The sequence below is a fragment of the Salvelinus sp. IW2-2015 genome, linkage group LG4q.1:29 (assembly GCF_002910315.2).
Source record: "Salvelinus sp. IW2-2015 linkage group LG4q.1:29, ASM291031v2, whole genome shotgun sequence".
NCBI classification, from domain to species: domain Eukaryota; kingdom Metazoa; phylum Chordata; class Actinopteri; order Salmoniformes; family Salmonidae; genus Salvelinus; species Salvelinus sp. IW2-2015.
Window position 1 is genome coordinate 10,738,531 of NC_036842.1, and position 60,948 is coordinate 10,799,478.

General features: G+C 43.8%; 3 protein-coding genes and 1 pseudogene across 3 annotated transcripts; 3 read left to right on the top strand and 1 right to left on the bottom strand.

Moving 5' to 3' along the window:
• Positions 1-834: 834 nt before the first annotated feature.
• On the bottom strand, positions 835-1,915 carry LOC111962833 (putative neuropeptide Y receptor type 6). Its single transcript, XM_023986166.1, has one exon. It carries the CDS (start codon positions 1,855-1,857, stop codon positions 835-837), a length of 1,023 nt encoding a protein of 340 aa, XP_023841934.1. The 5' UTR covers positions 1,858-1,915.
• Positions 1,916-2,629: 714 nt separating this feature from the next.
• Positions 2,630-19,431, top strand: LOC111961429 (palmitoyltransferase ZDHHC8B). The gene is made up of 10 exons (XM_023983690.2): positions 2,630-2,958; positions 14,328-14,449; positions 14,926-15,083; positions 15,684-15,856; positions 15,987-16,089; positions 16,212-16,303; positions 16,395-16,527; positions 16,657-16,771; positions 17,449-17,561; positions 17,789-19,431. The coding sequence occupies exons 1-10, from the start codon at positions 2,855-2,857 to the stop codon at positions 18,866-18,868; spliced, it is 2,193 nt and encodes a 730-aa protein (XP_023839458.1). The 5' UTR covers positions 2,630-2,854; the 3' UTR covers positions 18,869-19,431.
• Positions 19,432-23,856: 4,425 nt separating this feature from the next.
• Positions 23,857-38,798, top strand: LOC111961430 (splicing regulator ARVCF). The gene is made up of 17 exons (XM_023983691.1): positions 23,857-24,413; positions 28,160-28,330; positions 29,419-30,059; positions 31,115-31,593; positions 31,686-31,869; positions 32,046-32,163; positions 32,344-32,512; positions 32,677-32,694; positions 33,019-33,090; positions 36,366-36,493; positions 36,760-36,910; positions 36,990-37,182; positions 37,301-37,412; positions 37,574-37,661; positions 37,772-37,848; positions 37,948-38,066; positions 38,155-38,798. The coding sequence occupies exons 1-16, from the start codon at positions 24,393-24,395 to the stop codon at positions 38,038-38,040; spliced, it is 2,715 nt and encodes a 904-aa protein (XP_023839459.1). The 5' UTR covers positions 23,857-24,392; the 3' UTR covers positions 38,041-38,066; positions 38,155-38,798.
• A 16,037-nt stretch (positions 38,799-54,835) lies between these two features.
• LOC111961431 (neuropeptide FF receptor 1-like) lies at positions 54,836-58,005 on the top strand (annotated as a pseudogene).
• Positions 58,006-60,948: the final 2,943 nt, after the last annotated feature.

A 60,948-nucleotide genomic window follows, 5' to 3' on the forward strand; every position in this document is an offset into this window, starting at 1 on the left:
TGCCTGTTGTTTTTGTTGGCATAATTACCCTTAATAGAGGATAATTGTGCCCCAGGGCTGGTTGTTGTCTCTGCAACTTAGCAATAATTGCTGAGATGCTTTTCTCCAATTACTCAGACACGGGCCTTTGATTTTAATGTGCTGGAAACAAAACAATTAAAGTAGACTTCAATCCAGAGATGCAGAATTGATTTCCCAAGTTCATGAAGCACTTAAATCCAACTCGAAGTTGAAATGCTTGTTAACACAGACTTTATATAAGATATTACAGCAAATCATTAACATCAAASTCATGTGTGAGTATATATCTATGGTGTATTTTATGTAACTTAACATTCTACAGGGTTGACAACATTTCCATCATAAACATACTTCTAATTGTCAGTCACCATCACTAGCTCCATCTGTCAGAGAGTAGTTGGAGTTCACTGATATTCACCCAGACGTGATGGTGTATATACTGAATTTGTGTTTACACTAGTATAACTACACTAATGAAATCATGGCGATATGCCAATCTAATTTGATTTATTTTCAGGCAACACAGATGTCCTAAAGACATCTGGGGYGGCAGGTAGCCTAGTGGTTAGAGYGTTGGACTAGTAACCGAAAGGTTGCAAGATCAACTCCCTGAGCTGACAAGGTTAAAAATCGGTCATTCTGCCCCTGAACAAGGCAGTTAACCCACTGTTCCTAGGCTGTCATTGAAAATAAGAATTTGTTCTTAACTGACTTGCCTAGTTAAATAAAGATAAAATAAAAAAAGAGCAACAATTATTCAAAGCACTTGGTTTGATACCACTAAATAGAACATGAGTGTATGACTATATCTAGCTACCCTCTACAGGAGCAAGACAGTTTTTTTACTCCRTAGAGGAAGATGTAGGGGATGATGCAGGTGTAAGAGGATCCGATGTAGCTGGCCAGCTCCAACGCCAAGGAGGACGTGTGGATGTTGCTGGCCATCATCAGCAGCAGGTGGATCACCCAGCACACCACAAACACAGTGGCCACAGCCACCACGCTCTTGGCTGCCCTCACCTGAGTACCTGAGCCTGGGCTGGGCTTAGCTGGAGGCTGAGAGGACCTCTTCAGATCGGGTGGAGCTCTGACTATGCTGTCCCCGATCTCGACCTGGTAGAGGGGGGAACTGATCGAGCTGTGTACAACTGAGGGTCCATTGTTAGGTAAAGAATTAGCTGTCCCGTTGTGATGGTCCGGTGTCAAGCCCTGGATACGTGTCTGGTTCCTTAGCAGAGTGATCACAATCTGGATGCTAGCAAACGCTATACCAGCGATGGGGAGGGCGTTAGCGAAGGTCAGATACAACGGCTCATAGGTCTGCCTTGCAGTTTGGGAGGGAAAGATTTCTAGACAGTCATCGTGGCTCTCATTTCCACTGTCCACTCGGAGAAACAATAATTGTGGAACACTGAATAACACAGCCACTGTCCAGCTGCCAGYCAGGAGACAGGCTACGAGACGGAGGCTATCCAGCTGGACYGGAGCTCCTCCGCGTTTCAAAGACCCCACCAGTTTCTGGTACCAGAACACACTAATAAACAAGGTGGAGAAGACACTGCTGGTCTCTGACAGGTCAGAGCAAAACTGGACCACACAGCAGTAGGCTTCCCCCAGGAACCAGTGGCCAACAAAGTCAGCCATGGTATCGGGCAGGTCCACCAGGTAGTTGGTGATGAGGTTGGAGACGGCCAGGTTGATGAAGAGGACCTCATTGGTGCGGAGACTGGACTTGGGTCCAGGGAGAGAGCGGAGACAAAGCCAGTTGTTCCCCAGGATCCCTAGCAGACACATCAGCCCTCGGACGAAGGCTTCGATCCACTCCGTTGCATCCATCCCACCTGGGGCATCTATATATGTCTGAGCCTTATTTGGCTCAACATTTATAAGGGATGTTAATATCATGCTACAGCCAGGCCCAACCCCTCAACAAATCCTTAGAGACTTAACCTCACATTTGCAGTGATGCAACATACATACATTTCTAGTCTTCAGTTCTTGGACAGCACCAGAGACTGGGACCAGAAACCGGCCCTGGCATTTCAAACACACCGGACCATTTTTAATTGTTGAGGCCCCCATCAACAGCCAGGTAATTAAAAATAAACAAGTTAGACAGGCCCACTGGGCTAAAAATGGACCAGCCCCTCTGGCATTTGCCCAAAATGCCAGATGGCCGGTTCACCCCTGCCAGAGACTTGTAGTATCCCAATACAGAAGCGAAAAACCAAACTGAACTTGGATCACTGTAAAGGAGCAGAGTTTGAATAGCCTATGTTTATGTTGTTAGAATATTCAACATTTGTACATTATATACTTTTATCTGTCACTATAGAGCAACATTATTGTCCATTTCTAATGACAGACCCATTTCCATATTGAAGCAAATAACATTTGTAATCAAGAGTATGGCTATGACATGAAATATATATTTTTCTAAATAGTAAAAATAATATTTAGCACTGAAAACATACACCACAATGGAGTCCAGCCTGCTATAGTGTAGTTCACGTAAGTCCTCCTTTAAACGGAGTCCAACCAATAGACAGACTCCCGATGTTGTGTCCCAAAGCTACCTTTCCCCGGCGATAGCCCCACCTATCAAATCAAGAGCCGCTTCGCTGAGTTGGTGGTTGGTCGGGCCCAGTCGGTACGGTGGGATTTCCAAGACGGGCACAGCTCGTTGGACTTTTTGACCATGGATTTGTTGCATTTGATCCACGGAGACTCCGGACAGAACATAGTGGGAATACGTCGTATCATGGATCATTTATTGTATCTTGGTGTAATCGTTTCGTTGGAATAAACTGCTGATGTTTGTGGAAAGTACAGAATGCCCAACAGCGGCAGGGAGAGAATTAAAGGCAGCGCGTTTATTCCAGTGTCCACCGCTGCAGTCCTCCTCGTCGGGTCCACCACTTTATTCTTTGTCTTTACGTAAGTTAACGATATGCCTCCTTTTGAAAATGTAGTTTGATACAAGACACTAAAGTAGCCTACCTTTTCGAAACTATTATATTCCTATCTGAAGTAGGCCTAGTCCACATATTTGAATTGCATATACTGTATATAGGCTTATGAAGTATCCGATCCAATGGGCATGCACAATTGCTCCAAACGGTAAAATTGTCTCTAGGAAAAGCTTGTGATAAAATAGCTCCTGTCGCTCACACACTGTGTAGAATAAGGGTMGTTTTTTAATTGATTTGGCATTTGAGTCCCTTGCCTTTGCAACCATGAAACACACATACAAATGACAAATAAACACATAATACATGTTTTTGTTTATATTGAACTGTTTATAAATTATAAAACATAATTCAAATCCTTCATACTGCAACCCTCTATGTTGATGCATTGTTTAAAGTACTTAGGAGCAGGCTTGTCACAGTAGTGGAKTTGTAGTGACATGTTTTGGGAAYTTGAATGCTAGAAAGTGAACAAAAGTATGTCATATATTGTATAGATTAATAAAAACAAAGAAGGCTATTAAAATACCTATTATTTTACCAGTATAATGTGTGACCCTCTGTTTGCTGTCACTGGGGTTACCACCTTGAAAATAACTMATTACAAAGATCTCCAAGAACCTTGAGCCTTCTCTCCAGTGGCAAACTCTTTTCAGACCACTCCGGTCTATATTAAAGTAAATTATTAGCTAATCACACCCTTTAAATATGTCATACATTTGAGGATTCCATTAATTAATTTGGTGTCAAAATCCAAAGTGTCACTTTTTAATTTAACTAGGCAGTTAAGAACAAATGATGGCCTAGGAACAGTGGGCTAACTGCCTTGTTCAGGGGCAGAACGATTTTTACCTAGTCAGCTCGGGATTCTATCTAGCAACATTTCGGTTATTTGGCCTAACGTTCTTACCACTAGGCTACCTGCCGCCCCAACTTGGTGTTAGTCCATTTAAATGAAGGGAAATATCCTTGTGAGAAAAATGATTAATCATATCACTTTAGTACAGGATTGATGAACTTAGATTTGATCATTGTGGCCTCCATTTCAGAAAATCTTAATTTACCTCAAATGTCTCATTGGTGTTACCATCATTGGTGTTACCATCATTGGTGTTACTACTCCTACAGATGTCACAACATTATCATAATGGTACAAAGTTTTTAAGATCATTAAGCTACCATGTTAGTTGATTTAGAATGGAAAGATGTAGTCAAATCAAAATTTTAAAAATGAGGAAAAATGAAGTACATTTTGTCCAAATGTTACGTCCGTCGTTGGATGAAGACCAAGGTGCAGCGTGGTATGTGTACATTTTACTTTTATTTMAAATGACACCAAAAAACAACWAAATACAAACGAACGTAAAGCTCTGTAGCRCTATTCAGCAACTATACAAAGACAAGATCCCACAACAGAAGGTGGGGAAAAAGGGCTGCCWAAGTATGATCCCCAATCAGAGACAACGATAGACAGCTGCCTCTGATTGGGAACCATACCCGGCCAACAAAGAAATAAACAAACTAGAATGCCCACCCAAATCACACCCTGACCTAACCAAATAGAGAAATAAAAAGGCTCTCTAAGGTCAGGGCGTGACACCAAAATGCCATGTCCAAGTTCCACTGTAATTCAAGAACGACCAATAAACATTTGAAGGCTAACTTCACATTCGGAATTTAGAACAGTGTTTTTTTGCCGTTCAATCTGACAGAAGTGAAATATGACACATATTTGTTGTTGAAAAAAGTCCCTTTTGTGAAATTCTGGTGTAGTTTTAATTACATATCAATATGCTATACTATTCATTAAACAGTTCAACAATACTGTACCCAAAGCTGTCTATTAGTATTTACATGTCATTGCCTAATACCATGTTGATCCTCTTAATACAAGCTACTGTAGGCTATATGAATTTGGTATGGGGACTATGTGAGTTAAGAGGCTATTTAACTATTAGGCCTATGTCTAAGGCTGATTTTCTGATATTCCGACTCAAAATATAATGAACACAACCACACCTCTCAGAGTGTATGTGAACATGTATTCCTAAATYYCTTTATCTTCTTCCAGAGGGCAATGATGCTTAGAGTCAGAAATATTTCTTAGAAATCAGACTGGGTCAGCTAGAGCAAAACAGGTTCCCGAATATCACCGTACTTTTATTCTCAAAACGACATTTTAGTCATGTGAGAATCACTGCCGTGTTGTTGGGATACCACCAACAACACTTTCAACATTATCCCCTAGATTGCTAATAGCGCCTGGGTGAATAGTCCCACTGTACTACCATWCCACTACAAAGGGAAGCACAGCCGTGAGCTGCCCAGTGACACGAGCCTACCAGACGAGCTAAATAACTTCTATGCTCGCTTCGAGGCAAGTAACAATGAAACATGCATGAGAGCATCAGCTGTTCCAGACGACTGTGTGACCAGGACGTGTACTCAGAGCATGCCCTGAAGTGGAACTTGCCYGTCCCTGTCTGAGTCCGTAAAACCAACATATTTCAAGCAGACCACCATAGTCCCTGTGCCCAAGAACACTAAGGTAACCTGCCTAAATGACTACTGACCCGTAGCACTCACGTCTGTAGCCATGAAATGCTTTGAAAGGCTGGTCATGGCTCACATCAACACAAGTATCCCAGAAACCCTAGACCCACTCCAATTTGCATTCCGCCCCAACAGATCCACAGATGATGCAATCTCTATTGCACTCCACACTGCCCTTTCCCACCTGGACAAAAGGAACACCTATGTGAGAATGCTATTCATTGACTACAGCTCAGCGTTCAACACCATAGTGCCCTCAAAGCTCATCACTAAGCTGTGAGGGTACTATGGTGTGCAACTGGATCCTGGACTTCCTGACAGGCCGCCCCCAGGTGGTAAGGGTAGGCAACAACACATGCGCCATGCTGATCCTCAACACAGGGGCCCCTCAGGGGTGCATGCTCAGTCCCATCTTGTACTCCCTGGTCACTCATGACTGCAGGCCAGGCTCGACACAAACACCATCATTAAGTTTGCCGATGACACAACAGTGGTAGGCCTGATCACTGACAACGTCGAGACAGCCTATAGGGAGGAGGTCAGAGACCTGACCGTATAGTGCAAGGACGTTTCCGATTAGTATCCCGATCTTCTGATGGATGCCTTTTGATTCCCACATCTGTGGAACTAGGGGTGACTAAAGACTTGGGGCTAGCAGGGAGGAGTAAACTATTGATGACTTATAAAGGGCAGAATCAACAACCTCTGCATCATCAAGACAGTCGCTTTGTGAGAAGGTGTTAACTATAGAAAGATGTTAACCCATGCTCACACTTAGCTGTTGTTATGTAAATGACAGCTGAAAAGTGCCAGGCCTTTGCCCTAAATCAAAGCATGTTCACTGAGGCCATGGTCCAGTGTGATACAGGTGCCGGTCTGTGGAGATGGAAACAGAAAAGTCTGAGCCTTCTGGGTAAAACACTGGGGTAATTCTCAGGTGGAAACTTGGCATAAGTGTACTAGACTACATGCACTTCTGATTAACTGAAATATTTTATAACGGTATATCCTCAGTGACGTGATTATGCATTGATGTGAGGAAAGAGAAAGTGGGACACAGTGGATTGAGTTGTAAATGTACTATACTGTTCTGACTGGGTTGATTTGGACTAAAGCCACTGACTTGGCTGGGGGTTATCCAATGATTTGTGAGAGAGTCTGGAAAGAGTGATTTCATACTGACATCCTCCCTATTGTTTTACTCCCTGCTGTTCAAAGACAAGGAGCTTATGGACATTGGGCTTAAGAGAGATGTGTAATCCTCTATGTAGGGTAGGATCTGAATCTTTAGCATGGAAGAGTCCGTTTTCAGTCCTTTTCATATGTCATTGAACTGTTATATGGAGAAAGATRAAGAAAGTTATCTTGTATCTGAAAGTCTTAACAGTGAATATAACTGAATATAAGAACTGACATGGCCATGCCTACTGCATACCCCCAATTCACATGCTGTTTGGAATGAGGAATTCTAGAGTTCTTTATGGGAAATACAATACAATGAATCATCTGATAAGTGAGTGCGTAAAAAAAAGTAAACTCATTCCATTTTATTGCAACTCTTGGCTGCTGATGTAGCTGCTGCTGTTGAAGTTTAATTGCTAAGTGTCAGTGAGTCAGTTGTATGCCAATCGTATCTCTTCACATAGGCTTGTTTATTGCGTTATTATCTTGGTGGCCTGCTGTTGTTGACTGATTCTGGGGATGTTTTTAATTGGGATTGTAAATCATTGAGGAGTTGACAAGCAACTGCCCGAGGTGACAAAAKATACTCAAAACAGAGATATTCTTGTCTATAAAAATTGAAATAGAAACATTACTTAAAATATGGATGATACATTTTGACAATCCCCAACAAAAACATAACGGCTTGATTGCAACCAACAGGCAGAATTTATATATAAACGCAACATGAGCTGAAATAAAAGATCCCAGAAATTGTTCATAKGCACAAAGTTTATTTCTCTCAAATTTTGTGCACAAATTTGTTTACGTCCCTGTTAGTGAGCATTTCTCCTTTTCCAAGATAATCCATCCACTTGACAGGTGTGGCATATCAAGAAGCTGATTAAACAGCATGATCATTACACAGGTGCACCTTGTGCTGGGGACAATAAAATGTGCAGATTTGTCACACAACACAATGCCAGACATGTCTCAAGTCTTGAAGCAGCATRCAATTAGCATGCTGACTGCAGGAATGTCCACCAGAGCTGTTGCCAGAGAATGTCATATTTATTGATCTATCATAAACCGCCACCAACATCGTTTTAGAGAATTTGGCAGTACATCCAACCGGCCTCACAACTGTATGGCATTCTGTGGGCTAGCGGTTTGCTGATGTCAACGTTGTGAACAGAGTGCTCCATGGTGGCGGTGGGGTTATGGTATGGGCAGGCATAAGCTATGGACAACAAACACAATTKTATTTTATCGATGGCAATTTGAATGCACAGAGATACCGTGACGAGATCCTGAGGCCAATTTTCGTGCCATTCATCCACCGGCATCACCTCATGTTTCAGCATGATAATGCACGTCCCCATGTCGCAAGGATCTGTACACAATTCCTGGAATCTGAAAATGTCCTAGTTCCTCTACGGCCCCAATGTCGCAAGGATCTGTACACAATTCCTGGAAGCTGAAAATGTCCCAGTTCTTCCATGGCCTGCATACTCATCAGACATGTCACCCATTGAGCATGTTTGGATCGACTTGTACGACAGCGTGTTCCAGTTCCCGCCAATATCTAGCAACTTCGCACAGCCATTGAAGAGAAGTGGGACAACATTCCACAGGCCACAATCAACAGCCTGATCAACTCTATGCGAAGGAGATGTGTCGCGCTGCATGAGGCAAATGGTGATCACATAAAATACTGACTGGTTTGCTGACCCAAGCCCCTACTTTAAAAAAAAAAAGTTATCTGTGATGAACAGATGCATATCTGTATTCCCAGTCATGTGAAATCCATAGATTAAGCCCCATTTATTTATTTGAATTGACTGATTTCCCTATATGAACTGTAACTCTGTAAAATCTTTGAAATTGTTATATGCTSCGTTKACATTTTTGTTCCGTATAGAATGTGTACTATTAGAAGGCCTATATTTCATCAAAACGTTTCACATTAAATGCCAAAATAGTATATGCCATTCAAAATAAATCTAGGCTCTAAACTACATTTTCATTTGATAAAAAAATAGATAGATTATATAACTCAATCACGATTTACTTGATTTAGTCACACAGTATGGACAGTCCAGGGATATTTTACCCTCAATCTTGATAAGAAATGACSATATCAGACACATTTTTTTTTCAAAGACAGTTGTATTTAATGGATTACATAAATTGGAATGACTAAAATAATAAGTAGGCTTCAACATCAACATTAGTTTTCCAATCATACATGTTCGGTACATTTCCACAGTCAATTTGCCGTGCTAAACAAGGAAATGCTTTATTTCAATTGTACTGAATGATCAAATAGATAAATCGCCTTTACTTTGGTAAAGGGCTAGATTAAAATGTTCTGATGATAAGAGGCTGAAATCATCTTGAAAAGTGTTGGTTGCGATCAGAACTAAAAGAACACCCCGACATCCGTGTTATGGAGCGGTAAATCGATGCGTCAATTGGTGATAATCTAGTGTCAATCAGTGTTTGCAATTGGCCCAACCCTTCTATCAGACGTTAGTCAAAAATCTGACTGAGTTGATGTTTTACGGAGTTGACAAATTGCTTATTTTTCTTCTTTATTCAAGTGCTATACTACATAGCAATTTTGTTTTTCTTCATTTGCTATAACCTAATTAAAATGAACATATTTGAACCAAAAATCATATTCTATGTTAATCTATAAAGTAGATGAAGTTGACAGGTTATGGTTGTCACCATGTGATATCTACAATGTATTTTTAAATCTTTCAAAAGTAGAGGACTTTTAGGACCATGAGTTGTCTTGTTGCACTACATGTWATCAGGAGATGAGGAAGGGCTTCCCATGGTATAGCTGACCCTACACATTTTTTATTCATTTACGACTTTGAACAAATCTGACAGAGTTGACCAACGCTCTGGACAAATTTTTTAGGAATCACAGTTTTGAGAAACATATTCCTTAAAGTCAGAGAGGGCTATTGCAAGAAACTACATGAGATCCTTTTTCAGTGAATATTAATTTTAGCCCGTTTTAAGAGTTTTAAACACTTTTGGGGGGAGTTTAAAATTGGGATCCTTTGTTCTGGACAAGGGTATTTCCTGGCACAGAGCTGACATGCAAATTAATAATATTAKAAATATTTAGGAAATTCCAAAAACAAACAGTATTTTTTTTGCTTAAATAATGTAGCAAAAAAATTATTATCGAAGTATAAAAATAAAGTTTTCACAACTTCCAATAATCCCTGAARTTCTGTGTTGGTTTTTGCAGTCAGTTGATGGATGCTGCTGTATGTGGGTAGCATTACTTTGGCGGCCAGGCAGAGCAAGCAGTCTATCCCTASTATTATATAATGAGAGTGAGTGGTCATTTTCCATCAATGATCAATAGACTCGTATCTGCATTTCTAAAGAGAACTTCCACACTTCAATAGAACAAACCCCCAGAGCTCCACTGCTCCAGGACAAGTGGCTGTTATTGCAGGTTTGTCTGAAGATCGCCAACACGAGACGTGAAGAACATTGCCGAAAACATTCCCACTGAGAGATGTTTCACGATGATAAAATAGACTATGTCTGAAGTTTCTATTCCATGGACAGCCATTCTTAAAAGATAAGGTCATGTTGAAACAGAGCGTTCCAGCCCAATCACACATGCTCGTTTGTTTGCCCTTTCACTTTGGCAGTAGCAGAAGAAATGGAATCTGTAGGGACAATATTTTGCCGTTGCATCATATGTAGGCCTACATCCCTGTTAGACAGAAGAACTGTCTGTCTGTGTCTGTCTGCCTGTCTGCTCTTTCAGCAGGGACGATGTCTGTGTTTCTTTAAAAGCAGTGATGGACAGATGCCAGATTCTGTCGTTATCTCGACCAAATGCAACCCTACCTTGGTCCTTCTGAGGGAAAGGGACCTTGATTCGTCCTTCGTGCTATATGCTGTTGCAGGGAGTCCAAAGTGAATGCCAGTCAGACCTCATGGTCCCTCGGGTTGTTACTTAGAGTATGTGCGTGTCAAAAKAAATTGCCCAAATACAACCCCAGTCTGTTAGTATGGAGAGTAAGCTGCAGCAGTTACTCTGATGTATCAAAGTACATGACTCACAGACAAACTGACAAACTGGTCTATACAAGATTTAGGACACTTTTCAATATCAAGACAAAAATCCTCCTGTGAAGTTGGCAAGGGGGGGACCACTGAAAGTAGGAACCTTTTGGTCATCCTTCGCCTGATAAACAGCCTCATTACTAAGCTAAAACGGAAAGGGTTATCTCAGCCTTCAGAGTGTGTTTGTGTTACATTGTTCCCTCTAAGTATTGTTACTGTGGACAATTCACAAAAGACATGCAAAGACCAGCAGTGGGAACACTACGAACTTGAACCATTATAAGCAAAGATTCTTTCAAGGGTGTTTCCTCGTAACAATCTGCCATGGCTAATGTCAACATTTGATGTAGCTGAGATGCTATACAGTTTTGTAAGGAGAAGCCTTCTTGACCTTTTACTTTCTTTCTGAGTTAATTATGCAACCATGTGCAGAGGGGAGGATGTCAGATGTGATACACACCCATAGTGGGTCAGATATTTATAGAATAACACTCCTCCCCAAACAAACAGTTTATTTTATGCCCGTATACGCATCGATCCCTGGATACAATGATGTAATATGTACACGTATGTTTCCTTTAAGTAGACATACATAGTTGATATTCAAGCCCGTAGTTTTAATAGTTCAAAGAAGAACTCTCTCCGAACCCTGTTATAACACTGTTATGTGTTCATTCAGTGTTTTCTGAAGCTAAAGACAAGTCATACATTCCACACATTCCTAAGGGCTTATGATCGCATTTCTTTCAGGTTTTTTAACACTCATATTTTCAATCCATGAGATGTTTCTAGGAGCCATACACTGGAACTTAAATGGTCCTTCGGCTGTCCGCATAGGAGAACCCTTTGAAGAACCCTTTTTTGGTTCCAGGTAGAACCCTTTAGGGTTCCATGAAGAACCCTTTCCACAGAGGGTTCTTCAAAGGGTTCTCCTATGGGGACAGCAGAATAACCCTTTTGGAACCCTTTTTTTTCTGAGAGTGTAGTTGTGAGCCTCTCTAATSCTCTTCTCTGCTTGCTGCTTGCTGCCGATGCGATAGACACTGGTAGTGATGACTAGCCTACCCACTACTGTGCTTTACTCAGGCAGGGCAGTGTGCAGATTGGACAGCCTCAACAGCAGCTTACCCTTCTGGATGATTTAATACAGCTCTGCTGTCTGTTTCATTAGGCGCAAGGCAGGGGCTTGTCTGCCTGCACCGCCACACTGCAGCATAATGAACTCTCCCTGTGCTGTGCTCCAGATGGTCAAAAAGCAATGATGGGCCGGACGGCAGGCCGCTCATGCAATGGCATCCACAGAAATAATCCCTTTGATAAGAAATCAGACAGTCGCGGATCGACCCTCTATAGAGCGCTGCACCTTATCTGGTGTGTCCTCTACGCTCCGCACTCAGCCCAAATGAGTTAGACTGACTTCTGCTTATTTTGAACGCAATATCATTATCTTCCATATTGTGCTCATTTTGTCMATTTTTTTTGTGATAGATCCATTATTTGACAGATGGGTGAGGGGGAAGAGGATTTGACCATCTAAATAATGAGTTTTGAAAAGAGAATCAGTGACAGTATACCTATTCCTAATTGCCTTTTTGTCTACTTGTTTTCCCCACCACCCATTGGTCTTGCTGGTAGAGGAGGATGGTGAAAGTGGTATGCAGATACATGAACACTACTCCAGACCATGCAGACTGACTGGGCTTGATCCCTCATATTTAGTGCTGCCCCGCTGGCATTTACCCCTAAATCTACCAATTTCATCCACATTCCCTATTTATACTGTAGAGTGGCTAGACGTGCAGGTACAGTATTCAGTGTACTGGGACAAGTACASTATTCAGTGTACTGGGACAAGTACAGTGTGGACTCTGTGTAGTGCAGGGGTACAGTATAATGCACATATCCGTGTAATCTAGCTCTCTTATGACAATTTAAGTACATCTCAAACATGAACACATTTAATGAAACTTTGCTTCAGAGAGGACTTAAGATATAAATCCCCTCCTCCAGCTGTGGGAAACCACTGTTCTGTTCCCCTCATTAATCTGATTTACTCAGTAGTACAATTTAGTGTTAATGTTTCAATTAAGTAAATCCTTAAAGAGGAGCATTATGCTGACAGATCAGAACTGTACAGAACTGTATTGTATTTGCCTAYGAAGGCTGTTTGTCTGTAAAGGCAGGCGTGTCTGTTGCAGCTGTATAGGTAATGGAATATGTATGGTTTGCTTTATCCTAAAGGTATGGAATAGGTTCTGTTGGGCTGTGTGTTGTGCTGTGTGCTGCAGGCTGTAGGGTCTGTGTGCTTGTCGTCTGATGGGAGGATTCCACCATCGCGGGCTGGCAGAGTGGGCTGTAATCCAGAGTCCCTAATCCTGGGATTATTGAGATTGCAGCTGGCATGGCATTACCAGGCATTCCTTTGGGGGTAACCACCCTTCCCCCATGCTACCCCACTCTCCCCCATGCGCTCATCCTTACTGGGGCTGTTCTATGKGGGCTGGGGGGCTTGCGCCAGGTTGGGCTGGGCTGGAGTTGGGGCTGGGGCTGGGGAAGGGAGACTCTTGGCTCAAAATGTTGTCAAAATGTTGTCAATTTCACAGTGTTCACAGTCACGGTCAGTCTATTGGGGTTCACACATATACGTTCTGCCTTCGTCACCTCCTGACCCTTCACCTTTGCAAYTGTGGGGAGACAGGTTTGGGTTGTGTGTGTGTGGGGGGGATCCACCCAGTATCTGTTTCACACTGATCACGGTCTTGTTACAGTCACTGTTACGGCCATTGTCACTAATACACAGTCTGCACTTCAATGGCAATCCTCACTTCTGCTGTTGTTGCCCCTTAACATAAAATACCTACAGGACGGAGGAGCATTAGGACATGCTGCCAGTTGTGATAATGTAAGAGGYCCAATGCTGAAACACATTCTGCTGTAAACTTTTCAAGTGAAGATAAATTCGCCACAGCAGCATGGCTTTGGACTCAATTCTATACAGATATTTAAAAAAAAAAATGGATATTGTATAGGCTCTTCATGCCGACCTTTAATCATTATAATCCACCGTGCCTTCCCCTGTGTCCCCGTCAGTAAACCTGATTACAGAGCCTTTATTTAATCTCACACTGTGGAGATATAATCATAGCATCCTCTCACCAAATCGAATTCTCCAGTTTTAACCACATTTGCATAATGACAGTGATGGTTATGATGGTYTCTATAAGCCCTGTGGACATATTCAGAAAACGCCATGAAGTTGGGTATCAGTCTGAATTTAGCGTCGCCGAGTGTAGTTATATTTTCCTGCTGATAAACCAAATCATTTTGACAATCCCTTTTTGATTGATTCCTACACTGAGCCTGAGGGAGATTTATACCCCTTTCAACCAATTCAACCTAGACATATTACTGTGCATGTTCTACGTCTATACTATGAGTGTAATGTGTGTGTATTGCAAAATGACTGTGTGTGTATTGTGAGTCCACTGTGCTTTAGGTCTCTTGTCTCTGTCCCAGGTGCCCGTGGCTGGCAGTGACYGTGTCAATCTACGTGCCACCATGCAGTGGCATCCTCTTCTTCTTTGTCTTGGCCAACTTCACCATGGCAACCTTTATGGATGCGGGTGTTCTCCCTATGGGTTAGTTACACTATAACTACTATATTATACACTATTACCATCAAAGTCAACTCTGGACCTCAAAGCCAGTTCCACTGCATTTGTTCATTGTTCCCTTCTAATCAGGGACTGATTTAGACCTGGGACACCAGGTGGGTGCAATTAATTATCAGGTAGAACAGAAAACCTGCACGGGTCTATTCACTACTGTACACTATAGTGTAACTAAACAGGACAAACATTACAGTAGGTTGGCAGGCAGTTATTCAACTCTATTGAATTATTATCTACTAGTTATAACATACTAGTACATTTCATTACCGTGACAATATATTGATAAACTAGGCCAGATTTATGGTAGTAATGTTAACTTTCTGCCTGAGAAGGAATTTGAAGAGAAAACATTGACATAAAAACAAGAATATCCAGTGTTACCCAACGCCCAGTGTTGTGCCGGTGACCTATAGTTCATGTCGAGCTGTGCGTTTGGGTTGCAGCTAATGAGGACGAGGACAAGGACGATGACTTCCGCGCCCCGCTCTACAAGAACGTGGACGTGAAGGGTGTCCAGGTCCGGCTGAAGTGGTGTGCCTCCTGCCACTTCTACAGACCTCCACGATGCTCCCACTGCAGTGTCTGTGACCACTGTGTAGAGGTGGGAGGGGGAGAGAGAGAGAACAAGCCAGGGCTGGCAGAGAGCAGGAGGGACGGGTGGATAGGGGGCAGTTGTGGATGTGAGACAGGCTTTGGGGGGGGGGGGTGTAGTGGTTGATGGTGGAGGGAGGAGGAAGGGCCTGAGGAGGGATCAATAGTGTGTGTGGCTGTAGGGTAATGGTGGGTGGGAGAAAATTATGGAGGGATAGAGGGGGAGGAAGAGAGAGATCACATTAATCAGGTTAATCCCTTTCCCCCGATCCTTAATGTCCCCGCAGCGGGGAGAGAGATGAGATTTGAAAATGGCTGGGACAATCTCTGTGTGTACACTGAGGTATATTTAGACAGCTCAGTGCCTATCAACACTTGTATGATATTTGACTTCTGTTGATAATGTCTTTCCACTGTCCAAGAGTGATCAATACCATGTGGATGTGGCTAGCTAGACCACTCCAGAATACTGTTTGTAGCATGGATGCACAATGTTGGGACAGAGTCATGTAAAGTAGGCTGCTACTTTGTTTGAATGTTGATTGAATGTTGAATGTTGATTGAATGTTTTATCTAATGTTGTATTCCATTGTGTCATAACCGCATGCAGGACTTTGACCACCACTGTCCCTGGGTGAACAACTGTATCGGGAGGCGGAACTACCGCTACTTTTTCCTGTTTCTGCTGTCACTCACGATGCACATGGTGGGCGTGTTCTCCGGTGGCCTGCTCTACATTCTACACCATCAGGAAGACCTGTGGAAGCTGCACTGTACTGTCACGTATCCTTCCTTGCACAAACCCTGTGTACTGTGTGTGTGTGTTCATACAGTATGTGCAGTATGATCATGGTAATTCATGTCTAAAGGTCCCTAAAGAGAGTCCGTGAGTCTCCTTGACTGCTGTGTCTAGCCTGGTGGTGATGAGTGTATCAGGTCTGTTCTTCATTCCTGTCCTGGGCCTCACAGGGTTCCACCTCTACCTGGTGTCTAGGGGCCGAACCACCAATGAACAGGTCAGACGCCTCTATGTAGCTCATGTTTTTAAATGACTAGATAAAAGGTTTCTGGAATACATGAGGCCACCCTAGGTCGAGTCCTCACTTTAATGAGGAAATTGTTGCCCTCTTTTCCACAGGTTACTGGGAAGTTTCAAGGAGGGGTCAACCCTTTCACACAAGGTTGCTGTGGCAACTTGGAGTATCTCATATGCAGTCCCATTTCTCCAAAGTAAGAAACATTTGACGTTTTTATGTAAACATCATGTTTAATATAACGTATTGGAGCTCATTAGCTTATCTATATGCTTGGACCATACCAGGTATACAGCGAGGCCCATTAAGAAATCAACAGTTCGCGTCATTCCTCCATTCCTGAGACCAGAGACTGACAGACAGATACCAATTATTAAGGTTGAGGATAACGGCATCCAGTGTCATGATAACCAAAATAAAGTAAGTCTGTCCACCTCAAAATACCCTCAGAAGGGAACATCCCAGATTCACATAAAACCTCAGTATTTAACTAACTTCATTGGCAGATCAGATATGTTTAAGAGTAGGTGCCTTCTCTTCTGCTCTCAGCGCCCGTCCACTGACGGTATGGAAGAGCCAGACATCCGACGTCTGGACACCCCACCACCTCTGCCCCCCAAACCAGACCCCAACGTGCTGAGGAGACACCTAGCAACACTTGAAGGTAGGGTCACATTAGTAATCTGACAACCAGGGATACAGTACCTGTATTTATGCACCTCATACTGTATTATAGAGAACATGAGCAAATGATCATGAAGAAACTTGAAACGGTCCAGAAACCCCCCAAGCTATCACTCACTGCTCTCCTACTGCACCCTAGTGGCCACATTATTCAACTGGTGCCCGGAGAGGCAGCCATGGTTTTAGTTGCTGCTTGTGTCTTCGTTGGTTTTTCTTTGTTTGTTTACTTGTGGATTTCCAACAAAATTTCACTCGGGATGAGCTACTGAATATTAGAGCAAGCCAAATTTAGAATGTAGTTTAGTGTTTATAGTGAAGATTGCAGTTCTTAGTTTACAGTGTACATAGTATGCGTACCGCGTATGGATTTGTGTAAACTATGCTTCTACGTCTGTTGTCTGTATATCCTGTTTATCGCCTGTCTGTATATTCTGTTCATGGTGGCAGCACCATTTCACCAAGTCAAATTCCTGTTTATGCAAATGTTTCGGCTAATAAAGGTGATTCTGATGACAGACTTGTATTATATGTTAATTACACACATGTTACTGCCTCTCTCTGGATTAGTTCAGTCACAAATCCCAATAGACATTATGGTAATATATTTCACATTTTGTTAAATATTGATTTCCTTCTCCATCTGTGTTTGGATTCCAGAGAGTGGTCTGCATCCCAAACCAGTGACCCCTTCCCCTGGGCAGACCCTGCAGCAGCTCAGGCCATTACCGCAGTCCACATCTAAGGCACCACCCCCCTCACCTGTCCATCAGGTCAGTCATATCATTCACAGCATTGACACCATTCAGATACACTGTGGATTTATTGTGCTGTGTTTTGAGCCGTTTCCACAGATCGTGGTTGTGTCCTGTGTTTTGAGAGCTTTCTAACAGACTGGCCATGTGATTCTGTGTTCTGTCGGCCCTCTAACAGACTGTTGTGGCTGTGTTATGTTCTGAGAGCTCTCTGACAGTCTGTTATGTGTTGTGGTTGTGTCTAGGTGGCTGTGGCACCAGAGCAGCAAGGGGGCAGCAGTAGACGTCATGACCTGTCATCAGAACTCATCCTGGGCAGATTGGACCAGCAGCTAGCCTTCCCATCCGGTCCCATGTCCGCTCCACTCCAGCTCAACTCTCTCACCCTCAACTCCCGCTCCCTCACCCTCAAACACGCCTATCGCCACCACAACAAGCTGCCGGTCTTGTACCCAGAGGGTCTGATCTCCCATCAGGTGTCTCCGGGCTTGTTCCCCCCTCACAACCCCCTGTCCAACCGCAACAGCCTCTCCTATGACAGCCTGGTGAACTCAAGTGACGCCCACTACCTGGCCCAGCGAGGAGGACCCCCACTTCATTACCACCCACACTTCATGACCCTAGGACATGAAGGCAGTGTGCTGCAGCGGCCCCCTCCACACACCTACAGCCCCGTGTTCATGGGGGTCACCAGGCAATCTCCCCAGCCCAGGGACACCTCACCCAGGGATCCCTCTCTACGGGACCTCACCCCTCAGGCCCTCACCTCCCGGGACCTCTCCCCTCAGGCCCTAATGCACAGGGACCTCTCCCAGCAAGCCTTGATCCACCGGGAGGCCTCTCCGGTCCGCTATGACAACCTCTCCAAGACCATCATGGTCTCCATTCAGGAGCGGCGGGAGATGGAGGAGAGGGACAGGATGCTGCGGATGCAGGCCAGGTCCCAGGCCCTGTACGGCTGCCCAGACATGGCGTTGTACGACATCCCCAGCAGACGCAGCCTCCCTGCGGACAGCATGCGCCTCCCAGGGTCACGCGGCCCCACCCCGCCCGCATACGGCTCCAGGGAGTTCCTGATGAGCACTGGTATTTTGGGGTACGGGGGTACGAGGTCGCCCCTCTCCAGCGCCTCGTCGTCCTCTCTGACCCGAGCCCCCAGGACTTCCAGCTCCCCCCTGCAGAGCAGCAGCAGCCTGCAGAGTAAGGGTCGTTCCCCCTCCCCAGCCTACCTCCCCCCAAACAGGCAGGCCCAGCCCTCATCCTCCTCCTCCTCCACACTGCCCAGCACCCTTTCCTCTGCCTCTCCCCCAGATGCCCCCCCATAACGCCCCTTACTCACCAATGCCATGRAGGGAAAGCACTCAGCACCCCTGGGTGCCCCCAAATAGGACCTGGAGGGTGTATGCAGCCAACCACACTACTCTGCAGTGTTAGCCTGTATATCCACAACTTCCCAGCACTGTGTAAGTGTGTCTGTGTGGGTTGTCAGTGTGTGGGAGGGTGTGGGAGTTGAGAGGACATCAACATGCAGTTATGGGAATCATTTTGTACAGATATTTGCACTTGGACCTCTCGCTAGCCAAGGGTGTGTGTTGAATATATAGAGTGAGTGATAACCAACAGCGTATGCAGATATCTCAGGACAGTGGCCAATTAGCAGACAGTTGTGCCTCTCTATGCAGTCGGGGGAATCAATAAGCTCAACTAGAACAGCAGACATGTACAGAAGACAGATCTTTTATTGTTGGTTTATGTGTTTTGATAATGCTTTTGAGAAATAATGTTATGTGATAATGATGGGACATTCTATTATTTTGCGTCTATAGAAATCATGCTTTAGTAATATTTTGTGGTTGTTTTGACAAATAAAAAAGTCTCTGTTTTGTTCCTTTTTCTGTTTAAGGTGTTGTCATTCAATTATGTATTCGTTTATCCGTTCTTGCCACCAGCTTCATGTCCACATCCTGTTTCAAATCTAACCCTAGGCTCATCCACAACTATAAAGCCTGTCGCATTCTTCCCAAGCAAAGCAGTTTGCGCATTTATTATGATTACATTTTGTAACGTTTTTGTTCGTTTGGGTGTTCAGCTGTTTTTTTCCCGGCTGTTCGCGCACAAATGTTTTTCATAAGGCAAGTCGAATTTCGGTAGCCGAAGTCTACGCCCCTTCATCGGTGATTGGTCAACAGTACTACTAGTAAGAGTGGGAACTATGGACGGGATTCTTCAATKAAGTGTTTGTTGTCATTCAACTGTGAGACGACTTGAGAAATAATAAAACATCTTAGTTAGATGTAAAATTGACCTCCTTGGTGAAAACATCAAAATTAATGACATATTTCTTGATTTATCTTAGATTAATTCTTAATATTTTGAGGAAGTGTATACTGGCTCTGTTGTTGCTACGGGGTCTGAAGAGGACAAACAGTAATTTTGCTACTTTTATCGTTTTTCAATCTAAGAAGTATGTGAGGCAAAGAGGTTCACTTCACCTAGCCGAATTCTGCTAGGAGCAAACAGAGCCTTAACCCTAATAACACTAGCTTCATGTCCACATCCCAGTTCAACTCTAACTCTAGCCTTAAACACAACCCTAACCCATAACCTTGGTTTAGCTTACTTTTATCCAATATTTCTCTTCTGACCTACAAGGTACTGAAGCTTGGCTCCACCTGGGTCCCGCTTTGACACAAGGTGCAGGAACTGAGCTCAGTTCAGCTTTCGTTCAGAATAGTATGAGGAAATGGTACCCCCTAGTGGACATATATGTGAGGTGCTGTGAGTAGAATAAAGAACATTCAAGAGTATATTTTACCTTTATTTAACTAGGCAAGTCAGTTAAGAACAAATTCTTATTTTCCACAACAGCCTGGGAACAATGGGTTAACTGCCTTGTTCAGGGGCAGAAGGACAGATTTTTACCTTGTCAGCTCAGGGATTCAATCTTGCAACCTTTCGGTTACTAGTCCAATGCTCTAACCACTATGGCTACCTGCTGCCCCACAAATGAGTGGGTAGGTAATCCTATAGGCCTACTTTTTGATGGGAGGCTTGCTGCGCTCAGCTATGGATTTCAGAGAAGTATGTGTTGGATATCTTAAATAAATGAAGCCTTCGCTATTGAGGTAATTCCACTGAGATTGTGTGCTGCACTAGCAGTCTGATGCGGTGATATTTCTCAGACTGCCAGTGATCGTTGCCATAGACACAGAGAGATCGAGACATCATTCCAGAACTGCAGGGATGTAGTGAAAAGTACTGAAAACATCAACAACCGTTTACACAGGGGTTAGGTACTCAGAAAACACGAAAAGAAGGAACAGCCTTGGTTAACAGTAGCCCCCTCCCTGCTGTAATATTTCAGTTTCTATGGTTCTGCAGTTGGCAACGGTCTTTTCTTTCATTCCATTTATCACAGTACCGTGTGACATCACAGAACATGTATTGAGTCCCAAACAATGCATTATTCATGACCGTTCATCTCTTCAGATTAGATCACATAACAAATAGCTTATTGTCTCACTAATGACTGAAGTTTTTCCACCCTTCATTTGACATATCCATTTTTTAAATGTAAAATTCTACCGTTCTTCAGACTCTGTGCATCCTTTCATCTTCCTTTTCTTCTCTCTCTCCTCCTGGATTGACCCCCCTTCTTTATGAAACGGTGCCCTCTACAACCGTGACCCTACTGTGTCTATTCAGTCTGAATGAGCACTTTTGATCTTCACCAAGCTTGTAGGAATCATGACACTTCCACTGTCTGAAGTCTAGTGATGGGACCGCTTTAAAGGCCATTGATCAAATATTCAGCTTGGTGTTCTGTTCATGTGTGTTTTTAACTTTGGCCCAGTTGCAGACCTCTGAGCTGCTGGTTTTGATGTAGTTCTAATACTCTGTTTCCCTCCCTCCCACTCTCTCGTCCTCTCTTTCTCCGTCTCTCACCCATCCCTCTATCTCTCGCCCCCCCCCCTCCTTCTCCTATCTCTCGCTCGCTCTCTCTCTCTCTCCCTCTCTTTCTCCGTCTCTCACCCACTCCCTCTATCTCCCCCTCTCTCTCTATCTCTCGCTCGCTCTCTCTCTCTCTCTCTCTCTCCCTCTCTTTCTCCGTTTCTCACACACTCCCTCTATCCCCCCCTCTCCTCTATCTCTCGCTCGCTCTCTCTCTCTCTCTTACCCCCCATCTCTCCCTCCCTCTCTCTCCTCGCTGTTTCTGTAGCCTGGGGTAAAATGTTAATGAGGAAGGCTGCTGTGAAGAGGGGGGTTTGTGTTCGTTGAGTACTTGAAGTGGAGCAGATCTGGTGTCAGAATAGTGCTATCTTACACCATGTGTGGTTATGTTTGGCTGACCAATGGTGATAAAGTTATATCAGATGCACGCATGCATGCACACTCACATCAGACACACACACACACACACCACACACACACACACACACACACACACACACGCACACACGCACACACGCACACACACACTCTCCTCCTAATTGATTGAGGGTCATCAGTGCCTTGTTGATTGCCAGGTTCAGATTCCCGTGCCACTGAAGCGTTTCATTTCCTCCCTGGGCTGTTTATGATGAAGCGTTTCCTGTGGTGACACCGGACAGGAAGGCTCAGTATAAATCATAACACCTTGTGTAGTTCAGCTCTCTGGGGGGCCCTGGTTTACATCCATTATTTATCACAATTCAAAGAGACTTGTATCTCATATATTATCTATAGAACTTCAACATTCACTCGGCCCTTTGTTGGACTGTCTGCTTCAGGGGAATTTCCTTTCCTGAAGTTCCTTTTCCTGTTTTTCTGTGGATTATTCTGATTTGCAGGTACTGCTAACTGGAAGACAGCATGTCAGGTACAGTATTATTAGTAGTCGGAGCGGAGAGGCTCTCAAGCTTACTGGCTCCACTCTTGGAAACCCTCCTTCCCACTGGGCACACACTGATTGAATCAACATTGTATCCACGGCGTTTTAAATGAAATGACATTGAACCAGCGTGGAATAGACATTGAATTGATGTCTGTGCCCAATGGGTTCTCTCAAGTCCTAGATATATTTCTWATTTTTAGTTGCATGGTCCTGCCATAGCCTACATCAGTGTTTCCCAACCAGGGGTACTAGGGGGTACATGAGAAGACTCATGAGACCATAGGTCTACTGGTAAAATGCACACGAGGGGATCCTTTAGAGGTACTCCGGGCAGTGCAATCTTCAGTGGTACAGTAACCGAAAAAGATTGGTAACCACTGGCCAACCCCAATGACTGAGTATAGATCATTGTCCCTTGTTATGGCTCACTGTTGACCTTTATTGGTATTTCCAGATGTGGCTCAATTTAGTTGGACTACGCTGCTGTTGTGTCAACAGCAATATACCAATTCACTTGAATCTCATTGGTTACAAGCACATCTTATAATTGTGTATTTTAGCTGTCCTTAGATGTTAACTGCTCTGCTCATTAAACTAGCTGGGTTGTGAAGCCCGTGGGTCCTCCGTGTTAATTCTGCTAATGAATTAGCCTCGGTCACATCAGACTTTCATAGAGGTGGCTGGGGGCAGTGGGGGGGAGGAGGGTTTAGAACGGATGAAAGGGAATGTGTCTGTGTGATAGMGAGAAAGTGGGAATGAATGGATGTGGAGGAACGTAACGCTGAGCATGACAGAATGCGTGTCCATTTGAGCGCGTGATCACCCTACTGTACTGTACATACCATACATGCAGTGCTTCTGTGTGGGATGCACGGACATGCTGTGTATTGCTAGCTGTCCCCCTTGTATTTTCATCTGTATGTTTTGAAACTGTCGTTCATAAGCCATGCTATTACTGTAAGATTCAAATCAACGGTAAACATTTGAGCAAGTGCTAATTAGACTATCACCATTTAGTCTAATATTTGTCTCTTTTTTCACTATGTCTAGCTTTCTGTTTTGGATTTGCAAATCACAGAGCATGAGCTTACATCACTCAAGGGTGCTTTCACAGATCACTATAGGGTAATAATTAGATGTTAGTGCCTCTTTAGATGACTGGGTTTAATATTAAAATGTAATGTTGTCGAATTGAATTGCATGCACATATCTAGTTTCACTCGAGGCTGTTATCGCAGTATGCAGGGTAGCCTTTCTTTGTCTGCTGCACCCTTTGCCTTCCTCTCCTCCTCTCCTCCGTCCCTCCATCCTTCTCTCCCTCCGTCCCCTTTTTCCATCCGTCCCTCCCTCTGTCCTGCACATGGGTGACAGGGCTGGGCTAGAGCAGCCTTCTTCCTGCTCCAGCTGCATCTGTTTGTCAGCCCAGAGGGAACAGTGTGTGTGAGTGAGTGAGAGAAGCAGGCTACTGGGGAGAAAGCACACAGATTGCTTTCCGCTAACTGGATATACTCACCCCTTTTCTTATAGGGTTCAGCAGTATTCCTTTTAGTTTGATTTAACCAACATCTTGCTACTAACCGTGGATACAGCTGTTTGTATGACAGCAGAGAGTGGTGTGTAATGATGAGATTGCCTGTTTTTTGTCGTTGATTCAGCATCTCTTTCATGGGGGAGAGTGCAGAATCAATCTGAGATCACTCTGTGAATATGTGAGAGTGTGTGTGTGTGTGTGTGTGTGTGTGTGTGTGTGTGAGAGAGAGGGAGTGTGTGGATGTGCTGCGTGCACGTACGTGCGTTAGTGAGAGCCCGGGAGGAAGGATGGCTGCTCATGTCTGAACTGCCTCCATGCTCACAGGGAAAGGGAAAAGTCGGGGGAGAAAACAGCAGGAGGAGGGCAACAGACGCGGTGCTCTCTTCTCACTGGGGAAGGATTCTGTCCATCAGTTGGTAGGAAAGCTAATCAAAGGGATTTGGCAATGCCTGCAGAGGTGAAAGAGGTAAGTGTTTTGATTTAGTATTTGTTTTCTCTTCACTACCCTCCCTCTTTTCCCGCCGACGCTTTTCCTCCAGGAGCCCAGTCTACAGCTGTTCTGTATTCTATTCTATTCGGTTAGCTATAGGCTTCTCTCGTAGTATGAAGGGGGAAAGCGTTCTTTTCTCCCCTCAGATCAGTGTGTTGCAGTCTACTTGTGTGTGCTCAGGGACATGCTCTTAACACCTCTGTTCAGTGTGTATGCTGCAGGACATATGGAGAGGCTGTCAATCATGGTAACATTATGAGAGGAGGCTGAGTGATAACCACCCACAGGGGAATGTGCTGCTGCTGCTGCATACGCTGTTATCACCCAGCACACCGCCAGCCAGCCACTGAAAGTTAGAATTACATGAAATATATCCATGCAGTATTGAACTGTTCGTTGTCCAGGGGGCTTCCTGGCTCCTGCATCCTGCATAGACAAAGACAAGAGATGAGCGGTGTCCTCATTCTCAATGGAAATGAGTCTTGGCACAGCGGTGAATGAGATGGGATATCCTGATGTCATCATGCTGTAATGCCTAGCTGCAGTGGCTCTCTGAGGCTGCTGTGACTGGATAATGCTGTGTTTGGGTAATGTGGACAGAGAATGTTTTCCTCTCACGTCTTGACAACAAAACAAAAACAAGCCAACTTCTTGCCCCTCTAATTGGAAACCCTGGGAGGGGGTCCATTGTGACAAGTTATTGCTCGTTGTTTACCGCAATGTTGTGCACACAGTCATTTCACATCAAGTACTGGAGCGATACACATTTCTCTCTCCTCTATCTGATGAAGACAAATTGACTGCATTGTCAGTGGTAATTCCAACAGGGTCGCAGCATCTCCTCTGAGCTACATTAATATTGAGATAGAGGGCATGCATTTTCTCCCTCCCCTGCATGATTCGTCTATCGTAATGAGCTTGTGACAAGTATTAAATGTGGCTTGCGTCTGGAGTGCCCTTGAGCCGGCCACTAAATCTGAACTCACTCAGCAGAAGATCAGACTGTTGGCCTTTCCACTATAATGTGGTGCAGTCAGCCTTGATTTGACAGTTGGCTGGAACAAGACGCTAATCGTGTCACTTTGTCCCCTGCTTCAGTGCCTCTAACATCTATCTCCTGCATCTCATTTGTAAACAGCAGCAAATACAGTCTGTAGACATATGAGGATAGTTGGTTGATGTGATGGAGGAACAGTGTTGGAAGGCTCTTGATCTGTTGAAATGCTCATCTAAAAACAGGGCCAGGTGGGAATTTCTCAGTCTCTAACCTCACTATACATCCCTCTTTGCCTCTATCAAACCCTATTACCATCTCTCAATCCCTCCATCAAGCCTTCCTTAGAGAACAGAGACACCCTGCCTTTAGCCAGCTAGTTATTTATTTATCTCTGCTCTACAATACCTCCAATCATTTATCCCTCCAGGGCTGTTTAAGACTGCATTCTCTTCCCCCTCTCTCTCTCTCTCTCTCTCTCTGCTGTCTGTCCACCATGGGGCTTTCATCTCTCCTTCTTTCTCTCTATGACAGATTTATTTGCATGAAGATGAGGACATTATGTTTGGGAAATGGAGGCTGCGAGTGAATCAGCTCTCCCATCACATTAATGAGTTTTATAACTGCAGATTCTGAGGACTATTTTACATGCAGCCCCCTACTATTTCCCTTGGATTCGTTGAAGTTGGAATACTGTTGAATTCACTTTTATGTACAGTATGTTGGAATACTGTTGAATTCACTTTTATGTACAGTATGTTGGAATACTGTTGAATTCACTTAATGTACAGTATGTTGGAATACTGTTGAATTCACTTTTATGTACAGTATGTTGGAATACTGTTGAATTCACTTTTATGTCAGTATGTTGGAATACTGTTGAATTCACTTTTATTACAGTATGTTGGAATACTGTTGAATTCACTTTTATTTACAGTATGTTGGAATACTGTTGAATTCACTTTTATGTACAGTATGTTGGAATACTGTTGAATTCACTTTTATGTACAGTATGTTGGAATACTGTTGAAATTCACTTTATGTACAGTATTTTGGAATACTGTTGAATTCACTGTTATTTACAGTAATGTTGGAATACTGTTGGAAAATTCACTTTTATGTACAGAGTAAATGTTGGAATACTGTTGATTCACTTTTATGTACAGTATGTTGGAATACTGTTGAATTCACTTTTATGTACAGTATGTTGGAATACGTTCAATTCACTTTTATTTACAGTATGTTGGAATATGGTTGAATTCACTGTTATTTACAGTATGTTTCTGTAAGGGCTCGATTCAATCCATATCGCAGAAGTTCAGCACTATAGCGAGATTGGAATTGAAAAGCAATGTTCCCATGTTCGTACAGAATGCATTCATGGTAAAACACTGCATATGTCATCTCAATTGGAAATATCACCTTTATCATCATTGAAATGAGCCCTTACAGGCAAACCTGATATTTTCATTTGTTCCTGCACAGTAAGATTGAGAGCACTTTCATTTAGAACGGTGAGATATGATGCAATGCATTTTATGTCAGATTATCTGATGGCTTGCAAGAGATGTTGGCACATAAATAAATTTTCTCCCTTATGGTGAATGGAGTTCTGCTCATTAACATGTTGATTAAGAKCTCAGATTCAGACACCCTTGGGTGATCAAAACAGAATCTTCCGTGTATGAACACTATTTAGTATGCAAAAGCACGTCAACATTAATTATGGGTAATTTTGTTCATATTTTATGCCTCTTTAGTCTCTTTATAGATCCATTTGAAGTTGTTTATGTTTTATATTCAATAGATTCCTAGTTTGGGGAAATGCAATCCCCAAGTTAACTTAAATAAATAAGCATAAATCAGTAAATGACTCTGTGTGTCTCAGGCTAGCTGCTGGAGAGGGCTGATTAAAGACAGGACATTGTTATATCTCAGTACTTATGCCAAATCATTCCTCCTCATTAATCCACATAATGGCATCATTACTCTTTTAACAAATCAAGTCTCTCAGCACCTGAACCTCCACAATTACAACAGCCTGCTCCCCTCTTTGCCATTCCCCACACATGGCCACACATCAGTATGGAAAGGCTGAATAGCTTTGTGTCTTACACTATCCAGTGAGGGGGTGTTTGAAAGAGAGGGCTTAAAAATGAACAATATGCGAGCAGTCAGCAGGGGAAGTGAAAGGTCAGCAGAATGGCAGCAGCAGAATGGTCAACGGGGTGAGAGGGCCTCAAGAGAGGTCAAACAAATGCTGATTTAATTAAACAGGTGGAGCTCATTCTCACATTTAGATAATACCCTCTCTTGCTCTCACCGGCCTGTCACCTTTAGTTTGTCTTTATTTCTCCCTCTCTTTACAAAGGATACTGGGCACTCTCCCTCTCTCTCTCCTTCTCGCCTCTCTCTCTCTCTCTCTCTCCCTCTTCTCCTTTGCTAAATCTCCCTCTCTTTCTCTCTCTCGCTCTCTCTCTCTCTATCTACCTCTCCTCTCACTCTTTCTCTCTCTCTCTCTTGCTTTCTCACTCGTTCACTCTCTTTCTCTGTGAAACGTTCTCTCCTACGCTTCGGATGTCTAACTAAATCTCTTCTCTTTGCTGTGTATCAAACTCTCGACCCTGCACTTGGTCTGTAGTAGGATATGTCTCCAACCCTCTACCCTGTGCTATGTGCTTGCCTGCTGCGTAGGAGTGTGTATCTAACTCGTTCCTCTRTTGTGTAGGAGCAGATCCCAGGGGGGCCCTCGTCTCTGTCGGCTATAACCCTGGAGACCAAGGAATCACATGTGGAGCCTACAGACGATGACCTGAGCACACCCACCTCCAACTCCTCTGTTGTCACCTCCACCAATGGCAGCTCCACTGCAGAGACAGAGGCACCACAACACACAGAGGTTCCCACTCATCAATATATTGATCCCCTATGGACTATTTACTTCATTTAGCAATCAGTCATCATCTAAGCTCAGCCAGTTGATCTCTACAGTACATCTCTCCCAGGATCATACTGTAATCATTATCTACTGGAATCYGAAGCATGGATTAATCCTCCATTATGTCTCCAATAAAACACCATCCCTGTGCATTACGATTTATGTCAGAACAATGGGAAACAATAACTATACAGTGTAATACATCTGCAGCTGTGGTGAACCATGATGTGTTTTTAATCCTAACCATCCGCCAGAAACAAATTGCCATTCAACAGAATGTAAATCTAAAGGCCCCAGACAGCTTTTTGAACTGAAGGCTGTATTGTGCCAAGCTCCCAGAATCTCCCTTGGGGAAGTAGCAGTTAACACTATTGTATCTCAGGGCCAGAGAATGCCACAAAGCTTATCCTAGTGTACAATTTCCACAATACTATTCATCAGACTATTTGAGTCATCTAACGTCATACATATTTACATCATATTCATAGTTGTGCAAGATAAAAACACAGATTGCGTGTTGGTCTTGGTGGTTGTGAAAATGTTAACATCAAAATCAACTTCCATCAAACAGACCATTTTMATTTCCTGCAATTTACTCTAGTACTCAACAGTAGCTGGACCTCAGCTTGTTTCATCACAGTCCAATCTAAACTAATTTCCAACTGGGGAAATACATTATTCACTGGCAGCCAAGCAGAATGAATTATCTACTCGCCTACTTCAAAGCCAGGAATCTGTTGTAATAAAAATGATGGATAATTCCTGTGAGACGAGAGCTTGTGGGGGATTTTTTGGTTTGTTTAATGCAGGGTTAAATGTTTATCAAACTGTGCCATTTTGTGCTCTCTGCTGTTGGGGAAAAAAGTTAGTAGTAGATTTGGTGGTAGTATTGATAAACGTGGTTGTGGTTATTTGAGGYAGTGAGTGCAGCTTTAGGATGGCGTCTCATAGACTTGGCTGAGGCTGTGATGGAGATGGAATATTAGATCCCACAGTTGGGGCAGTCTGACTGGTGTATTGAAATGAACGATATGCCTTCCTCTMTACAGGACCCCAAGGTTGTGGAACTGGCGAATGACCAGGCAGACACTCCGAACACCCCAGACACACCCACCCCCCAGCTTCCCCCAGCCCCACAGCTTCCCCCAGTCCCACAGCATCTCCCAGTTACCCAGGTTCCCATGTGTCCAGACAACCCATCTCTGCAGCCCAGCCCCCTGACCAACGTCCAAAACTCCTCTGAGTCCCTCACCCCCATTATCACAACCACTGCTACCATCACCACTCTCCCCCCTCCCTACAACAACACCGACCGTGATCCCAACACAGAGATCCCTGAGAGGCAGAACAACATCTACACCCTCCCTGACCCTCCATTTCCTGGCCTTGGAGGTGCTATGTATTCTGGGTATGGCAGCCTGTCTCGAGGAGGTGTCCACCACAGCTCCCCCCACACCTACTGGCCCTCCAGGAACTACCAGACCCAGCCCGGAGGCCACTACACCCTGCCCCTACCCAGGGACAACTACGGCCAGGTGGGCCTGACTAACCAGACCGAGGGGGAAGGACCAGGGGACGCCCAGGATGTAAAGGCTGACTACCCCACCTCCAGCTACGCCACCCTGGGGGGAAACCACTATCTCAGACCCATCACTACCATGGAGCTCCTGATGGAGCCTTCCAGAACCAGGTTAGGATATGGGCTAGCTAGTTCGGCACATGCATGACAGTAGAACTCCCTAGCAGCATATCCAAGCTAAAAAGACTGGTGACCTTGTTATCTCAGCTCTATGGTAGGTGATGGAATCCATTGATTCAAAGTCAAGTCCTTTATTCCCATTAAAATTAGTTATTTACATTCAGAGAATGGACAGTAGTAAAAGGACATTTAATGTGTGGCGCACAAACTTCAATAACCTCTCTGTAAATTAGTTTACCCTTGACAAAGGCTAATGCTTTCTCAAGACAGGGCATTGATTTTTGCTGTGTGTAGGTAGTCATTTGAAAAGGAGGACACATTCTGTGTATTGTTTGCTACTGACCAATAGAACAGTCCTGTACACGATCATTATCTTCATTCACCACATAAATGCTGTTTTCAGTGAAGAGATAACACTGTAGAGTACACTTCACCATACACTGACCCTCAACATTCGATTATGTAGCTTATGAACACATTTTTTTTWAAAAGAGGAGACTAGAAAATTCTACTATACGACTCAACACAGCTCAGTATGGCTTGCAACTGCATGAGTGGATTTCTGTATATTGCGTTCCATAGCGTTGAGCCTCAGTGGGAGCTTCTAGCTGCTGTAGTCCATGTGGTGGGGCGAGACAGATGGCCAGCAGTCAAGGAGCAGGTGGTAACAATCAGCGGAGGCCACCAGTCAATAAATAAGGAGGTTACACCTGTATCACTGACTGACAGCAGCACTTTCCCCAGCTTGTAAGCTGTCAATGAGCTGTTTACAGAGGATACTTAACTATCTAGCGCTCTATCGCTTCCCCGCCTATCTTCTGCTCTCTCTTTCTCTCCATCTATCTGGAACTCAAGCTGTCGAGATAAAATATCTGTTTGCACAACTATTCAGAGAACATACAAGAGACAATAACGGTGACTGTTCAGCAAACAACATCTAATTGCTTTCTGTGCATTCTGTCTGTCTCTACATATAGGCCCATCTCTTGTCCTTGTCTCAGCCCCCCCTCCCCACTTAACCCCTCCTTCCCTCTCTATTTCTCCAGAGGKGGATACGAGGAGGCCCTCATGTCCCAGGTGGACGGGGACCCCACCTCCTTCTTCCAGGCCATGTCCAGGGCTCAGATGCTACAGTTCCCCCACAAGCGCTGCAGCATGGTCAGCCTGGACAGCATCCGTAAGGACCCCCGCTGGAGGGACCCCAACCTGAGGGAGGTCATCACCATGCTCAGCCACCCCATGGACCCGGTCAAGTCCAACGCCGCCGCYTACTTGCAGCACCTGTGCTACGAGAACGACCACATGAAGCAAGACGTCAGGCAGCTGAAGGGGGTTCCAGTAYTGGTGGGCCTCCTGGACCACCCTAAAGCCGAGGTCCACCGCAAGGCCTGTGGAGCCCTGAGGAACATCTCCTATGGGAAAGACCACCACAACAAGGTGGCCATCAAGAACTGTGACGGCATCCCGGCCCTGGTCAGACTGCTGAGAAAGTCCAGTAACATGGAGGTCACAGAGCTGGTCACAGGTACAGTGAGCCTATGACAGAAGATTCACCCTGATTACCCAAACACCTTCTGTATAGCATTCGGACAAATCGCGTATACTTTTTACCTATAGGGACCCTGTGGAACCTCTCCTCCCATGAGCCTCTGAAGATGATGATCATCAACCACGGGCTCCAGACACTGACTGATGAGGTCATCATCCCCCACTCTGGCTGGAGGAGAGACCCTACTGAGCACTCCAGACCCCAGGAGACAGAGTGGACCACCGTGTTCAAGAACACCTCAGGATGTCTCAGGCAAAGTATAGCAGCTACATAGATGAAAAGATAATGGAACCTTACACAACAACTATTTCAGGGTTCATTGCTCCCTAAATTGGACGTTTCTAAATTGGACGTAATGGTAAATGAGATACTGATAGCGGTGCTATGCTAACTTCATCCGCCCCACTAATAGAGCTGTGTTCCCCCAGGAATGTGAGCTCAGAYGGGGCAGAGGCTCGGCAGAGACTGAGGGAGTGTGAGGGGCTGGTGGACGCACTCCTCCATGCCCTTCAGTCAGCTGTCGCACACAAGGAGACCGACAATAAGGTGAACGCAGACACAGTTGAGCACATGTAAATCCCAACGAAAACACTATAGCCGGAATGCGAATCAGTACATTAACCAAAAGTATTCTGGACCACATATGAGAATCAGACCCTCCCTACATTCTATGCATCTGCTGTCTGTGATGAGCATCTTTGTGTTGTTTATCCTCCTATCTCTCAGTCGGTAGAGAACTGTGTCTGCATCCTGAGAAACCTCTCCTACCACGTCCACAAAGAGGTGCCGGGGGCGGAGAGATTTCAGGAACCCGTGGCCAATCAGGTGCCAGGGTTAGGAGGGAACCAGAAGAAAAAGAAGGAGGCAGACTGTTTTGGAGGGAAGAAGCCAAAGGGTGAGTTGAATCTGACCTCATGATGGCGCTATATGAATGGTGGTCAAGCAGTTTGCGCAACACGTAATACGTAGTAGAATTGTGGGATTTCTGGTGTGTACTCTGTGTTGCTTTACTAATGTCTTCCTTATTTATCTTTTGTTTTGTTTCCTTCCATTCAATAGAGGAGTGGTTCAGTCAAAGTAAGTCTGAATGAATGAATGATATTTGACAATCTGAAAATCCAGAATAATGTTCTGTCAACAATGAGAAACCAGGACCTCTGTGGTTGCTTGCCCTGTTGTCTGCCTCAAGACTTGAGCTTCAGTGGAAGACCTAGGGTTTTCTGACTCATTGTTAGAAAAGATTTCTACACATTCCATGTCTCTATACACTTTCCATGTTTTGATCTTTCCTATTTATTGTGTGTGTGTGTGTGTGTGTGTATGTATGTGTGTGTGTGTATATGTCTGTGTGTGTGTGTGTGTGTGTGCGTGTGTGGTTGCGTGTGTGTGTGTTTCGTCTAGGCTGGAGAAATGGACCAAGTGATAAAAAATATGGTACTCTGGATTTACCCAAACGCACAGAACCAATGAAAGGTATGGAACATCTTTAGGGATCTGTGGATTGGTCAAGATTCAAGACATGCATTTATGTAACTTCAAGATGCATTCCAAAGACCTACATTGTACAAAGCCTTAACCTTGGCGTGAGGCATTTGGAAAGGGTATTTGTGCATGATGTAGAATCGTTTCCAATGTGTTGTACTGTCAAGAAGTGGTTGGATTGTATTTGAAACATTTAGAGATAACAATAGGTTGCCTGAATGTTTTGGCAGAACTACATGGTCCATACAAACGTACCATGTGTCAGTTACTGTATGAGTACAATACAATATGGAATAGCTTGGTGGGATTGCTGTGGCAACTCAAGAGACTTATATTGTGAATAATGGACTTCTGTGTTTGAGATGGCGCAGTGTAGACAGCTAGTAGAGCTTATATTCAGCATCAAATGAAGGGACGATTGAATGCATTTTTGTGTCACAATGTGATGATAAGACACTATGGCTGCCTTTTTAATGTAAAATATAATGTGTAATATCGCAGACTATTGACAGGATTCTAAACTAGTCATTGACATTCAGAAGTTCCAACAGAAGATTATACCTTAGTAAAAAAGAGAGTTGTATAACTGAATAGATTATACCTTAGTAAAAAAGAGAGTTGTATAACTGAATAGATTATACAACTCTCTTCTATATGGCATTGGAACATAATCAGATACATGAATATACATATACAGACAAAATCATTCCCTGAGCATGGTTGATGTCTTTTGATGTAGAAGTCCAGACAGGTTTAAAGGGAAGGTTTGGTCGTGGCCCACCAGAACTTGTGTGAGAAGGTTTCTGATGACACAGGGAACGGGCACTGCTCGATGGATCTGTGTAGCCAGTCAGGTATTATACAGGTCTGTAGAAAATCTTATACCCTCCACAGAACCTGTGTGCCTGGCTGTGGAGCCATCCCACACTCCTGCCTGCGGCTGCAATCAATGTGATAAGAAGGTTACATGCCTAGGTCAGGATTAGACAGCACGTAAGTCTCTCAGCCAGAGGCAGCCTATCAGCATCTTCGGCTTCAGCTGGCTGAATATCATTGGAAWGCCTCTGGAGGACCGCCTGTGAGAGAATTCCTGAGTATTTGGATTCCTTCTATACTCCAGCATGACTGCTAGGGATGTGTGTGTAGCTAGAAGCCTCTCACTCCAGTAGAATAGTACAGTCTGTGAATATGGTTGAAGTGAGTGGTGGTACCGTTTGTAGCAGACGAGAGCTCTCAGAGAGCTGATAAGAGTTGGAGCCCGAAGCATCCATTGGTTAATAATGCAATAGTGATCCATGTTTACATGTAGTTGGGGTGTTTGCGTGAAAGTTTGGAGTTGGAAAAAACATTTCGTTTTCTTTATGCATTTGTAATATCATGCACAGTCCAAATCCCTTTGCAAGGCAGAATATTCCTTCAACATAAAAGCAGTGTGAATATCTAAAATGTACACACACAAACATGGCTGAGCTTTAATTGGGGGTRTTATCTATGTTGTGTACATTATACTGTATAGTCTTTCTGAAATACTAAGCCAATAATAATTTTGAGCTTCATAGCCTAACTGTGTAAGCCTACATATATTCTCTAGAGCAGTGATTCCCAAACTTTTTATAGTCCCGTACCCCTTCAAACATTCAACCTCCAGCTGCGTACCCCCTCTAGCATCAGGGTCAGCACTCTCTCAAATGTTGTTTTATTAAACATAAGAATGCGTATGAGTTTGTCACAACCCGGCTCGTGGAAAATGACAAAGAGCTCTTATAGGACCAGGGCATAAATAATAGTATAATAATAATCAATAATTTTGCTCTTTACTTAGCCATCTTACATATAAAACCTTATTTGTTCATCGAAAATGGTGAATAACTCACCACAGGTTAATGAGAAGGGTGTGCTTGAATGGATGCACATAACWCTGCAATGTTGGGTTGTATTGGAAAGAGTCTCAGTCTTAAATCATTTTCCACACACAGTCTGTGCCTGTATTTAGTTTTCATGTTAATGAGGGCCGAGAATCCACTCTCACATAGGTACGTGGTTGCAAAGGGCATCAGTGTCTTAACAGCACAATTTGCCAAGGCAGGATACTGTGAGTGCAGCTCAATCCAGAAATCTGGCAGTGGCTTCTGATTAAATTCAAGAACCGCTTGTTGCAATTTCGATGAGGCCCTCCTGTTCAGATATCGGTAAGTGGACTGGAGGCAGGGCATGAAAGGGATAACAAATCCAGCTGTTTGTGTCATCTGTTTCGGGAAAGTACCTGCGTAATTACGCACCCAGCTCACTCAGGTGCTTCGCTATATCATATTTGACATTGTCCTTAACCTTGTCCATTTGCACACAAAAAAATCATACAATGATGGAAAGACGTGTGTGTTGTCCTTGTTAATGCAGACAGAGAAGAGCTCCAACTTCTTAATCATAGCCTCAATTTTGTCCCGCACATTGAATATAGTTGCGGAGAGTCCCTGTAATCCTAGATTCAGATCATTCAGGTGAGAATGATAGGCCAGTCATGTGAGAAACTCGTCATCATGCAAGCGGTCAGACAAGTGAAAATGATGGTCAGTAAAGAAAACTTTAAGCTCGTCTCTCAATTCAAAAAAATGTGTCAATACTTTGCCCCTCGATAACCATGTATGTTGTAAAAGCGTTACATGGTCGCTGCCCATATCATTGCATAGTGCAGAAAATAGTTCAGGGGCCTTGCTTTAACAAAGTTAACCCTTTTCACTGTAGTGTCCAAAACGTCCTTCAAGCTGTCAGGCATTCCCTTGGCAGCAAGAGCCCCTCGGTGGATGCTGCAGTGTACCCAAGTGGCRTCGGGAGCAACTGCTTGGACGCGCATTACCACTCCACTATGTCTCCCTGTCATGGCTTTTGCGCCATCACTAGATACCAACACATCTTGGCCACCAAAGTCAATTTGATGTCACAAAGCTGTCCAGTACTTTAAAAATATCCTCTCCTGTTGTCCTGGTTTCCATTGGTTTGCAGAAGAGGATGTCTTCCTTAACCTCTCTTGGGCACGTGAGACGGTAGCGTCCCACCTCTTCAACAGCCAGTGAAACTTCTGGGCGCCAAATTCAAATACAGAAATACTCATTATAAAAATTCAAAAAACAAAACATATTTTACATAGGTTTAAAGATGAACTGCTTGTGAATCCAACCACGGTGTCTCATCATACCAGTTCCAATGTATCTGAGAGTTCTCTGTGCTTCTCTCGTTCCCTCGTTCCCTCCCTCCTTCCCTCTCTGTAGGTCTGGAGCTGCTTTACCAGCCAGAGGTTGTGAGGCTGTACCTGTCTCTCCTCACTTGCAGTCAGAACCACAACACCCTGGAGGCAGCAGCGGGAGCGCTCCAGAACCTCGCTGCAGGACACTGGGCGGTGAGTGAGGGGCAATCGTAGAAGCAGTTGATCTGAGGCTGTGGGAGAACAGACTGTTTGTTTCTCATCCCATTTCTCTTTCTCTCTCTCTCTCTTGCTCTCTGTGTGAAGGGTTGATTAAGTGTGATTGAATTGTGGTTGAAAAACTATAATGTGTATAAAAGTATGAGTATGTATTAATAATCATAAGTAGCACAATAGGACTTTACAAAATGTCATACATTACACCCTTCTATTATTCTCTCTCTCTGTGCCTTTGCTCAAAGTGGTCCAGTTACATCCGGGCCACAGTTAGGAAGGAGAAAGGTCTGCCTGTCCTGGTGGAGCTACTGCGTTCAGATGGTGATAAAGTGGTCCGGGCTGTAGCTATTGCTCTCCGCAACCTGGCCATAGATCGGCGTAACAAAGACCTCATAGGTACATAGACACGCACGCACGCACACACACACATGCACACACACACACACACGATTTGACCATTTTCTTTCCCCCACAGGGAATTATGCCATGAGGGACCTGGTCAGTAACCTGCCCTGTGGTCAGCAGAGGCCAGCCAAGAACCTGGAAGGGGACACAGTGGTGGCCATTCTGAACACTATCCATGAGATCATCTCAGACAGCCCTGAGAACGCCCGAGGTCTCATACAGGGCCACGCCATCCAGAAACTGGTAGCCATCAACAAGACAAGGTAGATTTTCATAGCAAAGTATCTTTGGTGTTGGTTTCAATTGGCTAGATGCTCAGTCCACAGTGCTGTGCTTTCTCCTTTATGCTGGCTCTGGTTTATTCTGTTGTTTCTTTGCTAGCCAATCTGAGCGAGAGACCAAAGCAGCATCTCATGTCCTGCAGACAGTGTGGGCTTACAAGGACCTAAGAAACAGTCTCTACAAGGGAGGCTGGAACAAGAGCCACTTTAAGGTATGGCATGGCATGCTGAAGAAGGCTCTATTCCCCATTCACTACACAGTCCAAATGGGTGGCACAAACACAACTCTGTTATTGATTTGTAACTTGAGCACTGTATGGGCCAAAATTAGTTCCTAATGGCATATTGTGTGTTCTCTCTTTTTTACTCTCAGCCAACAACTAGTGGAATGCCCAAAAAACCCAAGAGCGGAAAGTCAGGCTATGATGACATCACACTGCCTCTGATGGAGAAAAATCAAGGTCACCATGAGACTGTAGCTTCAGCATAAGTGTGGGTGTGCCTATTCCTTGTTTGTCATTTGAATGTAAAATGGCCTTTGTTTATTGTATTCTCTCTGTCTTTCCCACAGATGGATACTCTACTGTGGAGCAGGGGGACAGAGTGGGTGATGGGCCAGGCTACATGATGGAGAGAGAGTCTCTCCAGGTCAGTAACACTGCACAGAGCGCCTTACTATACGTAAGGTCAGGAGTTCTTCAATGGTGACTCACATTTAACYAAACACACACTCACATTTTGTTGTAGAGTATCCCAGAGAGGAAGCACTTCATCCGGGCTGGAAGGCCTGCAGTGGGCCTGGTGGAGCGCAAACCTCCACCCCTCGACTCCTGGGTCTGAGACTGGTAGAAGGGATTGTAGTGCAGGTAAATCCAATTTCACTGAACTATTTTAGGATTGATGTTTTACACATCGGTGTGATGCATGTCCTTTTGTCTTTTTTCTTTTTTGCAGGAGATGTGCTGGTGAAAGAGGAAGTGAAACGTCAACATTTGTGGAGGTCATTGTGGTGTTTATTCTTTAGATGGACATTCTGTAGGTCAACTCACCATTTAGGACAACATGGTTATTCTCCCCCCAGTAAATCAGAATGGAGTGAATATGGACTTGCATTTACATTTTCAATGTGAAACTCTGACTGTAGTTGATCAGAGCCTCTCCTACTTAGAAAATAAATAAATGTGCACATAATGGACAGCGGGATGAGTGGAGTGACACAGCTGAATGTAGGCCAGGAAGTTAGGATTTGTCAAAACATTTTTGTTTTATTTACCTGACCTGCCCTACTCTAGAATGAACATGTTGTATTGTTTTACTCCTGCAAGGTGTGCATCCGTTTTATGTGAGAGACTAGTTGGAAATGGGATTGTACATGTGTAATAAAAGATTGTTAATATTCTAAATTAAGGCATTTATATTGTAATATTCATGTTATTTATTAACAGTTGTGAACGTTATCTTGTGAACGATACCTCCATATAATAATACACGAAGTAATAGTGCCATTTTATCAGGAGCTGACTCGATGACTGCTTTATGCAGTGTTTGTTCTTGCATCGCGATGTTAAATTGATAATGTTAGCAAATAAAATCCACAATTTCTCATACAATTTCTCAACGTTATATGGACTTCATTTATAATGTATTTTCTGTTCTTCTCGTCTTTCTGTTAGGACAAGGGCGAGGGGTTTATTCAACATGTATGTTAGGGAATTTATCATTCACGCAGCATGTTGCTTAGGTGTTGTGCTATAGTCATTTTACTTTCAGCACTGGACAGCTCCATATGTTTACACTGTATATGGTCGCTGTGCTGGAACGAGAATAGAAACATGAAATGAAGTGTGCAGCAAGTTGGAAAAGCTGCTCGAGCATAATGCATTTTTTGAAGAATTCTGCCGTTGATGATGTCACTTCTTTGTTTACTTTTGCCAATGAATGTCATATTTGTTACAAGATGAAACCAAAATATACCCAGGTCCAGCTAAAGAAGGAGAAAAAAAGGTACGTTTGAATACACGTACTCCAGTTCAGAGCATCAGTTTTGCTAACACTGACAGCTTGCTAGCAACACTTGACCGGTCAACCAAAATGGGCTTGATAGGTATTAATCAATCTCGTGTAGTTAAGTTAGCTAACGTTAGCTAACTTAAGTTAAATGAACTGCGATAGCTAGCTAACGTTAGCTAAAGCTTGAATCTTGAATGCAGTGTTTCATAAATTCAAAATGTTTAATTAGCTAACTACTAATGCTGGAAGAAGTTAAAGAAAAGCACTGCTTTTTTTTACTGTAGGTTCCAGGAGGAGGGAAGAGACAATGTGAGGGAAAGTTCACATTTAGCTGGTGAGGATTTTAAAGAATTTCGAAGACTATTAGCTAGCTAGACAATTTAACTTAATACAGTAGCTAGATGTCTATTTTGACATCTATCTCTTCTGGCATTTAAATCTCTTTATCCAGCATTCCCAGCTCTCAGTCTTGCAGGAGAAGGGGCTACGCCCCTTCCTCAGAATGCTCAGACCACTGCCCTCCCCCCACCAGGTCTCAGTAGAAAGTACCCCCTACCTCGACCCACTCTCTCAGCCAAGACCAAGATTTGGATGCCAGTGCAAGAGACCTGGAAAGGAGAACCTTATGACAAGCCTTTGCTCAAATACACAATAGCCCTCCCTATTGGCAGGCGCCACTGTAGACCTCATCCAATAAAACGATCCGTCCCCAACCCTTCCCCCAACCTGACGGATAAAAGAGTGAAGTTTAAACATCCTGAGGCCACCCTCCGTTTTATCCCAGTGAGGCCAGACTTAGAGCAGCTCACCAGGCAGAGAACCCTCCCTGGTGGTCAGTTGGTTAGACCTGTGACACCCAGACCACCATCACGCAAGCAGCCCCCCTCTGCAGACCATAGCCCCCTAGACGGTATCCACTCACACAGATCCCTTGCTAAGGTGCAGGCTGCTGGAGGTGAGGACAGGGGAGGCGGAGGAGATGGTGCCTCCCTATCCCGCTCTGTCAGGGATTTGCAGTTGCTTAGCTCCAGCTCCAACGACGAGGATTCTGAGTCTCCTTCTGAGTCCCAGTTCCGATGCACCACTCCAGCCTACCTCACCCGCCGCTACCAGAACAGTTTGAAATGGTACCAGGCGGTGCGCAGCGAGAAGAAGACCAAACATCACAAGGAGAGGCTTGACCAGCTTTGCTATAAGGTAAACACTGTATTCTATTTTACTAAACTCATGCCTGGCTAAAAAAGATCTAAACAAATCGATTTAGTGACTCTCATATTGGATCTTACTGTATTGTCATCTCTCACTTTTCTTTCCTTAGGAGGCATCAGATGAGTCTAATGCTGAAAGAGGTAGCTAGGGTTTTTAGTCCGCCAAATTTGAGACATCAAATATAATCATACAGTCCTTTTTATGCTATGTCAATGGGAACTCAGTCTTTTCTCTTCTGTCTGTGATTGCCTTTTTTGCAAGCTTACTCTACTAATGATTGTAATTACTTGTTCCCTGCCCTATCATTTGTTACTAGGCCCCTCTGGTGTCCAGGCGAGACACACCGCCCCTCTGGGTGCTGGGGAGGGGAGGTCTGTCTGTAAACCCTACCAGGGAGGAAAGAGGAGAAGGAGTCCGCCGTCAGAGAAAGGTTTTTATTTATTTATTTGTTTATTTGTCAGGGACCATGTACAACATGCCATTGCAACAGATTTAGCTAGATAGCAAATTTACATCTGTAGTCCCCTGGCAGAAAACAATGAACATTAATACATCAACACAATGCTAAAATATAACATCATATTAAAATATTTATTTAAAATAATGTCAAAATATACAACAATAGACAATATAATGATAATATTACATCAGAGTTGACCCTCGGTCCCACTGTGTTTGACATCAGTATCTGAATGTCTTATTGTTCACATGACTGGTTTGCCTAGCAAACGTGCAGCACTCTCACACTGGTTGGCAGGGTGTTCCTTAATCCAGACGCTCTGACTGGAAAAGTTGTCTGACCAAATTTGGTGGACCTAAACTGACTTGAGCAGTCCTCTCTGGTTGAAGCTCTTGTTGTCCTGGTATTGTCTTTGCAATATGTAACAAACTGCTTAAGAGGTGTTGGGGAAAGTTTTTAAATGTTTTATTTTATTTAACCTTTATTTTAACTTGGCAAGTCAGTTAAGAACAAATTCTTATTTACAATAACGACCTACCAGAAGGCAAAAGGCCTCCTGCGGGGACAGGGCCTGGGATAAAAAAAWTTYGAACAAAAATAAATATAGGACAAAACACATCGCGACAAGAGAGACACCATAACACGACATAAAGAGAGACCTAAGACAACAACATATCATGGCAGAAACACATGAAAACACCGCATGGTAGCAACACAACATGACAACAACATGGTAGCAACATAGCATGGCAGCAGCACAATGTGGTAGCAGCACAAAACATGGTACAAACATTATTGGGCACAGACAACAGCACAAAAGGCAAGAAGGTAGATACATCACGCGAAGCAGCCACAACTGTCACTGAGAGTCCATGATTTAGGCTTTGAATGAAGAGATGTTGTTAAAACGGTCCAGTTTGAGTGTTTTTTGCAGCTCATTCCAGCTCGTTAGCTGCAGCGAACTGAAATAAGGAGCGACCCAGGGATGTGTGTGATTTGGGGACTATTAACAGAATGTGACTGGCAGAACGGGTGTTGTATGTGGAGGATGAGGGCTGCAGTAGATATCTCAGATAGGGGGTAGTGAGGCCTAAGAGGATTTTATAAATAAGCATCAATCAGTGGGTCTTRCGATGTGTATACAAAGATGTCCAGTTTACAGAGGAGTATAGAGTGCAGTGATGTGTCCTATAAGGAGCATTGGTGGCATATCTGATGGCCGAATGGTAAAGAACATCTAGCCGCTCGAGAGCACCCATACCAGCTGATCTATAAATTACGTCTCCGTAATCTAGCATGGGTAGGATGGTCATCTGAATCAGGGTTAGTTTGGCAGCTGTGGTGAAAGAGGAGTGATTACAATAGAGGAAACCAAGTCTAGATTTAACCCTAGCCTGCAGCTTTGATATGTGCTGAGAGAAGGACAGTGTACCGTCTAGCCGTACTCCCAAGTACTTGTATGAGKTGACTACCTCAAGTTTTAAACCCTCAGAGGTAGTAATCACACCGGTGGGGAGAGGGGCATTCTTCTTACCAAACCACATTACTTTTGTTTTGGAGGTGTTCAGAACAAGGTTAAGGGCAGAGAAAGTTTGTTGGACACTAAGAAAGCTTTGTTGTAGAGCGTTTAAGACAAAATCCGGGGAGGGGCCAGCTGAGTATAAGACTGTCTCATCTGCATATAAATGGATGAGAGAGCTTCCTACTGCTTGAGCTATGTTGTTGATGTAAATTGAGAAATTCATGGGGCCTAGGATTTAGCCTTGGGGTACTCCCTTGGTGACAGGCAATGGCTGAGTCAGCAGATATTCTGACTTTATACACTGTACTTTTTGAGGGAGGTAGTTAGCAAACCAGGCCAAAGACCCCTCAGAGACACCAATACTCCTTAGCCGGCCCACAAGAATGGAATGGTCTACCGCAGGGCTKCCTAACCCTCTTCTTGGAGATCTACCATCCTGTGGGTTTTCAGTCCAACCCTAATTTAACACACCTGATTCGACTAATTAGCTGCTCAACAGGACCTTAACTAGCTGAATCAGATATGCTAAATTGGGGTTGGACTGAAAAGCTACAGGACAGTAGATCTCCAGGAAGAGTGTTGGGCAGCCTTGGTATACTGTATCAAAAGCTTTGGCCAAGTCAATAAAAATAGCAGCACAACATTGCTTAGAATCAAGGGCAATGGTGACATCATTTAGGACCTTTAAAGTTGCAGTGACACATCCATAACCTGAGTGGAAAYCACAGTCAGTCATTTGATTATTGACACGTTTTTCCAACACTTTTGATAAACAGGGCAAAATAGAAATTGGCCTATAACAGGATCAGCTTGGCCGTGGCTGCCTTCCAAGCAATGGGAATCTCCCCATAGAGAGGAGACAGGTTAAAAAGGTCAGCGATGGGCTTGGCGGTGATAGGTGCAGCAACCTTAAAGAAGAAAGGGTCTAAACCATCTGAMCCAGATGTTTTTTGGGGGTCAAGTTTAAGGAGCTCCTTTAGCACCTCRGACTCAKTGACCGCCTGCAGGGAGAAACTTTGTAGCAGGGGAAAAAGAGGGAGGAGCATAGGGGATAGTCACATTAGAAGGGGTGGGAGATGAGGAAATGTTGGACGGGCAAAACATGGTCTTTTACCATTTTCCAGAAATTCTTGTGGTTAGACCCACAGAGAGAGAACTGCTCCTTAAGTAACTAACTTTGGCCTTCCGGATAGCCTGAGTGCACTTATTTCTAATTTGTCTGGACGAGAGCCAGTCACCCTGAGTATGCGTGTCGGGCGATTTGCCAAATGTAGTTCTTGAGGTGGAGTAACTCTGCCAGATCATGGTCAACCAGGGGCTGAACCTGTTTTTAATTATCCTTTTCTTTATGGGCGCGTATTTTTTAACGATACCTCTGAAAATATAAAAAAGGTCAAAGCGTCTTCGACAGAGGTGATCAAGCTGATTCTATACCAATTTACAGAGGCCAGATCATGAAGGAAGGCTTGCTCATTAAAGTTTTTTAGCAAGCGTCTGTCACAAGTCAGGACAGGTCGTTTCACTGAGCAGTCATTACGAACACAGGCTGTAAAACAGTGATCACTAAGGTCATTACAGAAAACACAAGATTGATACCTATCAGGATTATTTGTAAGGATAACATCAAGGAGAGTAGCCTTTTCTGGGTGTTTGGAGTCATACCTTGTGGGATTGGTAATAATCTGAGGAACATTTAGGGAGTCCCATTGCTTTAGGACTTGGTCAGGTGGTTTAAGCATGTCCCAGTTTAGGTCACCTAGCAGGACAAATTCAGACTTAGTGTAAGGGGCCAGGAGAGCGCTTAGGTCATTTAGAGTACAGGCCGGTGCTGATGGTGGCCGATAACACCCAGACACATTCAACAAAGACGTATTTGAAAGTTGAATGTGTAAAACCAGCAAATCAAATTGTTTGGGAACAGACTTGGTGGAGACAACCGAGCACTGAAGGTGTTCCTTGGTAAAGATTGCCACTCCACCACCTTTGGAAGATCTGTCTTGCCGATAAAGGTTATAACCAGAAAGGTTAACATCAGTGTTCAAAACACTCTTTCTTAACCACGTCTCAGTAATGACCAACACATCTGGATTAGAGCTGTGAACCTACACTTTCAATTGATCAATTTTAGGTAATAAGCTTCCAGTGTTAATGTGCAGAAAATCCAGGCTTTTACAGGAGCAGAAATCAGTGAAGCAGGTATCAGAGCACAAATCAGAATATGGGCTAGCAACAGTAGATGGGCCAGGGTGTACATGCACATTTCCAGATATAATCAGCAGTAATACAATCAGGGCACGGCAGAGGACAGGGAGAGCTCTGCAGTGTTGATTTATAACATTTGAATGTGCATTAGATGGCAACAAGATCATATTATACAGCAATTTCATCAGGTAACATGAATACAAAGGTGACGAGAGGTGGTTAGAATAGGATCGGAGGCCAAGAGTCCGTGTAACCAATAGAGAGTCAGAGTCCTGAGTGTGGGAACAAACATAGACTGCCCCACGGTTGGGTAAGCAAGCAAGTTCATAGTCAACAAAGCATGCAGGAGTCATGAGGCAAATAGCATAAAGATAAAGGTCATGAGTGTTCTTAAACAGCAGAGAGGTGTCGGCATAAGAAGCTGTCAAAGCTCAGTAGGTTGTATTTCTTAATAATATTGCATTGGTGATAGGTGTTTGGTTTTTAGTGCAGCACTTTCAGAGTTTTTTTATAGAGCTTTTGCAGTGGTTTCATTGCTGTGATACACAGTACGGGTTTATGAGAGATGGGACAAAATCATTGAGTGCATGTACAGCTTAGCAGCATTTGTTGACATTTGGTTTCTGATCAATTTGAAATGACCAGGCTGCTTTTGACTGTTCATTATACTTTATATATTATTTTTTGAAGGACAGGTTAGAGTCAATAATTATTGCTAAGTATTTAAAATGTGAAACCACCTCAATCCTCTGTCCCTTTACACTTATCTCAGGTTGATGGGTCTCACTGTTCCTGATGAAGGGTGCGTTCGTAAATTCACTCTGGCTATCTACTCTGATTTCAGATCACTCTCGTCTGAGGGTGCTAGAGTGCAGAATAACTGATGAATTTACGAAAAGGCAACACCTGTTGAATATGACTGGTGTCAGTAAATGTCGGCAAAAAACGTCATTAAATTGTTTCCAGCAGCAAAGTGACAGTCACCATCACATGAAAACAGCCTAACCAGCTCTGCTAGGGCGAGTAAAATGTTCAGGTCTCATTTGTGTCTGGAAGTAGCTAGCACGCTGTGGTGGAAAAGTACCCAATTGTCATACTTGAGTAAAAGTAACAGAAAATTAACCTTAATCTTAACAGAAAATGTCTTCAGTAAAAGTGAAAGTCACCCAGTAAAATACTACTTGAGTAAAAGTCTAAAAGTATTTTATACTTAAGTATCAAAAATCAAAGTAAAAGWATGAATCATTTCAAATTCCTTATATTAAGCAAACCAGACGGCACGATTTTCTTGTTTTTTTTWATGTACGGATACACTCCAACACAGACATCATTTACAAATGAAGCACAACTGCATTCAAGCATCCAAGCTAACTGGCTAACTTTGGCTAGCTTGCTAATGTGGACTTGGGAACAGGAGTGAAGAAATCTGATTTCTTTCTGCATCTTGAAACAATGCAATGCTCAGTTAGATACCATCTGTAGTATCTGAGGCTTTCTTTATCAAAAAGGAATAATAAAAGCTGATCTTATTTCAAACACATAAAATATGCATCTAAGCCGAACTGAAATCTAATCAGAAACACGTTGGGTGGTTTTCACAGCTTACGTTTTCACAGTGTAACAGATGTTATTTGGACATTTTGCACAGAAAATCTTTTTCACAGAGATAAATCTTTGACAGAGAGAACTGTCAACTAGATTGAAGCATTCATTCTATCGATCTATGACATTATTCTGGTGAACAAAGGTTTATTCAGTCTTCAAGGGCAACATACAGTATAATGACAGAAGAGAAGCTGCATGTATCTAATTATAGACAAGTTAACTAACAAATAGCCTACCAAAATGTCGGAAATTATAAGCAGAAACGTATCTAAATCAGGCAAAATAATCCTGCACCCCCTGTCAAAAAATCATTCTGCGGTCTTTGACTGTAGCCTATGGCACATGTTCTATATTTGCGGGTTAGGGTCGGGTGAGGGCCTCAGATTTTCACTTTATCACATATAGTTGGGCGGTTGGGGATGGGTTATTAGCAATTGCGGACAGGTGTGGGTGAACAAACAGCTGACCCGTGCACCACTGATCTGCATACATCTGCATTTTGATCTCGGGACATCCAGAGGGCAGGTCATTTATGTAGCTATAAACTGGATAAAAGTGGGCCCCAAAAGTATCCATGAGGGGCCCCGATAGAGCAGTTAGAGGATGTTGACAGTTTGCCATTGATTTTGGTGCATTGTTTTCTTTTGGTCAGGTTGCCTACCCCCCAGCCAGGTGAGGAGATGGGACCGCCGGTCATGGCGCCGACAGCTAGACAGCAGTGCCTCGGACTCCCCAGCATCTGATGGCAGTGTCATGCTCAGCCCACTCTATACCCACTCCCCCTTCCTCTCTCCCACAGCTACCAGCACTCCTCCCCACCCTGCTCCTCTTTCTAACACATCTCCCAACATCCCAATATTTTCCCCTTCCTTCTCTCTCAGTACGCCTTCTAGTTGTCCTAGCACGCCACTCTACCCCCACTCTTTCACCTCCAGTGCCCCTAGCACCCCATTACGAAGTCAGGTGACATCTTCCAGTGCCCCTGGCACCCCATTACGAAGTCAGGTGACATCTTCCAGTGCCCCTGGCACCCCAGTAACAAAGTTCAGGTGACATCTTCCAGTTGCCCCAAGCACCCCAGTACAAAGTCAGGTGACATCTTCCAGTGCCCCAAGCACCCCAGTACAAAGTCAGGTGACATCTTCCAGTGCCCCAAGCACCCCAGTACGCACCACGTTATTCACCTCCAGTGCCCCTTGCACCCCACAACATGGAACCTTTCACAGGGAGTCATCGTTCCACACCAGGAGTAACATCTCAGGAAGTAGGACTACATGTTGTGGGCTGGAGAGCTGTCCACCAATAGCTAAAGGGACAGTAACCAGTTACAACCCTGAAGACTCAGTAAACAGCCCTAAAGCTAGATGCCAAGCGGACAACACTCCATACCCAGACATGTTCAATATTAAAGGAGATACAGCGAAGAAAGATGATTCTGAGATGAGAAGGAGCAGTGAAATGAAGAAGACTTCAACACCAAAGGAAACGACTGAGAAATGTTCTCCTGCCAGAGTTAAGACTTCCATATCATCACATGCCAGTCCCACTCTGAAAGAATCTAAGATTCCACAAGCTGACCCACGACTACGAAAACCAATGAAATCATCGGCCTCACCTGATGTTTCTTCAACTGAGCTAGACCGTGGGACCCCCATCCCAGGCAGTAAGCTAACACTCACCTCCATCTTTTCCTACCCTTATGATGTACCACAGCTCAAAAGCAGTCCACTTAAAAGCCCCGAGAAGTCATCTCCTCAATCAACTACAGCACATCAGAAGCACAAGTCTCAAGATAAGACAAGTCCTAAGAAAAGTCCTAAAACCAAGACCTCTGATTCACCTAAATTAACACCTTCACCTTCTTTGTCAGACAAGCAAACAGACAAAACTGAGKGTAATTTCAAGAAACCATCAAAACCTCAGAGTGTTGTTAGTAGTAAGGCAGACTCTTTAGTGTCACAACATGTTCTATCCACAAAAACTACAAAAGAAAGTGCTGGAGGGAGCCGGCCAACCATCAAGACTTCTCCTTGTGACCCTAGTCTTAAAACTAAAGGTTCTGCAAACACTGATTGTGTGCCAAAACCAAAGGAGGAGAGTGGGAGGAAAGAGAGACCTCCCCTTCCTAGCCTTAGAAGATTGAAGCAGGTATTTACAGGCCTTTATCAGCAGAGGCCTGTGGTGSCTAAACCCTCCAGCGAATTGAATGGGGTGCCGACTGACACACATAGGCTGTTTAAGACCCCTTCATCCAAGACCTCCTCCCCTAAGACCCGCTCCACCAAGACTCCCTCATCCAAGACCACCTCCCCCAAGACACACTCACTCAAAACCCCCTCTCCCAAGACCCGCTCCCCCAAGAAGCCTCAGACTAGAGTTCTTCACAGATTCACCCAGGATCCGAGGRTCCGAGATCCGATCCAGGATCAGAGCCCATCTATGCAGCCCACCTCCAGCAACAACCCAGAAGGGAGACCTGCAGCCTCAACCTCAATTCTGGGCAGGAGTTTAGAGCTAAAAATTAGTCAAGGTTTCCAGAAACCAGACACACCCAGGCCAAAGAGCTACTCCCCCAAGAGCAAATCAACAGGGATTTCACCGAACTATAGGGGTACTGGTACTCCTTTCCGTGGAAGTGAGGGGAATCTAACAACTACCCCCACTTCTAGGTGCCTGGCAATCCCCCATGACTGTCCATCTCAGACCAGGAGTTCTCTGAGTAAAGCCTCATATTCTGCCAAACTACCATGGGAGGGAAAGAGGGACAGAGAGAGAGAGAGGGACAGGGAGAGAGAGAGGGACAGGGAGAGAGAGARGGACAGGGAGAGAGAGAGGGACAGGAAGAGATGGGAGAGAGAGAGGGAGAGATGGGAGAGGGAAAGGTGTCCACCCTCACCGAGACACCCTCACCCAGCACGGGGCCCAATTCCACAGCCAAGCCGGGAGGATCATCCTAAAGAATGCTTTAGAAAGAAAGACAAAACTACTACAGGACAGGAGGACTTTAGAACTAAAGTCAAAATACCATGGGCACCAACTCAAAAACCCTCTACCAGTCACAAGAGTTGGCCAAATGTACCCTCACCCTGCCAGAATCCTCCACCTGCGAGAAATGGCCCCCAGTCATACTCCAAAAATATCAAAGGCACACACTCACCCTCAGCTCAGACTAAATGTAAGTTAATATGGATTCAGTACGTGAAAGAGTATACTTTTGTTGCTATGTAATAATAGTCATTCTACAAAATCTGGTGTGTGATGGGTGGAGACATGGGTAGAAGTGAGTGTGTATGTGTTCATTTTGAATAGCTGCTTATCTATCTTTCTGTTCTCTGTTCTCTCCATACTGTAGCTAAAGTACCAGGGACAGACTCTCAGCACATCAAATCCCCCCCTACAACACAGAAGGTCCCTCAGGAGTCAGTGTCCTCTTCCCTGTCCCCCCGCTCCAGACCCTGCCCCAGCAGTCCGGAGCTCATCCATGCCATTGTGAGTGCCATGGGCTATCTGCTTGGTGTGCCACCCACCTCCATCCCTGGCCTCTGCCCTTCACCTGAAGACCCTGGTACATCCTCCACCACTGACCCATCAGCTTTTAGCTCAGACCCCAGCCAGCCCCCCTGGACTGAAGAACTACGACTCATCCGGCAAAGACTCAGTGCGCCTGGCCTAGGGCTCAACCCCCTGCCTCCCGACCACACCCAACCAGCCTCCAGACCAAAGGACACACACACAGGACAGGTGAAAGAAGGCAATTCGTTTCTCTCACTGTTTGTTTGCGACTCTGTAGATTTGTTTTTAAGTCTGAGTGTCCTTACCTTGAAATTAACCCTTTGACAATGTGCTTTCACATCGATCCTCCTCTATACAGAGGGAAGAGAGGCCTGCACAATCAATGGCACCATCACTGAGAAAGAATACAAAGATGTGAGTCACACATGGGATAATAGCCGCAAAATACATGTTTACACACACAAAGCCACCCCCTGGCTGTAAGATATCTCCCTGGTGTAACGCATGCAGCCTGTAGACTCAGAGTACCACACTTTATGGACAATACACCTATGCGTTCTTCACAGCTTCATTTCATATTTTGTGAGTATTTTCTTTGTGAATTCCCAGGTGAGAGGAGTTAGGATGAAGATGAGGATACTGTAGCATGCTACACTGCAGAGCTGCAAGGAGTCAGAGAGCAGCTGTTCAGACAGGACTTGGCTGACTGACTGGTAGAAACAGAAGCTGTTCACGTTAACAGGCTGAACATCTGCTCGTACACCTGGGTTGTGTTTCTAACTCTTTCTCTGGATAGAATTATCTAATAAATAGAGAGTCAAATACTTTATGTACATATTCATTTGCTGTAAGTACTGGCAGTTTAGCTCTTTGAATTGATGATTTCAATGCTTGTGATACTGGTTTAATTTTAGATGGATTTGATCTTGCTTTCATTTTGACAAGCAGCTGAAAAATACAGGCCGCTGGGCATGCTGAAGGTTGCACATGTGACCACAGGAGGGCAGTCTCATGCCAACCTAATGCAAATCCTAGTCATAATGAAGGGAGAAATTACATCTAATGTACAGATTATCAAATTGTCAAAACAAATGTACAGAGCACTGTGCTTTTGAATCATTTCTATGTGAATATTGAACATCAATAAAACTTTTGAGTTATTGAGGAGCCTAAATCTATAAGATATTTTGTTTAGGTTTGTTTGGATGATAAGTTAACACGACAAGCTGATATGCTTACCCTACAGCACAGACAAACTCTTGTCTGAGGTTTCTTTATTAACCATCCAGTCATGATATTAACCATTCAGTCTTGATATTAGCCATTCAGTCACGATATTAACCATCCAGTCATGATATTAACCATTCAGTCACAATATTAACCATCCAGTCATGATATTAACCATCCAGTCATGAGCCAACTACATTTCCTCATGTCAGATAGTGCAACGTCTCCATTTGCACTGATTGTATGTATGACAAAATCATAAGCCTATCAATGAAATCCGGGACTATACTCTTATACTTTATACAACCCAAGTTTGTCAGCAATGCATAGTGCACTACACCATGGTAGTACATCAGAGTGACTCTCCACTTTGCCCTACTGTATTGAAGCTTGCTGATGGAGGATGATGATGTCGCTTTTACAGTCCCATCCATACTGGTATGTTCTTTTGCTTTACCTTCCAACCTAACTTGATGTGAATTGATACATTGATGATGCAAGAACATAGAATTGTACAGTGTTCTGCAGTTCTTAAACTGTATAAGTAAACTACTGGAAAGTACTGGATGCCAGAAGACACAGACCTAATGGTGATGGGGACTGAGGACATTGTGGTTGTCCTTCCTACCAAGGACAACTGCAATGTCCTCTCACCATTGGAATGCTTTCACATTGCTTTCACATTATTCCAACCTGCCTAATTCATTGTCTGGTCAGTGTTTTGCTGGATAAAAGAGGTTTCAAGGCAACAACAGTGAACAGGGAACCTTGACTTTCAGCTGTTCTTAGAATTATAGGTTTATTTGGAAAAGAGATTTCAAGACAGGAATTAGTTGCTTTCAGCTGTTGCTGTGTCAATACCAATGACAAATATTTGATTAGTTAATTCTATCGTGAAATCAATGTGAAAGCATTCCAATGGTGATAGGGAGTGAGGACATTGTGGTTGCCCTTAGTTGGAATGAGGTCCAAAATACTGCTACCTGCTCCACTGGTCCTGGACATGAAAAAAGCTATTTTCAACAKCTGAATGGCTGAGATGTACAGTAGACTGGGCTATAAATGAGGAATGTCAAATGCTCCCCTAGGAGCATGAAATGTATCACTTGTACTTTCACATCACTTATTTGCATAATTATGTTGTATTTGAGCTACAGCACTTTGCACCCCTGCCAGCTCACGCTTTGAAATACGGTTTATGTATTTTTATGGTTTCCCCAGGTCCTGTAAATGATTGGCTCTCAGATGAATAGTACTGGGGCTCAACACAATTGTTTTGTAAGGATATAGACACAGATTGTTTGATACCGTATTGATGTTGCTCTCTCTGCTTGTACCCTGGGGACATTTGGTAACATGTTTTCCAAGCTAAATGATGTCTCATTCACTGACTTCTGATGGGATTGGTAATTATGGTATACCACAGCTCGTCAACTTTTTCTCTCATTTTGAAACTAAAGCCTATATGTATTTGAACAACTTTCATCATGCAGTTATTCCATTTACACGATGTACTGTCCCTTTATGCAGGATGCCTACAGTGCAGATGTTTGTTCGAGATATATGGATATAGGCAGTGAGTTCATGATATGAGCTGATATGACAAGTGCAACCACAAGTAGCAGTGTAATGACTAGGGTCATGGGGAAGCTAAAACATGAGTGTATCACTGTTGACTTGTGACAACAGTGTTGACTTGTGACAACAGTGTTGACTTGTGACAACACTGTTGACTTGTGACAACACTGTTGACTTGTGACAACACTTGACGCCGACAACTGAGTAACCCCGTAGGCCTAACACAATTAATTCATTTCGCTGACTTCAGACCAATATATAGTATTCCGACATGGTAGGGTGATTTCATTATTGGAATTTATTGGAATTGCCAAGTAAAGGAATACTCGAGATCATTGCTTTTCTGCGAAAACTGATGATGAGTAGCCTGAGGTCTCTAGAACATCTCCAACTGTGGCGCACGCACGACTGCGCTGTAGCTATAAAAGCCGTTCACGTGCACCGTGTACGCCTCCTCATTCGCCCGACGCATAGACGGTTGTGAGGATGAGACAAACAAGCAAAAGAGCTTAAAATGCATATGAAAGTGTTTTAGTGGGGAAAAGTTTAGTCGTTCTCTCTGTATCTATTTCTTAATTTAGTGTGCAGAGTATTTACGATTTGGTTATTTTTTCTTCTGTTACTGCACGGGTGGACGTCTTTGAAAAGGCACTTATTAAGATATGGTCTTTATTCTATAAATCACCAACGGCTTTTCTTACTATTTTAAGTCTAGTATAGGGCTTTCTTTGTCAACGGAATTATCTTGATAAGGTAGGCGCTTTCACTTTATTTCGGAAAATGTAAGGTGAATTAAATAATAAAAAGTAAAATTCTCGTAAAAAACAAAAACAAATCCCATTCCATTTAAAAATTCGGATCCATTGAAATGTACCTGTTGTGAAAATGAGATTTACTCCTATGTCAACATATCTATGTGAACACTTCACTAATGTGTTGAGAAATAACACCAAATATTTATAGGCTATTGTATCACTTTATTTTAAATGTTTTATTGAAATGTAAGAAATAGTTACATTATTTTATTGTTTATACATTCTTTTATTGTTTATTGTTTGAATGAAATGCTTTTGGTTTTGAATGATAGCTTCATTTTGACATCTAAAAAMCATTTAATGATTGGTTGTGTATGTTTATACAGTTTTATTCACTTGATAAGCATATCATAAACATAATATTATATTTAAATAGATAATTGTTCATGTGTAATGAATGAATGCGATGCAATCAGAGATATCAGAGCCAACTGACTTGTTGAATTATTATGTAAAACATCGTTGTTGACATATCATAATGCCAATGACTTTCACAAACACATCTCTCATCCCCTTTGAAAAACAGAATGCATTCAGTAAAGTAGAATGGGTGTTGTGCCATCCAAGATGAATGGTTGTCATAGAGAAGTTCTCATATTCCTTAATCGACATTCACCGTCTCGCTATAATTACAACAACATTGCTTTCACCTAATTGCGTAATTCATTGAGGCTTGTTATGCATAGCATTGTGCTTGATGGAGACAGCTGACAAACAGACCAACTTGTGGCCGATTACTAAAAAAATACTGTAAAGACCTTAACCCAACACCTTGTGACATCGTCATGAGGTCCGGCCCACTTGGGATAACAGTTAAGGTGTTGGCTTGACAGTCGCATAACCCGGGTTTGAGTCCCGGTCGGGGCTACATTGGTGTCAGAAGTGGGAATGCGCCTGTGAGACCATCGGAGAACTGTGTACATGTGAGGGACTTGGTATAGAAAAGTGTGGGGACACGCTCTCCTGAAGGAAGGAGGTAATGTAGCGACCTTAACCCAACATCTAGTGACCTCGTAAAGAGGTGTGGACCTCTTGCCGTAACGGTTAAGGTGTTGGTTTTGACAGTCACTGGACTGAGGTTTGAGTCCCGGTCGAGGCTACCCCCTGTATTTGCTACAATACTGTACACCACAGGAGGTTCGTGGCACCTTAATTAGGGAGGACATGCATGTGTTAATGGTGGAGAGGATTCAGTAGAACGGTATTAAACACATGGTTTCCATGGTTTCCATGTGTTTGATGCCATTCCATTCGCTCAGTTCTAGCCATTATTGTGAGCCGTCCTCCCCTCGGCAGCCTCCACTGCTGTATACTGTACATTACCCTGAGGTCCTACAGTGGATTGTCCTAAACAACTATACACTGCAGTGCATTCTCACTGGATCAACTGGACAACCATATCGATCTACTAGTCAATAAATTAATTGAATTTACCAAAGTGACAAAAGACTGATAATGTGATTACACTTTTTTTTAAGACACCAAATACTCCCATGTGATAAATATATACTGTATATATATTWTTTTTTTTTGCCTATGCCTGATACTTTCCTCCTGGTCTAAGAAGAGAAGTTCAAGATGGAGGACACATGGGAACTTCAACTGACCACTACTCTTTACATGACCTCTGACCTCTTGCTATCCACAAACCTCGCCAACGTCACCAACTGCACCAACACCAACTCCAGCTGCACCGTCTCTAGCGTCAAGCTCTCGCCTTACTACCAACACTCCCTGGCAATAGCAGCCAGCTACACCCTGGCCTACCTGTTCATCTTCCTGCTGTGCATGGTGGGTAATGGCCTGGTGTGCCTCATTGTTGTGAGGAACCGTCACATGCGGACGGTCACCAACCTCTTCATCTTCAATCTGGCTATCAGTGACCTGCTGGTGGGCATCTTCTGCATCCCCACCACGCTGGTGGACAACCTCATCACAGGTAATACCCTACTGCTATAGAAGAATGGCCAATCTCCTGTTTCTGTAGTGTGAGGCAGCTTGATGTACAAGTACATCCATTGGACAGGAGGCTAGTCTATCGCAGGGGCCTTACCCGTAATCCATCTCATTAATGCTGAGTGTAAAGCAGAGAGGCATTGGGTCCTCCCATTTTTAGAGTCTTTGGTATGACTCAACTGGGGTTCGAACCCCCCCCCACTTCAAATCTCAGAGCGGACACTCTAACCACAAGGCCACTGAGTTAGTTTTACCCTACTGTTATAATGATTCCATAAATTAATAAATACATGATGCTTTGAATTGATTACGTTTGGCCTTGATGAAAATAATGATGCAACCTTTAGCGAGAGACAGTTATTTTTATAACAGATTGGCCAGTTGCCTTTAGCTATCGATAATGACAATTATTAGGAAAAACAACTCGTGGCTTGAAAGAAGCATAATTATGTTCATTCACATGTAATGTATGATTCAGTTTCAGCACGGGTCTATGTGTCTATGTGGTTGCACACACACCAGCACAGCCAGCTTTGCAATGGTTTAGATCAGTTCAATTCATTCTCACAGTACTGAATCACAGTACTTCACACATCTCACAAACCACGAGCTGGATCGCCATCCTGTTATTTTTGCTTTTTTAAAACTATTATTTATAGCTATCTGTTTACACATGGACTTGCGGAAATTGCTGATTAACGTTTGGATATTTGCTGAAGTCTCAGAACTGAGAGAATAGTAGTGGGCCTGAACATGATGATCACAGCTGTCTTTCATTTGACAGCCTGATGAATTACTTAACATTTGTAGACAGTTCTTCACAATCTCTTCATGTTTTACAACATCAATACAGACATTAGTTGAGTCTTGGCAGGAAAAGGGCTTTTAGAAAACCCCACATTTACAAAAGTGTGAAACATGCATTGCCACAAAATCACTCAGTCAGGAAGGCATAACTTAAAGTAATGACCTTTTCAAGGCTAAATTCTTTCGCTGGGCAGGTACAAAGACTTCCTCCACTTTATCCACTCTTGTCTAACAGTTTATTTCTGTACCTTTCATGCAGGTTAGAAAAGTACTAAAACATGAATATAGTGCTCCTGAAGATGTTATCCCCTTCATTATTCTGACCAAATCCCATATACCAAACTCACATGTACCAAACATGTCAAAAACACCTGTTCACAGTGTGGCTATTGATATGTCTGGCAGCTCACTAATAAAGTATTATTGTTGCTATTGATGTTTTGCAGGTTGGCCCTTTAGCAATGCAGTGTGTAAGCTAAGTGGTCTGGTACAGGGGATATCAGTAGGTGCATCAGTATTCACCTTGGTTGCCATTGCTGTGGACAGGTAAGTCCCCTCCCCAAAAAGTATCTACACATGGGAACTGGAAGGGGATAGTGAGGCTCTCATCTATGCATGTTAAATACTTAATGTTGTACAATAAACAGTTGAATCTATGTGGCAGATAATCGCTCAAATGAATCACTTAATCACTTCTCATCTATCTCTTCTCTCTCCTGTTAGATTCCGCTGTATTGTTTACCCCTTTAAGCCCAAGCTAACCCTTCTTGTTGCTAAGGCAACTATAGGGCTGGTATGGGCTCTTGCGTTGGTTATCATGCTTCCGTCGGCTGTGATGCTGATGGTGGAGCAAGAGGAGGGTCACTTCATGGTATCCAGTGACAACCATACCTACCCTCTCTACTACTGCTATGAGACCTGGCCTGACCCGGAGATGAGGAAGGTTTACACCATGGTCCTGTTCACACACATCTATCTGATGCCCCTGGCTCTCATCATGATAATGTATGGCTGCATTGGGGCCAAGCTCTACTCTACAGCTGTTCTGTCCAGTAGGGGGCACCCAGACGTCAAGTCCCCCATCTCCCAGAGGAAAGTCAAGGTGGTTAAGATGCTCATCGTGGTGGCCCTCCTCTTCATGCTGTCCTGGCTGCCTCTCTGGACCCTGATGCTCCTCACAGACTACGCCAGACCTGAAGGGGACCAGCTGGACCTTCTGACAGGCTACATCTTCCCTTTCTCCCACTGGCTGGCCTTCTCCAACTCCAGCATCAACCCCATCATCTATGGCTACTTCAATGAGAACTTTAAGAAGGGCTTCCAGGCTGCCTGTCACCCTAGATCATGTTGCAGCGTGGTCCCTCAGGAGCAGGCGGTGAGCAAGGCTCAGCGGGGACACAATGCCAGAGCCCCCCGGAACACAGCCCTCAGTGCCAACCTTCTCACCACCCTGGGGGTGAGGAACCGCATCTACACCGACAGCGACCTGATGGGCTGCGTGTGTCTGGAGATGGAGCAGAGGAAGGAGGAAGGCTCTGCAGAGGCTCCTGGGCAGAGGGAAGTAACAGTAACGGTAGAGTGTCAATAATACGGGGTGTTCATGCAGAGGATGTTGGTAGACTCTTTCCATCGGGGGTCGCTATGTGTCAGGTGTGGAAGCTTTGAAAGGCAGTTGGGTGGACAACAACAGTGGGGTGTGTATGCATGGTGAGGTTGGAAAATGGACAGGTTGGAGATAAGAGCGCAATAGTGCTGAGCGATTAACCGAAATGTTAAGTTATTTTTAGTTTTCTTTCTGTGAGCGCGATCTGCAGTTTCTCTGGAGATAAATCAGACCAAGCCAGAACTGCAGGGCTGGCTGTAGCCTTTTGGGGGCCCTAAACAAGATTTGGTTGGGGGGGCTCCCCTAACAAGAGGCCACCAAGTGGGATTTTTGTTGTTGTTGTGGTCCTCTAGAGATCGGAGATTTGCAATTTTACACATTTTACCATGTGGTAGAGAAAAAAAWATATATTTTATAACACATTTCATGCAATTCTACAAATTTTGCCATGGGGCAGGGAGAAACTTTTGCCGTTTTAAAGCCGGTTTTCTGCAGTTTTAAACATTTTGCCATGCAGTGGAGAGAAAATTGTGCAATTTTCTTACACATTTCAAGCAATTCTACTAATTTTGCAAGTTGGCAGAGAGAAATTTAGCAGTTTTAAAAATGATTTACTGCAATTCTACCAATCTTGTCATGGGATGGAGAGAAATGGTTGCAATTTTAAAGGGCAATTACGCCACTTTTCAACCTCATATTCATCAAATTCAGCACCAAACTAGTGTCTACATACACAATATATACAAAAATATGTGGACACCCTTAAGATGAGTTATAGTGAAGTGGAAACGTCTAGGAGCAACAACGGCTCAGCCACGAAGTGGTAGGCCACACAAGCTCACAGAACGGGACCACCGAGTTCCAAACTGCCTCTGAAAAAGCCTCCCGAGTGGTGCAGTGGTCTAAGGCACTGCATCGCAGTGGTCTAAGGCACTGCATCGCAGTGCTTGAGGCATCTTTACAGACCTGGGTTCGATCCCAGGCTGTGTCACAACCGAAAGTGACCGGGAGTCCCATAGGGTGGAGCACAATTGGCCCAGGGGAGGGTTTGGCAGGGGGGTTGTCTCATCGCGCTTGAGTGACTCCTTGTGGTGGGTCAGGAGCTTGCAGGCTGACTTTGGTCATCAGTTGAACGGTGTTTCATCTGACACATTGGTGCAGCTAGTTAAGTGGGCAGGTGTTAAGAAGTGTGGTTTGGCGAGTCATGTTTCAGAGGACGCATGACTAGACCTTTGCCTCTCCTGAGCCAGTTGGGGAGTTGCAGCGATGAGACAAGATTGAAATTGGGGAGAAAAAATGCCTCTGGAAGCAACGTCAGCTCAAGAAATGTTCGTCGGGAGCGTCATGAAATGTGTTTCCATGGCCGAGCAGCCTCACACAAGCCTAAGATTACCCTGTGCTATGCCAAGCGTTGGCTGGTGTGGTGTAAAGCTCGCTGCCATTGGATTCTGGAGCAGTGGAAATGCGTTCTCTGGAGTGACGCTTCACCATCTGGCAGTCTGACGGACGAATCTGCGTTTGGCAGATGCCAAGAGAACACTAACTACCCGAATGCATAGTGCCAACTGTAAAGTTTGGTGGAGGAGGAATAATGGTCTGGGGCTGTTTTTCAAGGTTTCAGCTAGGCCCCTTAATTCCAGTGAAGGGAAATCTTAACGCTACAACATACAATGACATTCTACACGATTCTGTGCTTCCAACTTTGTGGCAACAGTTTGGGGAAGTCCCTTTCCTGTTTCAAAATGACAATACCTCCGTGCACAAAGCAAGGTCCGTACAGAAATGGTTTGTCGAGTGTGGAAGAAATTGACTGGCCTGCACAGAGCCGTGACCTCAACCCCATTGAACACCTTTGGGATGAATTGGAACGCCGACTGCGAGCCAGGCCTAATCGCCCAACATCAGTGCCCGACCTCACTAATGCTCTTGTGGCTGAATGGAAGCATGTCCCTGCAGCAACGTTTCAACATCTAGTGGAAAGCCTTCTCAGAAGAGTAGAGGCTGTTATAGCAGCAAAAGAGGGACCAACTCTATATTAATGCCCACGATTTTGGAATGAGATGTTCGACGAGCAAGCGTTTTTCTATGATCTGTGATTAAAAAAATAAGGTACAAAAAAATTGCTTCTCTGTGACATCACATGGTAGGGTTAAAACCTGCAACAAGTTTCTAACCTAAGGGAGGGTATTTTTCTAACCTAAGGGAGGGTATTTTTCTAACCTAAGGGAGGGTATTTACAGTGCCTTCAGAAAGTATTCACACCCCTTGACTTTTTCCACATTTTGTTGTGTTAGTCTGAATATAAAATAGATTCAATTGAGATGTTGTGTCACTGGCCTACACACAATACCCCATAATGTCAAAGTGGAATTATGTTTTTTACAAATGTTCACAAATTAATTCAAAATGAAAAGCGGAAATGTCTTGAGTCAATAAGTATTGAAGCGCTTTGCTATGGCAAGCCTAAATAACTTCCAGAGTAAAACTTTTTTTTACAAGTCACATAATAAGTTGCATGGACTCATGTTTAACCTAATTTTGGAATGACTACCTCATCTCTGTACCCCAGACATACAATTATTTGTAAGGTCCCTCAGTTGAGCAGTGAATTTCAAGCACAGATTCATCCACAAAGACCAGGGATTTTTTCCAGTGCCTCGCAAAGAAGGGGACCTATTGGTAGATGGGTAAAAATATATATAGATGACCTTTATGTCCTGTATACAAAGCGTTATGCTTGGGGCAAATCCAACACAACACATCACTGAGTACCACTCTTCATATTTTAAAGCATGGTGGTGGCTGCATCATGTATGGGTATGCTTGTCATTGTCAAGGACAAAGGAGTTCTTTAGATAAAAAGAAACGGAATAGAGCTAAGCACAGGTAAAATCCTAGAGGGAAACCTGGTTCAGTCTGCTTTCCAACAGACACAGGGAGACAAATTCACCTTTCAGCAGGACAATAACCTAAAACGCAAGGCCAAATATACACTGGAGTTGCTGACCAAGACGAGATCGAATGTTCTGAGTGGCCTAGTTACAGTTTCAACTTGAATCGGCAAGACTTGAAAATGGCTGTCTAGCAATGATCAACAACAAACTTGACAGAGCTTGAAGAATGTAAAAATGTGTGCAAAACTCTTAAAGACACCCATAAAGAGTTCCAGCTGTAATCGCTGTCAAAGATGATTCTAACATGTATTGACTCAGGGTTGTGAATACTTATGTAAATGAGATAT